Source organism: Coregonus clupeaformis, chromosome 10, assembly GCF_020615455.1.
Source record: "Coregonus clupeaformis isolate EN_2021a chromosome 10, ASM2061545v1, whole genome shotgun sequence".
NCBI classification, from domain to species: Eukaryota; Metazoa; Chordata; class Actinopteri; order Salmoniformes; family Salmonidae; genus Coregonus; species Coregonus clupeaformis.
In genome coordinates this window covers 38,088,808-38,153,210 of record NC_059201.1, presented here as the reverse complement: position 1 = coordinate 38,153,210, position 64,403 = coordinate 38,088,808, and the positions used below count along the sequence as shown (strand labels likewise).

At 44.2% G+C, this 64,403-nt stretch overlaps 2 protein-coding genes across 3 annotated transcripts; both read left to right on the top strand.

Annotated features, from left to right (window-relative positions):
• The first annotated feature begins 18,967 nt into the window (after positions 1-18,967).
• On the top strand, positions 18,968-20,856 carry LOC121575997 (globoside alpha-1,3-N-acetylgalactosaminyltransferase 1-like). Its single transcript, XM_041889297.2, has 3 exons — positions 18,968-19,067; positions 19,249-19,311; positions 19,759-20,856. Exon 3 carries the CDS (start codon positions 19,851-19,853, stop codon positions 20,673-20,675), a length of 825 nt encoding a protein of 274 aa, XP_041745231.1. The 5' UTR covers positions 18,968-19,067; positions 19,249-19,311; positions 19,759-19,850; the 3' UTR covers positions 20,676-20,856.
• Positions 20,857-34,248: 13,392 nt separating this feature from the next.
• On the top strand, positions 34,249-56,274 carry LOC121575509 (RNA polymerase II elongation factor ELL2). 2 transcript variants are annotated; one of them, XM_041888637.2, is made up of 12 exons: positions 34,249-34,561; positions 38,829-38,876; positions 39,895-40,016; positions 40,234-40,397; positions 43,305-43,564; positions 45,137-45,261; positions 45,413-45,485; positions 45,726-46,527; positions 49,531-49,597; positions 49,802-49,973; positions 50,642-50,686; positions 53,329-56,274. In XM_041888637.2, the coding sequence occupies exons 1-12, from the start codon at positions 34,388-34,390 to the stop codon at positions 53,443-53,445; spliced, it is 2,169 nt and encodes a 722-aa protein (XP_041744571.1). In that variant the 5' UTR covers positions 34,249-34,387; the 3' UTR covers positions 53,446-56,274. The 2 variants fall into 2 exon arrangements, with proteins under 2 accessions (XP_041744571.1, XP_041744569.1); XM_041888635.2 differs by having other exon boundaries at positions 34,250-34,561; positions 45,723-46,527.
• The last annotated feature ends 8,129 nt before the right edge of the window (positions 56,275-64,403 follow it).

Here is a 64,403-nt window from a genome sequence, read left to right as displayed (position 1 = left end):
TTATGTTAGCACAGCTGAAAACTGTTGTGCTGATTAAAGAAGCAGTAAAACTGGCCTTCTTGAGAGTAGTTGAGTATCTGGAGCATCAGCAATTGTGGGTTTGATTACAGGCTCAAAATGGCCAGAAATAAATAACTTTCTTCTGAAACTCGTCATTCTGTGCGAGAAATTGCCAAGAAACTGAAGATCTCGTACATCGCTGTGTACTACTTCCTTCAAATAACAGCGCAAACTGGCTCAACTGGCAGCTTCATTAAATAGTACCCGCAAAACACCAGTCTCAACTTTAACTTCAACTTCAACTGTCCTTCTAGGCAGAGTTGCAAAGAAAAAGCCATATCTCAGACTGCCCATCTTAATCTTTTATTTTTATTGGCCAGTCTGAGATATGGCTTTTTCTTTGCAACTCTGCCTTGAAGGTCAGCATCCTGGAGTCGCCTCTTCCCTGTTGACGTTGAGACTGGTGTTTTGCGGGTACTATTTAATGAAGCTGCCAGTTGAGGACCTGTGATGCGCCTGTTTCTCAAACTAGACACTCTAATGTATTTGTCCTCTTGCTCAGTTGTCTCCCACTCCTCTTTCTTTTCTGGTTAGAGCCAGTTTGCGCTGTTCTGTGAAGGGAGTAGTACTTAGCGTTGTACGAGATATTCCGTTTCTCAGAACAAGAATTGACTGACGAGCTTCAGAAGAAAGTTATTAGTTTCTATCCATTTTGAGCCTGTAATCGAACCAACAATTACTGATGCTCCAGATACTCAACTAGTTGTATTGCTTCTTTAATCAGCACAACAGTTTTCATCTGTGCTAACATAATTGCAAAAGGGTTTTCTAATGATCAATTAGCCTTTTAAAATAATAAACTTGGATTAGCAAACACAACGTGCCATTGGAACACAGGACTGATGGTTGCTGATAATGGGCCTCTGTACGCCTATGTAGATATTCCATTAAAAATCAGCCGTTTCCAGCTACAATAGCCATTTACAACATTAACAATGTCTACACTGTATTTCTGATCAATTTGATGTTATTTTAATGGACCAAAAATTGCTTTTCTTTCGAAAACAAGGACATTTCTAAGTGACCCCAAACTTTTGAACGGTAGTGTATATACTACACATGTTGTGTAATTTGATACTTTTATATTCAAAGTACAACGCTGCATTAAATGAAATATTTTTCTAGAAATTCCTGAGTTTAGCAAATATGATATATATCTATATACAGTACCAGTCGAAAGTTTAAACACAATGACTCATTCAAGGGTTTTTCTTTATTTTTACTATTTTCTACATTGTAGAATAATAGTGAAGATATCAAAACCATGAAATAACACATATGGAATCATGTAGTAACCAAAAAAGTGTTAAAGAAATCAAAATATATTTTATATTTGAGATTCTTCGAATTAGCCACCATTTGCCTTTATGACAGCTTCACCTGGAATGCTTTTCCAACTGTCTTGAAGGAGTTCCCACATATGCTGAGCACTTGTTGGCTGCTTTTCCTTCACTCTGCCATCCGACTCATCCAAAACCATCTCAATTGTCGGGGGATTGTGGAGGCCAGGTCATCTGATGCAGCACTCCATCACTCTCCTTCTTGGTAAAATAACCCTTACACAGCCTGGAGGTGTGTTGGGTCATTGTCCTGTTGAAAAACAAATGATAGTCCCACTAAGCCCAAACCAGATGGGATGGTGTATCGCTGCATAATGCTGTGGTAGCCATGCTGGTTAAGTGTGCCTTTAATCCTAAATAAATCACAGACAGTGTCACCAGCAAAGCACCCCCACACCATAACACCTCCTCCTCCATGCTTTACGGTGGGAACTACACATGCGGAGATACAGTGCCTTGCAAAAGTATTCATCCCCTTTGGCATTTATCCTATTTTGTTGCATTACAACCTGTAATTTAAATGGATTTTTATTTGGATTTAATGTAATGGACATACACAAAATAGTCCAAATTGGTGAAGTGAAATGAAAAAAAATAACTTGTTTCCAAAAATTCTAAAAAATAAATAATGGAAAAGTGGTGCGTGCATATGTATTCACCCCATTTGCTATGAAGCCCCTAAATAAGATCTGGTGCAACCAATTACCTTCAGAAGTCACATAATTAGTTAAATAAAGTCCACCTGTGTACAATCTAAGTGTCTTATGATCTGTCGCATGATCTCAGTATATATACACCTGTTCTGAAAGGCCCCAGAGTCTGCAACACCACTAAGCAAGGGGCACCACCAAGCAAGCGGCACCATGAAGACCAAGGAGCTCTCCAAACAGGTCAGGGACAAAGTTGTGGAGAAGTACAGATCAGGGTTGGGTTATAAAAAATATCTGAAACTTTGAACATCCCACGGAGCACCATTAAATCCATTATAAAAGATGTAAAGAATATGGCACCACAACAAACCTGCCAAGAGAGGGCCGCCCACCAAAACTCACGGACCAGGCAAGAAGGGCATTAATCCGAGAGGCAACAAAGAGACCAATGATAACCCTGAAGGAGCTGCAAAGCTCCACAATGGAGATTGGAGTATCTGTCCATAAGACCACTTTAAGCCGTACACTCCACAGAGCTGGGCTTTATGGAAGAATGGCCGGAAAAAAGCCATTACTTAAAGAAAAAAATAAGCAAACACGTTTGGTGTTCACCAAAAGCCATGTGGGAGACTCCCCAAACATATGGAAGAAGGTACTCTGGTCAGATGAGACTAAAATTGAGCTTTTTGGCCATCAAGAAAAACGCTATGTCTGGCGCAAACCCAACACCTCTCATCACCCCGAAAAAACACCATCACCATGAAGCATGGTGGTGGCAGCATCATGCTGTGGGGATGTTTTTCATCGGCAGGGACTGGTAAACTGGTCAGAATTGAAGGAATGATGGATGGCGCTAAATACAGGGAAATTCTTGAGGGAAACTTGTTTCAGTCTTCCAGAGATTTGAGACAATGACCCTAAGCATACTGCTAAAGCAACACTCAAGCGGTTGAAGGGGAAACATTTAAATGTCTTGGAGTGGCCTAGTCAAAGCCCAGACGTCAATCCAATTGAGAATCTGTGGAATGACTTAAAGATTGCTGTTTACCAGCAGAACCCATCCAACTTGAAGGAGCTGGAGCAGTTTTGCCTTGAAGAATGGACAAAAATCCCAGTGGCTAGATGTGCCAAACTTATAGAGACATACCCCAAGAGACTTGCAGCTGGAATTTCTGCAAAACGTGGCTCTACAAAGTATTGACTTTGGGTGGGTGAATAGTTATGCACGCTCAAGTTTTCTGTTTTACACAAAAAAATATTCTGCATCTTCAAAGTGGTAGGCATGTTGTGTAAATCAAATGATACAAAGCCCCAAAAAATCCATTTTAATTCCAGGTTGTAAGGCAACAAAATAGGAAAAATACCAAGGGGGGTGAATGCTTTCGCAAGCCACTGTAATCCGTTCACCCACACCACGTCTCACAAAGACACGGCGGTTCGAACCAAAAATCTTCAATTTGGACTCTAGACCAAAGGACACATTTCCACCGGTCTAATGTCCATTGCTCATGTTTCTTGGCCCAAGTAGGTCTCTTCTTCTTATTGGTGTCAATTAGTAGTGGTTTCTTTGCAGCAATTCGACCATGAAGGCCTGATTCAGACAGTCCCCTCTGAACAGTTGATGTTGAGATGTGTCTGTGACTTGAACTCCATGAAGCATCTATTTGGGCTGCAATTTCTGAGGCTGGTAACTCTAATGAACTCATCCTCTGCAGCAGAGGTAACTCTGGGTCTTCCATTCCTGTGGCGGTCCTCATGAGAGCCAGTTTCATCATAGCGCTTGATGGTTTTTGCGACTGCACATGAAGAAACTTTCAAAGTTCCTGAAATGTTCCGTATTGATGACTTCAAGTAATTATGGACTGTCATTTCTCTTTGCTTATTTGAGCTGTTCTTGCCATAATATGGACTTGGTCTTTTACCAAATAGGGCTATCTTCTGTATACCCCCACTACCTTGTCACAACACAACTGATTGGCTCAAACACATTAAGAAGGAAAGAAATTCCACAAATTAACTTTTAAGAAGGCACACCTGTTAATTGAATTGCATTCCAGGTGACTACCTCATGAAGCTGGTTGAGAGAATGCCAAGGATGTGCAAAGCTGTCATCAAAGCAAAGGGTGGCTACTTTGAAGAATCTCAAATATAAAATATATTTTGATTTGTTTAACACTTTTTTGGTTACTACATGATTTCCATATGTGTTATTTCATAGTTTTGATGTCTTCACTATTATTCTACAATGTAAAAAATTGTAAAAATAAAGAAAAACACTTGAATGAGTAGGTGTTTTGACTGGTAGTGTATATATACAGTGGAGAGAACAAGTATTTGATACACTGCCGATTTTGCAGGTTTTCCTACTTACAAAGCATGTAGAGGTCTGTCATTTTTTTATCATAGGTACACTTCAACTGTGAGAGTCGGAATCTAAAAAAAAATCCAGAAAATCACATTGTATGATTTTTAAGTAATTAATTTGCATTTTATTGCATGACATAAGTATTTGATTCATCAGAAAATCAGAACTTAATATTTGGTACAGAAACTTTTGTTATTTAATTACAGAGATCATACGCTTCCTGTAGGTCTTGACCAGGTTTGCACACACTGCAGCAGGGATTTTGGCCCACTCCTCCATACAGACCTTCTCCAGATCCTTCAGGTTTCGGGGCTGTCGCTGGGCAATATGGACTTTCAGCTCCCTCCAAAGATGTTCTATTGGGTTCAGGTCTGGAGACTGGCTAGACCACTCCAGGACCTTGAGATGCTTCTTACGGAGCCACTCCTTAGTTGCCCTGGCTGTGTGTTTCGGGTCGTTGTCATGCTGGAAGACCCAGCCACGACCCATCTTCAATGCTCTTACTGAGGGAAGGAGGTTGTTGGCCAAGATCTCGCGATACATGGCCCCATCCATCCTCCCCTCAATACGGTGCAGTCGTCCTGTCCCCTTTGCAGAAAAGCATCCCCAAAGAATTATGTTTCCACCTCCATGCTTCACGGTTGGGATGGTGTTCTTGGGGTTGTACTCATCCTTCTTCTTCCTCCAAACACGGCGAGTGGAGTTTAGACCAAAAAGCTCTATTTTTGTCTCATCAGACCACATGACCTTCTCCCATTCCTCCTCTGGATCATCCAGATGGTAATTGGCAAACTTCAGACGGGCCTGGACATGCGCTGGCTTGAGCAGGGGGACCTTGCGTGCGCTGCAGGATTTTAATCCATGACGGCGTAGTGTGGTACTAATGGTTTTCTTTGAGACTGTGGTCCCAGCTCTCTTCAGGTCATTGACCAGGTCCTGCCGTGTAGTTCTGGGCTGATCCCTCACCTTCCTCATGATCATTGATGCCCCATGAGGTGAGATCTTGCATGGAGCCCCAGACCGAGGGTGATTGACCGTCATCTTGAACTTCTTCCATTTTCTAATAATTGCGCCAACAGTTGTTGCCTTCTCACCAAGCTGCTTGCCTATTGTCCTGTAGCCCATCCCAGCCTTGTGCAGGTCTACAATTTTATCCCTGATGTCCTGACACAGCTCTCTGGTCTTGGCCATTGTGGAGAGGTTGGAGTCTGTTTGATTGAGTGTGTGGACAGGTGTCTTTTATACAGGTAACGAGTTCAAACAGGTGCAGTTAATACAGGTAATGAGTGGAGAACAGGAGGGCTTCTTAAAGAAAAACTAACAGGTCTGTGAGAGCCGGAATTCTTACTGGTTGGTAGGTGATCAAATACTTATGTCATGCAATAAAATGCAAAAAAAAACGAAATGGAATTATGAATAGAAATGAACATTGCCAAACTGTGGTGCTGCCGAAGAAAAATAGCTTTTCTGTGTTTGGGTGATTGAAAAACAGGCTTGGATGTTGTTGCTTCATTTACATAGTTACATAGTTATTCATTTCTACATTTCTACTCTTTGGTGTTAGTGGACCTTTCATCATTCAATCCAAGTATACTTTAGTAAACTGTATACTCGTAATACTTTAATGTATGGGCTTTACACTAAAACACTATAACACATTTATAAGCTATATATTATACATTCATTTGCTCTACATAAATGTTCACGTTTATGCTCACAACTGCAGGTCGGTAGATGTCACTGCATATCTTATGTCAACTTGTGGTTGTTAATCTTAGCTGACATTTGCATGTATAAATGCTTATGTAGTGCTTATGACAGTTTTATGAACTGCTATGAATGTGACGTTTCCCTATGTATGTAGAGCCCCATACACTACAGTATTAAGTAGCCCCTATTTTCTGTGGTATTGGCTCTAGCCCTGCTTTCTACCAAACTAGGTGAAAGATTGAGATGACAGATGAAGAACGGTTTACATGCATCCTATAATTATACATCTTTCAATGTAGCCAGTGTTCGATGCTTCTGTCCAAAAGTGTTTACAAAAGCTGAAATATGTCACTATTTCTGTATGGATGTAAAAAAAAAAAAAAAAAAAGATTTATCGTAATAAACTGCAAAGTGACTTTGTGAGTGTGTCTGAGTTGTTGGGATTGTGACTGTGATCTGCCATTTGAGATCATACAGACATTTGAGTTCATAGACATTTCAGTTCATATAGAAATTTCAGTTCATAGACATTTCAGTTCTAATAGGGTAGACATTTCAGGTCATATGACCTTTCCAAACAAGTTATAACATTTTGAGTTCCATCACTGATTAATTGCTGTGAATATGAATATTGGAATAGAACAAATATGTGCAATGGCTGGGGGTTCCTGAGGACTTGGTTGGCCTATGTCATACCTTGTCATTTGAAATTCCTAATCATGTCACATGCCGATTTCTTGTTACATACCACCATCTTGTGGCTAAAAACACAACATTACTCAGTGGGGGATAAACTGTGAACGCTAAACCATTGGGAGAAATCTGCCAAAAATGAATAGCTACTCTTTTTCAACGCAGCCAATCAGTATATTACAGTTCCAACACAACTGGACAGGTGAAAGCAGACTCCCTGCACAACATCACTTCCACCTATCCTGTATTTTCAGATCGGTACAGTAGATGAGAGATGGGTGCACATGCAAAAAGTAATAGCCTTTTCTTTTTTACTTTACAAAACATAAAGGTATTTATATACATTTTTACAAAGTAACTTGAAGTAATGTTCAACTAATAGGCACTGAACAATAAACACATGCATTACTCATCAATCCTTCACTGTAGAGATACAGTTTGTCTGTGTACTTGAATTTATCCAAAAAGTAGAAATGTTGTGGGATAAATACAGTGTAGTTCTCCTTGTTTAATAGTGGCCCTCCTCTGAATTTGTTTACAATATCTTCATCAGGTTTTGTTCTGTTTCAACTCTGGCCTCTTCTTCATAGTACTTCATGAACTTCTCAATCTCTTGCCCCTCCTTTATCTCCTTCCTCTCGTTCCCTTTCTCCTCTCTACATCTCTTTAGCTTTCTCTCCATCTCCCCCATCCTATCGAACCACCTCTTAAGCTCAATCTCCAACTCACTATTCTTCTCCTCATCTCTCTCTTCTTTCAACTGTCTATCCAGCTCTGATATCTCCCATAAGCTTATGGATTACTCCATCTTTCTTCTTCAGACATTCCCGCAGCTCCTTCTCAAGCCTCTCTTTCATCTCTTTCTCCTCCCTCGTTTCCTCTCTCTCTATCTCTCTCTCTCTCTCTTCTCTCTCTCTCTCTCTCTCTCTCTCTCTCTCTCTCTCTCTCTCTCTCTCTCTCTCCCTCTCTCTCTCTCTCTCTCTCTCTCTCTCTCTCTCTCTCTCTCTCTCTCTCTCTCTCTCTCTCTCTCTCTCTCTCTCTCTCTCTCTCTCTCTCTCTCTCTCTCTCTCTCTCTCTCTCTCTCTCTCTCTGACCTGGGCCTCTGACTGCTGTAGAAGCTCTCTCTGTTTCCTGTCACCATCTCATCTACCTGCTCCAGCAGATCTGGGACAATAAGAAATGCGCCTGGGGCGACCAGTGATGCTGTTTCACCTTTCGCAGATCTCAGCTTTAATTAAACTTGCTGCGCTGTGTTAAAAGAAATGACAGCGAGTGACCGTGTGACTAGCACTCGTTGTCTCTCTCTCCTCCCTGCTGCAGAGACCACCACAAGACATCAACCGTGTTTATCACGCTGTCCGTGTTGCTGAAGCTGCAACATAATTACAGCCATTTCTGACTGAAAGGTCCTGTTACGGAAATCCCTCATTTGTTTAGGAAAAACGTTCCCTATTCCCTCAACCCTTGCTCTCTTTACATGACACATGTATGCATCGCATGCATGTGACCAATAGGGCCTGAACTATAGCATATCATAATCATATTAATAAATTGCTTAAAACAAACTCTGAACACTGTGTTACGTGACAGCAAAATGGATGCAGATGACCTGACAAATAAACTCAAAATGGGGGAATGTTTGGTTGCTCAGGAGCTAAAGGTGTGTGGAATAAATTTGACTAGTTGTGGAAAATACTGGAGATCAAGAAAAAATAAGGTAAGGAGCAAGCACTGCATGCATATTATGTGTGCCAAACAGGTGCTGATAGATTACAATATCATTTTTCTGACCATTTGGAACAATGTAAACAACACTAAATAAATGATAAGGTAACAGAGAGTCTGTTGTAACATTGTTGTTTTTTGTTGGGGGGGGGCAGGTGACCTTTATTACAGCAAAGACTAAAAACAGTTGTATGCATTCATGAATGTGGTCCTCTGTAGCTCAATTGGTAGAGCATGGCGCTTGTAATGCCAGGGTAGTGGGTTCGATCCCCGGGACCACCCATACGTGAAAATGTATGCACACATGACTGTAAGTCGCTTTGGATAAAAGTGTCTGCTAAATGGCATATTGTATGAATGTAATTGTCAGCATGGAAGGTTTTCTATTGTTTACGCTATTTATTCAAGGGTGGCTTTTTTATTTTATTTTAAAACTAATATGCTTGATTGAATTTCAAATCATGAATGACTTGTATGCTGTGTGATGACATGAACGAATGAATGATTGATTCATACAGTAGCCTACTGTATATAAGTATTGAAATATAGGCCTAAGCAAGTTATTGTATTAAGACTAGACAGGATGTGCTCTTAGGCCTACAGCTCGATGGTGGTTATACAAGGCTGCAATACTAAGCCTACTAATGATAATTACATTACTTATTATAATGATGATCATAATAATAATAGTAATAATAACAATAAGAAGGAGATTAATAAAAAGGAGGATTATTATTATAAGAAACATAATTTCTCTGACAGTTTGGAACAGTGTAAACAATACTAATTAAATTATGAGTAATTCCAGAGAGGCTGTTCTAACTAAAAAAAAGTGTAAAGCCTTTATTACAGTATAGCAAAGATTAAAAACAGCAGAATTTGTGAAATTGTTTATCTGACATGTGGTTGCATGAGGCTTGGTGCTCAACACTTAAACAGGCAACAGAAGCAGGATCTGTCTTATTTCTGTCGATATATATGGAGGATATATAAAGCCAGGCACATTTAACAGTTAGGCTGTTGATTATGTCCTCTGTACCTCAAATGGTAGAGCATGGCGCTTGTAACGCCAGGGTAGTGGGTTCGATCCCCAGGACCACCCATACGTAAAAATGTATGCACACATGACTGTAAGTCGCTTTGGATAAAAGCGTCTGCTAAATGGCATATTATTATAGACCTAATTAAGTTGGGGTTTCTTCTCTCCTCACTTTTCTTAGACAATTAAGGCAAGGGCTGTTTTTTCGTCTCCTAACTTCACTGCTGCCTCCGCCACATTGTTATCAACACCAATATGCAGGGTAACTTTGCAATGATGCACATAGCAACCATGGTCTAGGAAAATACGTCAATTCAACAGCGCACTGATGTTTCAGAACCACAGGCAGTGACTGCTATCCAACGCAGGAGACAGCGCATTTGTTATAAAATAATACTATTTTTATTAGTGTTGCACCATTGTTGTTATGTAATATAACCATATACAATTTCAATAGCACATTGTCACGATCGCTAGACGGAGTAGACCAAGGCGCAGCGTTGAAAGCAAACATACTTTATTAATCGAATGATAACCCGAACAGTGAAACAAAACAACAAACGATACGTGACATCCAACGGACAAACCTAACTAGGAACAAGATCCCACAACACCTGTGGGAACACAGCCTGTCTAAATATGGCTCCCAATCAGAGACAACCAGCAACAGCTGACACTCGTTGCCTCTGATTGGGAACCACTCTGGCCAACATAGAAATAGATCAACTAGACACTCAAACACAGTACACAAACACAATGAATCTACACACCCTGGCTCAACATATAGAGTCCCCAGAGCCAGGGTGTGACAGTACCCCCCCCAAAGGCGCGGACTGCGACCGTGCCTTAACCTGAACCAAACAGGGGAGGGCTGGGTGGGCATTCCTCCTCGGAGGCGGTTCCGGCTCCGGGCTTGACCACCACCCTCTAATAATCCCCCCGTAGCGCCCCTGGTCCGGTCTGGCCACGCTGGCTGGAGCTGGACTGGACATCGTAGGAGCAGATTGCTTCAGCTCCGGTGTGGAGCAGCTGACCGGTACCTGACCAGGCACCGGTGACCCAGGCACGGGTTGTGCCGGACTGACGACGCACACCCCTGGCCTGGTGCGTGGAGCAGGAACGGGCCGGACCGGGCTGACGATGCGCACCCCTGGCTTGGTGCGTGGAGCAGCAACGGGCCGGACCGGGCTGACGATGCGCACCCCTGGCTTGATGCGTGGAGCAGGGACGGGCCGGACCGGGCTGACGATGCGCACCCCTGGCTTGGTGCGTGGAGCAGCTACGGGCCGGACCGGGCTGACGATACACCTCAGTACCTCTCGCCGTGCCTCTACAACTTCCTTCCCTCCTCTCACCAATGGCTCCCGTAACCCGGTGGCCTTCTCTCCTCGTCTCCCATTTCGCCCTGTGGCAGCCTCCTGCTGCCCAGTCGCCCATGCCGTGTGCCCCCCCTAAAAATTTTCTGGGGTTGCCTCTCGTCCGTCCGATGACGACACTGTTGACGCCGTTGCTCCTCTCTCGCCAGGGCCTTAATCTTAGCCCATGGCCCTTTGCCCCCGAGCATGTCCTCCCAGGACCACGATTTGCCCACCTGGGCCATCGCCAACCTCTCCAGCTCCTTTCCCGGCGCTTCCTCCCATGTCCAGGCCGCCTGCTCCTGGACACGCTGCTTGGTCCTGGTATGGTGGGATCTTCTGTCACGATCGCTAGACGGAGTAGACCAAGGCGCAGCGTTGAAAGCAAACATACTTTATTAATCGAATGATAACCCGAACAGTGAAACAAAACAACAAACGATACGTGACATCCAACGGACAAACCTAACTAGGAACAAGATCCCACAACACCTGTGGGAACACAGCCTGTCTAAATATGGCTCCCAATCAGAGACACTCATTGCCTCTGATTGGGAACCACTCTGGCCAACATAGAAATAGATCAACTAGACACTCAAACACAGTACACAAACACAATGAATCTACACACCCTGGCTCAACATATAGAGTCCCCAGAGCCAGGGTGTGACACACATGTCTTAGAGTGATGGACTGTGCCATCCCCACGGCCTCCACAATGGATTAGTCCACTCAGACAGGCACGTATCAGACAGGTGTCTTTTTTTGCTACTGCTTGACTAAAGGAATCTCGGTCGACCAACAGCCTATGGACCAAACAATCGACCAGTCAACTAAATGGGGTCATCCTTACTGAATTTTGAAAATGAATTTAGAAAGTGAATTTGAAAAATGAATTTGAATATTGAATTAAATTGAAATTGAATATTAAAACTGAATGCAATATTAATTCAATTCAGTTTCGAATCATGAATTACAAGTTCAGTTTAGGAATTTAATGATTCAATTTGTGCATTAAGAATTCAAAAATATTGAATTCAAATTCAATATCCTAACACAAATTCAAAATTATAAAATTCAAACACAATTTCTGTTTGAACTGAAATCACTCCATATGTCTCCCACATACGTCCCCCTCTCCCCTTACACTCTTCTGGGTTACTGCAGAGGGGCTGGCCTGGGCCCCAAACTCCTCTCTGCCCAGGATGGTGTTACTTCAGAGGGCCTGGGCCCCAAACTCCTCTCTGCCCAGGATGGTGTTTCCTGCTGTACTTTTCCAAGCCCCAGTCCTCCCCAGCAGCACCAGTCTCAGCTCAGACACACTGGGAGACACTGGGGAGTCTGGACTGCTGCTCTCTCCTCCCACTGCAACACAACACAGCACTGCTCAACACACTGACTCTCTGCAGGGTGGACCCAAAGAACATAGTGAAAGCAACATAATTAACTCACTGCATGGAGGATTTAACTCCATGCTGTTTATTCTCCTCAGTGGAAGTGTGGGGTCTGTATGTGAGGTCTCTCCTCCCACTGAAACATAACACACAGGACACTGGTCAACACACTGACTCATCAGAGACACATTTAAAGAGATACTTCAGGATTTTGGCAATGAAGCCCATTATCTACTTCCCCAGAGTCAGATTAACTCATAGATACCATTTTTATGTAGCATGCTAGCAGTTACCACATACTTCCAGTCATTCCGCTAATGCTAGTTAGCATTGGCTCAGTAAACTACCTCTAACTTTCAGTTGGAGACTAATAGGACAACATCATTAACTCACTGAAACACAACAAATAACAACCATTTAGAATGGAAACATTTACCTCAGTAACACATGAAGGCTGGCTTACTTAAAGGTAGTTCTGGGTTTCTAGTGAAATGCTCATGTTAATGTGTATCACATATACCGTCTCTCACTCACCATTCATCTGGGCTGAGGTCTCTCTTCTCAGTCTCTCTACCTCAGTCTTCATATCACATACAGTGCATTCGGAAAGTATTCAGACCCCTTCCCTTTTTCCACATTTTGATACGTTACAGCCTTAATCTGAAATTGATTTTTTATTTTTATTTTTATCCTCATCAATCTAAACACAATACCTCATAACGACAAAGCAAAAACAGGTTTTTAGAAATGTTTTCAAATGTATTAAAAATAAAAAATAGAAATACCCGCTTGGAGTTTGCCAAAAGGCACCTAAAGGCCTCTCAGACCATGAGAAACAAGATTCTCTGGTCTGATGAAACAAAGATTGAACTCTTTGGCCTGAATGCCAAACGTCACGTCTGGAGGAAACTTGGCACCATCCCCACGGTGAAGGATGGTGGTGGCAGCATCATGCTGTGGGGATGTTTTTCAGTAGCAGGGACTGGGAGACTAGTCAGGATCGAATGAAAGGTGAACGGAGCAAAGTACAGAGAGATCCTTGATGAAAACCTACTCCAGAGCGCTCAGGACCTCAGACTGGGGCGAAGGTTCACCTTCCAACAGGACAATGACCCTAAGCACACAGCCAAGACAACACAGGAGTGGCTTTGGGACAAGTCTTTGAATGTCCCGAAGCCTCTGAGAGCCCGGACTTGAACATGATCGAACATTTTCTTTTTCTTTTTTACCTTTATTTAAATAGGCAAGTCAATTAAGAACAAATTCTTATTTACAATGACGGCCTACCAAAAGGGAAAAGGCCTCCTGTGGGGACAGGGGCTGAGATTAAAAAATAAAATGGGGAGAGGGGCATTCTTCTTACCGAACCACATTACCTTTGTTTCGGAGGTGTTCAGAACAAGGCTAAGGGCAGAGAAAGCTTTGTTGTCGAGCGTTTAACACAAGATTTGGGGAGGGGCCAGCTGAGTATAAGACTGTATCAACTGTCTGAGCTATGTTGTTGATGTAAATTGAGAAGAGTGTGGGGCCTAGGATCGAGCCGTGATGTACTCCCTTGGTGACAGACAGTGGCTGAGACAGCAGATGTTGTGACTTTATACACTGAACTCTTTGAGAGAGGTAGTTAGCAAACCAGGCAAAAGACCCCTCAGAGACACCAATACTCCTTAGCCAGCCCACATGAATGGAATGGTCAACCGTATCAAAAGCTTTGGCCAAGTCAATAAAAATAGCAGGACAACATTGCTTAGAATCAAGGGCAATGGTAAAATAATTTAGGACCTTTAAGGTTGCAGTGACACATCCATAACCTGAGCGAAAACCAGATTGCAAACCAGAAAAAATACATAGACATCAAGAAAGCCAGTCAGTTGATTATTGACAAGTTTTTCCAACACTTTTGATAAACAGGGCAAAATAGAAATTGGCCTATAACAGTTAGGATCAGCTTGATCTCCCCCTTTAAATAAAGGATGCACTGTGGCTGCCTTCCAAGCAATGGGAACAGGTTCAAAAGGTGAGAGATAGGCTCAGCGATGATAGGGGCTGCAACCTTAAAGAAGAAAGGATCTAAACCATCTATTTGACCTAGATAGTTTGTGTGTATGTATTGATATGTAGGCTACGTGTGCTTAAAAAAAAAAAAGTATGTAGTTCTGTCCTTGAGCTGTTCTTGTCTATTAATGTTCTGTATTATGTCATATTTCATGTTTTGTGTGGACCCCAGGAAGAGTAGCTGCTGCTTTTGCAACAGCTAATGGGGATCCTAATAAAATACCAAATACCAAACCATCACCCAGATGTTTTTTTGGGGTCAAGTTTAAAGAGCTCCTTTAGCACCTCAGACTCAGTGACTGCCTGCAGGGAGAAACTTTGTAGCGATGCAGGGGAAAAGAGGGAGGAGCATCGGGGCTAGTCGCATTAGAAGGGGTGGGAGATGAGGAAATGTTGGACTGGCAATGAGGCATGGCTGAGTCAAATAGGAATCCTGACTTAATGAAGTGGTGATTAAAAAGCTCTGCCATGCGCTCCTTGTCAGCAACAACTACATCATCAACATTAAGGGACATGGGCAGCTGTGAGGAGGAGGGTTTATTCTCCAGGTCTTTCACCGTTTTCCAGAACTTCTTGGGGTTAGACCCACAGAGTGAGAACTACTTCTTATAGTAACTAGCTATAGCCTTCCAGATAGCCTGAGTGCAGTTATTTCTCATTTGCCTGAATGATAGCCAGTCAGCCTGAGTATGCGTGTGCCGAGCCTTTCGCCAAATTGAATTATTGAGGTGGCCAGATCATGGTCGAACCAGGGGCTGAACCTGTTTTCAATTCTCATTTTCTTTATGGGGGCGTTTTTGTTAATGATACCACTGAAAATATCAAAAAATAAGGTCCAAGCGTCTTCGACAGAGGGGATCAAGCTGATTCTATACCAATTTACAGAGGCCATGTCATGAAGGAAGGCTTGCTCATTTATCACCAGAGAGACCTGAAAAGAGCTGTGCAGCGATGCTCCTCATCCAACCTGACAAAGCTTGAGAGGATCTGCAGAGAAGAATGGGAGAAACTCCCCAAATACAGGTGTGCCAAGCTTGTAGCGTCATACCCAAGAAGACTCAAGGCTGTAATCGCTGCCAAAGGTGCTTAAACGAAGTACTGAATATTTCCATTTTCTTTTTTTTTATACATTAGAAAAAAATCCTCAAAACCTGTTTCTACTTCGTCATTATGGGGTATTGTTTGTAGATTGATGAGGAAAAAAACTATTTAATCAATTTTAGAATAAGGCCGTAACGTAACAAAATGTAGAAAAAGTAAAGGGGTCTGAATATTTTCCGAATTAACTGTATCTGTTTAGCTGAAATGACAGAGGAGAACTAACATTAGGCAGAAATATTAGGCAGATAGAAAGTATGAAGTGATGTTCAACCGTATTGGTAACTTTGAGGAGAGTCAACTTCAATAACCTAGTTGAGGAAAGTACACCGTACAGTAAAGATGGTGATGAAATGGTTTTAATAATCTTACTCAGTTTTGCATTTTCATTGCTGACATCCTGCACTTGTTTATCTCTCGCTCTTCCAATAGGTTGACCTTCTCTCCCAGTCTGTGGTTCCTGGCTTCTAGTTGAATGTATTCTTCCTGCAGTAGGACTCTAAAGTTCTCTACTTGGCTGTACTTGTCCTCCAGGTCCTTCCCCAGTGCCTCCAGTTCTCTCTTACTTTTCTCCACCTCTTTGACAGTGTTTTCCAGTAGTCTCTCCTTCTCTCTCACTTGCTTGGTCATATCATCCAGTTGTGTGTCTTTCTCCTGAAGGTGTTTGATGTTCTCATTCAGTTGCTTTGTAGTTTTTTCTAGGCTGCCCTCTGTGGCCTTAAAGATGCACTCTCTAACATTTGTATAATTTCAGCCAGTAGTTTTGAAAGGGGTGTTAACGAGCCAAAACGGGTCCCCGTTTTTTGTGTACTACGTCATCCAATTCTGTACTACATCATCCATTTCGTGTGATATGTTACGAATTTTGCAATTTGTGTGATACGTTACTAATCCAATTTGTGCAATATGTTACGGATTTGTTGGGCTTAAGATCCTGGCATCTTTAATTCCTTTATTTCTGTCCTCCAGAGTTGAGTCCTTCCCTTCAAGCTTCTCTTCAGATTCCCTCGATGCCTTCCTCATCTCCTCAAATCTGTCTGTCTTCTAGTTTCTGGCAGCCTGTATATCTCATTTAGTTATTCTTCCAACTTCATCTCTGAGGGAGAGCAATGGGAATCTTTTGATTTATTGATCGCTGACCTTGTGATGGTCATCTTCATATTGTGATGACCATCTTTATGTTGTAAAAACGATTAACCTGACACTATGGTGTAAAACAGAAAGGTGAGTCAATCAATCTTATCTCTCATGTAGGGACTGTGGGCACCGATGGGATCTGTTTAGCTTCATTGATAGCATGTTTTATTGGCCCATTTCTGGTAATGAATTCAATGTATGTTTTTTCAGCGAGACCAACATTAGGTTCTATGGCAGAAACACAGTATTGTGGGAGGAGGCAGGGCTGTGTAAACCCAGGTAGATCTCAATAAGCAAAAAATACAAAAAGGTAATTACTCACCCAAATACAATTTTCTTGATCCTCCATTATCCAAGATGGAAAACCAAGAATAATAATAATAACAAAACAGAATGTATTAGTTGTTATCGTTATGAAACCACCATCTGTCACATTATCCAATCAAATGGCATAAGTAATGGCAAATTTTTTAGAATTTCAGGAAATTAACTTTAACTGCAACCAAATCTCGCTTAGGGCCCCAAAAAGATCCCTGCAGCTCACTCCTGAAAGATTAACCCCATCAGCCCTGGGATTCAGGCAGGCAAACCTCAGGTTACTGGCCCACCTCTCTTATCTTAAGGCTACCACAACATTCATGCATTTATTTTCTTGTAAACAATTAAATGAAGGCCTCATGTTGTGTCATATGAAGGCACCCTCCCTCCTCTCTTCTTTATTCTCTTCCACTCCTTCTCATCTCCTTTCCTCTCCATATCTTATCTCCAAACTCATCCCATCTGCCCAGATTCCCATAACATCTGGTTGCTTTGGGCATGCTCCAGATGAGAAGCATCCAGAAGCCTGAAGGGGAAAGAGTGAAAAGAGAGGAGGAGAAAAGAAAGAGAGGAGGAAAGACGAGGGAGTGGGATATGAGAGAGGAAAACATGAATACAGACGACGGAGAAAGACAATATTGATATCTTAAAAAGTGCTAGACATAGAGAGAGAGAGAGAGAGAGAGAGAGAGAGAGAGAGAGAGAGAGAGAGAGAGAGAGAGAGAGAGAGAGAGAGAGAGATAGAGAAAGAGAGAGAAAGATACATAATAGGAGTATCCTGGCAGCCATCCAGGCCTCAGCCCAGAGCCAGGTCCTGCTGCAGCCTCTTGTCTGTCCAGAACATGGTGCTGTTCCCACTCTGCAAACTGCTCTCAGGTCAGTACAACTCAGCCACCAACGCACCTTCACTTCTCCTTTTCCTCTCTCTCTCTCTCGCTCTCTCTCTCTCTCTCTCTCTCTCTCTCTCTCTCTCTCTCTCTCTCTCTCTCGCGCTCTCTCTCTATTTCTCTCTATACCTCCCTTTCCTTTCTCTGTGAATCCTCACATCGCAGGCAATTAGAAAAGAGGTAATGGCTTTTCCAGTTGCGAAATGGAGGAGAATGAGAGATGTTTTTTTTGTTCACTATGTTTTAACCTCATACTGTCCTATCCAAAGCAATCAACATGTTCAGTAGGCATGAACCAGAAGAAAGCACTGCAAAACGGAGTGAAACAGGAGACCCAAAAAGAAACACTTGTTTTCATTTTCTATTGCAAAAGGTTTTTTACAGTGTCCCCTAATGAACACAACCCTGGTGTCCTGATTTTACAGTTTGTTTCTTAGATTAGATCTTGGTAACTCACTGACTACAAGACTTTCAGGACACGATGTAGGCCTACATGAAGCAGGCACATTTAGAAAGTAGCCTTGGGTGACACAGCCTACAAGTTCTGTAATGATACCGAGAGAGACTTTCACTACTAAAATAATTGCAAGTTGTCACGCTTCCAGTGTGTAAGTGCATTCTTCTCATTCCCAACGTGGACTTGTAACATTTCTTCCCTCATCAGTGCTTCATTTTCAGAGCCACTGAGACATTTGTAAGCTGTGTACATAAAGGCCCAATGCAGCTGTTATGCATTTCTGGGTAACAATTAAGTACCTTACTGTGATTGTTTTCAATTAAAATTATAAAAAAATATATTAAAAAATAGCTGTTTAGCAAAGAGAAAATATATATTTTTTAAGCAAACATTTTGCTAGGACTGTCTGAGTGTGTTCTGAGTGGGGAGGGGAAAACTGAAAACGAGCTGTTATTGGCAGAGAGTTTTGGAACTCTCTTTCTTATTGGTCTATTAACTAATTTACTGCCTGGTGATGTCACCAGGCAGGCCAAACTCCATCCCACCAAAACAACTCTATATCTGACATGGTACAGGTATCTTCTTTTTCTTAAGCTCATCACCATGTGTGCGAGGTGTATACTTTTGTTTCAAAATAGATTTGTTTAAAACTACCAGGAAACACTCTGTGTGACCCTGATTTAGCCCACTGCAGTAAATAAGATAGGAATGTATACTCTCACTCTACGAATCAAAAGGGCCACAGATCCATTACTGTGTATTCTAGGCTGATGTAACCAGTGTGGTAAGTTTGATGTGTTTGTGTTTGTTTGTTTGTGTGTGTGTGTGTGTGTGTGTGTGTGTGTGTGTGTGTGTGTGTGTGTGTGTGTGTGTGTGTGCGTGCGTGCGTGCGTGCGTGCGTGCGTGCGTGCGCGCGCGTGCGTGCGTGTGTTAACCAGTAGGCTATGTTGTGTTATCTCCAACAGGGTCAGTCGGAGTGACCAAGAAGCAGCTGGTCCTGTACTGTCTGCTCCTATCTCTGCTCGTATGTGAGTGTTACGTCAGTATTTGTTCTCTCATCACATTCTGTGCCCAGGAAGTGAAGAATGGAGAATGCATGCACTGCCTTGAACACAAAGCCAATCTCAGAGTACTTAAGACTCTTTTTGTCAGGGTACATTTCGTGCTGTAACATCACTTCATTGCAGCCATTTTCAGCAGTCTGATAAGAAAATATACTGACAAACAATTCGGTGACACGTCTTTCCAAACATTCTGTGGTAATATGGACAGATGAAAATAATTAAGACCAACTCAATACATTCTAAACTTCATTAGAAAAGCGCACTGCTCTTATTGCTTCACATTGTAATAGAACCACTCACACTAAATATTTGATTTGTTCGTATGTGTTTCTATGTAATCAATCTGTAAAAGTGAATAAGTTGCACGTTATGAACATGGTTGACAAATTGTTTACTTTTTTTTCTCCTCAGACTTCTTAAGAGGGAGGAGAGCAGTGGTCAGGGTGGACACGCCCCCTCTTCCTCTTTCTCTGGAGGCGGACACAGGAAGTGAGGTCAGAGACATGGGGGTGGGCAGCGTGGAGGAACAGCAACAGCGCCTCCCCCTGGAGACATCCTGGGGCGCTCCTCTGGTGTGGGGCGACTCCGAAGGCTCAGCGTGGCGGAGGGCCGAGTTCGCCCACCGGAGCATCCGCACAGGCCTGCTGACGCTCGCCGTGGGGCCCTACGGCCACTTCCTGCGCCGCTTCCTCTCCTCGGCCGAGCTCTACTTCCTGCCAGGTAACACCGTGGTCTACTACGTCCTTACGGACAGCCCTCGCGCCCTGGATCCCCCGCCGCCGCTGGGCCCCGGCAGAGAGCTGAAGGTGGTCCCTGTGGCGGAGATGTCCGGCTGGGAGAATCTAGCCCAACGCCGCATGGCCCTGCTGGCGGCCACCATTAAAGAGCTGGTCAGGAACGAGGTGGAGTACGTCTTCTGCATGGACGTGGACCAGGAGCTGGTGGCCCCGGTGGGAGTTGAGATCCTGGGGGAGCTGGTGGCTGCGCTGCACCCGGAGCTCTACGGCATGCCCCGCCACACCTTCCCGTACGAGCGCGAGCCCGCCTCGCTGGCCCACGTGGAGGAGGCCGAGGGCGACTACTACTACACGTCGGAGCTGTACGGGGGTCTGTGCGCTGAGGTGTACGCCATGGCCCGGGCCTGCTCCCAGCTCATCCTCCAGGATCAGGAGAAGGGGCTGAGGGCTCGGGGACTGGAGGAGAGCTACCTGAACCGCTACCTGATCAACCGCAGGCCCACATGTGTCCTCTCGCCCGAGTACAGCTGGTGGGACTCAGCCCTGGCCGCCGACGTGCCCACACAGAGGGTGGTGTCCCTGGGGAGGTAGTGTGCCGCCCTGGAGCCACAAAAGAGACAGGAGCAGGACTGCTGAGAGGAGAGAGTTATTTCTTTGCTTTGTCATAGAATTATAACGACCATAAAATTTTGGCAAATTCAAAAAGCTATTTTTGCAGACCCATTGGAGTGAATACTGTGTGTGTGTGTTTGTGTGTGTGTGTGTGTGTGTGTGTGTGTGTGTGTGCGTGTGTGTCTGTGTGCGTAGCCTATCTCTTCTACACCAGACAAAAACTGCATTAACCTGTCTCTTTAGACACAGGCCTATACCATTAATGTCAGCTTGGAGATACGACTCCAAAGGCTTTTGTAGTTTCCTGCAATAAGTGCCCACTTTCACTGCACTGGCCAATCATTAACTGGTGGAGCTGCCGTTTCAAGGTCTTTAAATACACAGCAGTGGGATGCTGCTTCCCCACGTGCCATGTTGGCCTTTGTGTTCTCGGCTGTGTGTGTGCAGAACTAGAGGACGCTAGGCAAAGTGTTCCCATTCCCAATGTAATGAGTATTCTCTTTCTTATACTGCTTCCAAAAATGTTTGTTCCCCAACCGGTCGTTTACAGCACATTCGGTGCTGGGTGAAATAGAATATGCACACGGCATATCAATATAATGACAGGTGCTTGGGAAGAAACATGAGAATACTGAAAATTACACAAAAAGAACAGTTATAACTCACCAACTTTTTAAACACACAAATGTTTCAATATCTTTCTCAGGTGAAGAGAAGCTTAAAGATATCCATCTCATGCGACACTCATTGTTAGTTTTATGGATTTAATCAAATGTAACTTTTTAGGTTCTCTAACATGTTCTGGCATTACTCTCTCTTTGTCTCTCTCTCTCTCTCTCCTCCCATTCTTGCGTGCTACTACTCTTCAATGGGAAGGCTAACACAGGCAGATGGCTTTTTCCCACTGCCAAAAGTGGCTGTCTCCAGGGCCAAATCGCCACGTGTAGTCGTTCTCAATCTTTACTGTCTCACAGTCCCAGTGAACTCTTAACAGTCTTGGTCACGCTTCCATAGTCACACTTCCTTTTGATAGAACACATCTGTAGAGGTTCAAACTATCCAAAATATCCATGTCATTTGCATAGCTGTTGGCTTAAAGGGCAACTTCGCCACTTTTCAACCTCATATTCACTATCTCCAGCACCAAACCAGTGTCTACATATGTGAAAACAACGCATTTCTACATTCTGTAGAAAAAAAATATAACATTAAAAAGTTCTACCCGATGACATCATCATAAGTTAAAACATTTTAAAAAGAGTGATTTTCAAACACTATGAGATTGGGATGTGGGTAGCAAGAAAATACCCTCTCTCTGGCTAGAAACTCGTTCCAGGTTTGAAAAATCACTGTTTTTCTTACTTTTAATCCTACCCTGTGAAGTCACAGAGAAGCATTTTTTAGGACCTTTCTTCTTATATTCTTAACCACAGATCATAGAAACGCACTGTTTTCACATGTATGTGGACACTGCTTTGGTGCTGGAGATAATGAATATGAGGTTGAAATGTGGCGCAGTTGCCCTTTAATTGTAACAAATATGCATCCTCATCTTTAGTTCAAGTCAACAGAAAAGCAAGCTGAAACTTCAAACGAACCACTACGGTTCATCTTTTATACACCGATTAACTTTAAACACTGATAAAAGGGATAAGTGATTTACGCATGCTACTTGGAGAATGCTAACAGAGGTCCTACCACTTGTTTTGAACTCAATAATTCTAAGCTGTCGCTAAGTAAACAAACGCCCATATGTAGGATCACTGACTCTTTGAGTCCATAGTATACTTTCTATGTGTATCAATAAGAGTTCAAATTAATCCTATCCCTTTAAGAACATTGATTAAGACCATATCTTGAGGGCAGTGAAAGTGTTTAAAGGTGAAACACACAGGAACTCATTATATTATATGACTAGGCAATAACCACATAGGCTAACAAATAATCACATATCTTTCTTTTGATTATTTAATTAACCTACATCATGTTATTTCAAGTTATCACTTTGCAGCGCAATAACATGTTGTTAAAAAATATGCCTAAATTGGGCATGCTTATAAATTTGGCAATTAAAGGCATCTAGGGCCTATGTTAACTTTGATTGTGTTTGATGAAAATGATAGACCTTTCAAATGTTTTATGCAACATTTTGGCAAGTGATTTGATGCCAACTGTGCCAAAGCGTTTTAGAGTTGTCAAACGGGAGTGACGAGTGTGTTGATATAACGGTAATATTATAAAGAATTCAGCTTTTAACAACCATTAGAACTGATAAGAAATGTGTTTTTAAATGCACACCAACATATTAGCAAAGAATTAAGAGTAGGCAAAGTGATCGTGTCAGGTGAAAATTATATCAAACGTTTTACCATTGCAACATTTGACAGTCACATTCACCGTGCACAGCTGGTGATGCCTCATCACAATTGGTTATTCCCCAAAATTTGCTACAATGTCAATGAGCATCATCACAATTTTTCATTTGCGGTACTTCAAAATGTTGTGATTACCAGCTGAGATAAACTTTTATGGGTTGATTTTACTCCTGGCTCAGACTTTTTCTGGGCAGTGTCTTAAACCTTTTACTGCAGTGGGCTAAATCAAGGTCACACAGAGTGTTTCTTGGTATTCTTAAACAAATCTACTTTGAAACAAAAGCATACACACATGGTTATGGGCTTAAAAAAAGAAGAGACCTGTCCCATGTCAGATATAGAGTTTAAATGTATTCAATTTTGAGTTTGCATTCCAATATGAAACTTTATATACATCGCAGAAGACTGAAATATAACAAAACAGTTTGACATAGAAACACCAAATTTTTGGCGTTTACAAATGTTTATGTTTATTAATAATATTCCACCCATGAGGCCACTAGGTCATTTAACTGCAGTAAAGGGGTACTAACATCATCCTAAAACCTACTCAAAGCTGCACTTTTTGTTGTTGTCTTAAAACAGGTTTTAACAGGATTCCTAGGACCTTTTCTGAGATGCTTTGAGGATACAGCCCCAGTTGTACCTAATCTTGAAGCCTCTAGCATGATGGCTAGCAGCACATGATGACTGATAGTGCACTCCGGCATCCGCAAATGCATACATATGCTAATACGGATTCAAAGTGTCCTACATGTAAATCATTTGACATTTGTTTAAATGTCAAATGTCAAAATGAAATGTTATTCAGAATGTTATTCAAAATGAAATGTTATTCAGACATAAAACACATGTTGAGAACAACACATTTCAATATCACATGAATCGTTGAGCACACTTTGCCCCAATAATTCTGTCAAATCGATTATTGGGCCAACTTAGAACCAACTGTCATTGCAATTATGACCTGGCCAAGAGTCAGAACACTCTGGAGGGCCACCATTTTAGAATAAGCCAGAATTAGTGTTTCACTTAAACTTTTCTGGGGTGCGGCTTATCAAGTGGATGTCTTACAACTCAAATTCAGATTTGTGATGAAACATCAATATCCTACAATTCTGGGCATAACACATTCATTAACAGGGCCTCTGAGTATTGGCGACGGAGAAAGAGCATCTTTATCTCTTTGTGTACTGATTAGAGGCTTTAGGGGCAGTCCAGTGAGCATGTGCTGTTGATTATCACCGTTGAGGGAGCCTGTCCAAATAGCACGCTGATTAATGATTGACTTCTCTTGTCGTTCAAAATAGATTCAGAGGTGGGAGGAGAGTCTGAGTGCCAGACAGACAGAGAGGGAGAGTGTGTATTGCAAAATGAATGGAAATTATGAGAAGTGAGTTCTTCTACTATGTGCATTTGGATATAGGCCAGAACCTGTGTCTCTCTGTGATGTACATTTCCCCATTGTCGAGAATCCCTGCGGTAAATCTTACCTACGGGTATTCATAATGCAATGTGATATAAGCCTAATGAATCCAAAGAAGCCATTTTGGAATAAAAACTGACAGACACTTTAGGGTAAGGCTTTACAGTGCCTTCAGAAAGTATTCATACCCCTTGACTTTTTCCACATTTTGTTGTGTAACAGCCTGATTTTTTTTTTGTTTCACTGGCCTACACACAATACTCCATAATGTCAAAGTGGAATTTTGTATTTAGACATTTTTACAAATTAATGAAAAAATGAAAAGCTGAAATGTCTTGAGTCAGTATTCAACCCCTTTGTTATGGCAAGTCTAAATAAGTTCAGGAGTAGAAATGTGCTTAACAAGTCACATAATAAGTTGTGTGGACTCACTCTGTGTGCAACAATAGTGTTTAACTTGATTTTTGAATGACTACCTCATCTCTGTACAATTATCTGTAAGGTCCCTGTCACACTCTGGCTCCGGGACTTGTATTTTGAGTCAGGGTGTGTTCGTTTTGTTGGGTTTTGGGTAGGTTATGTTGTGTTATTGGGTGTGTTTGGTTTTGTTGGTTTTGATTAGTCATGTGACTCCCAATCGGAGGTAACGAGTGTCAACTGTCGGCTCGTTATCTCTGATTGGGAGCCATATTTAAACTGTGTGTTTTCACCTTGTGTTTGTGGGTTTTTGTTCCGTTTCGGTGAGTGTACCGTGGACTTCATTGAGTCGTCTTTTGTTTTGTATAGTATAGTTACGTTTATTTGAATAAAGTCATGTTTCTTGGACACGCTGCGCCTTGGTCATACTTGGACGACATAGACGATCGTGACAGAAAAACCCACCATAAAAGGACCAAGCAGCGTGTCAAGCGGCAACAGGATCCACCTACACAGGATTTATATCCACCCATAAAGGATTCATGGACATGGGAGGAGATTCTGGATGGTAAGGGGCCTTGGGCACAACCGGGAGAATATCGCCGTCCTCGTGAAGAGCTGGAGGCAGCTAAAGCCGAGAGGCGGCGATATGAGGAGGCAGCACGGAGGCAAGGCTGGAAGCCCGAGAGTACTACCCAAGAATTTCTTGGGGAGGAAGCGCCGGGTAAGGAGAGAACGCTGGTGGATGTCCTCCTCGGCTGGGGACATATTACGCAGGAGGAGGCCGTCCGGTACCGGAGGGCGATGAAGGGGGAGAACCTGGCAGGAGAGGAGCAACGGCATCAGCAGGGCCATCGTCGGAAGGACGAGAGGCAACCCCAAAAAAAATTTTTTGGGGGGGCACATGGCTTGGCGCCTGGGCAGCAGCAGGCTGCCACAGGGAGATGTGGAGAGAAGGCTATCGGATTACGGGAGCCATTGGCGAGTAGAGGGAGGGAAGTTGTTGTGGCACGGCGTGAGAGACTGAGGTGTGTTACCAGTCCGGTCCGGCCCGTTCCTGATCCCCAGTTAAGGCCAGTGGTGTGTGTTCCCGGTACGGACCGGCCTGTTCCTACTCCACGCACCAGGTCCACGATGTGCGTCACCAGCCCAGCCCGGCCTGTTCCTGCTCCACGCACGAATCCTACGGGGTGCGTCACCAGTCCAGCCCGGCCTGTTCCTGCTCCACGCACGAAGCCTACGGGGTGCGTCGCCAGCCCAGCCCGGCCTGTTGCTGCTCCCAGAACTAGCCCTGAGATGCGTGTCCTCAGCCCGGGACCACCAGTTCCGGCCCCACGCATCAGGCCTACAGTGCGTCTCAGCCGGCCAGAGTCTGCCGTCTGCCCAACGGCGCCTGAACTGCCCGTCTGCCCAACGGCGCCTGAACTGCCCGTCTGCCCAACGGCGCCTGAACTGCCCGTCTGCCCAACGGCGCTTGAACTGCCCGTCTGCCCAACGGCGCTAAAGCCGCCCGTCTGTACTGAGCCTGCAAAGCCGCCCCGTCTGCCATGAGCCTTCAGAGCCGTCCCGCCAGACCGGAGCCGCTAGAGCCTTCCGCCAGACAGGAGCCGCTAGAGCCTTCCGCCAGACAGGATCAGCCAGAGCCTTCCGCCAGACAGGATCAGCCAGAGCCTTCCGCCAGACAGGATCAGCCAGAGCCTTCCGCCAGACAGGATCAGCCAGAGCCTTCCGCCAGACAGGATCAGCCAGAGCCTTCCGCCAGCCATGAGCAGCCAGATCCGTCAGCCAGCCACGAGCAGCCAGATCCGTCAGCCAGCCACGAGCAGCCAGATCCGTCAGCCAGCCATGAGCAGCCAGATCCGTCAGCCAGCCATGAGCAGCCAGATCCGTCAGCCAGCCATGAGCAGCCAGATCCGTCAGCCAGCCATGAGCAGCCAGATCCGTCAGCCAGCCATGAGCAGCCAGATCCGTCAGCCAGCCATGAGCAGCCAGATCCGTCAGCCAGCCATGAGCAGCCAGATCCGCCAGAGCCGTCCAGCCAGGATCCGCCAGAGCCGTCCAGCCAGGATCCGCCAGAGCCGTCCAGCCAGGATCCGCCAGAGCCGTCCAGCCGGGATCCGCCAGAGCCGTCCAGCCAGGATCCGCCAGAGCCGTCCAGCCAGGATCCGCCAGAGCCGTCCAGCCAGGATCCGCCAGAGCCGTCCAGCCAGGATCCGCCAGAGCCGTCTAGCCAGGATCCGCCAGAGCCGTCCAGCCAGGATCCGCCAGAGCCGTCCAGCAAGGATCCGCCAGAGCCGTCCAGCCAGGATCCGCCAGAGCCGTCTAGCCAGGATCTGCCAGAGCCGTCCAGCCAGGATCCGCCAGCCAGCCAGGATCCGCCAGAGCCAGCCAGCCAGGATCCGCCATTCAGTCCGGTGCTGCCCCTTAGCCTGGTGCTGCCTCTTATCCTGGTGCTGCCCCTTAGTCCGGTGCTACCCCTTAGTCCGGTGCTGCCCCTTAATCCAGGTGGGTTAAATTGGAGGGTGGTCATTTGGAGGAGGCTACGAGAGTGGGTAGTGACTATAGTGGGGTGGTGGTCAAGCCCGGAGCCGGAGCCGCCTCCGAGGAGCAACACCCACCCAGCCCTCCCCTATTGTGGGGTTGTGAGGCGCGGTCGCAGTCCGCGCCTTTAGGGGGGGGTACTGTCACACTCTGGCTCCGGGACTTGTATTTTGAGTCAGGGTGTGTTCGTTTTGTTGGGTTTTGGGTAGGTTATGTTGTGTTATTGGGTGTGTTTGGTTTTGTTGGTTTTGATTAGTCATGTGACTCCCAATCGGAGGTAACGAGTGTCAGCTGTCGGCTCGTTATCTCTGATTGGGAGCCATATTTAAACTGTGTGTTTTCACCTTGTGTTTGTGGGTTTTTGTTCCGTTTCGGTGAGTGTACCGTGGACTTCATTGAGTCGTCTTTTGTTTTGTATAGTATAGTTACGTTTATTTGAATAAAGTCATGTTTCTTGGACACGCTGCGCCTTGGTCATACTTGGACGACATAGACGATCGTGACAGTCCCTCAGTCTAGCAGTGAATTTCAAACACAGATTCAACCACAAAGACCAGGGAGGTTTTCCAATGCCTCGCAAAGAAGGGCACCGATTGGGAGATGGGTAAAAAAATAAAAAAAGCAGACATTGTATCCCTTTTTGAGCATGGTGAATTTATTAATTACACTTTGGATGGTGTATCAATAAACCCAGTGACTACAAAGATACAGGCGTCCTTCCTAACTCAGTTGCCAAAGATGAAGGAAACCGCTCAAGGATTTTAAAACAGTTACAGAGTTTAATGGCTGTGAGAGGAGAAAACTGAGGATGGATCAATAACATTCTAGTTACTCCACAATACTAACCTAAATGACAGATTGAAAAGAAGAAAGCCTATACAGAATATTTTCCAAAACATGCATCCGGTTTGCAATAAGGCAATAAAGTAAAATTGCAAAAAATGTGGCAAAGATATGAACTTAATGTCCAGAATACAATGCATTATGTTTGGGGCAAATCCAACACAACTCATCACGGAGTCCCACTCATCATATTTTCAAGCATCGTGGTGGCTGCATCATGTTATGGGTATGCTTGTCATCGGCAAGGACTAAAGAGTTTTTTTTTAGGATAAAAATAAACGGAATAGAGCTAAGCTGTTTTCCAACAGACACTGGGAGACAAACTCACCTTTGAGGAGGACAATAACCTAAAACACAAGGTGAAATATACACTGGAGTTGCTTACCAAGACGACATTGAATGTTCCTGAGTAGCCTAGTTAAAGTTTTGAATTAAATTGGCTTGAAAATCCATGGCAAGACTTGAAAATGGCTGTCTAGCAATGATCAACAACCAACTTGACAGCTTGAAGAATGTTTTAAAGAATAATGTGCAAATATTGTACAATTCAGGTGTGGAAAGCTCTTACAGACTTACCCAGAAAGACTCACAGCTGCAATCGCTGCTAAAGATGCTCTACAAAGTATTGACTCAAGGTTGTGAATTCTTATGTAAATGATCATTTATGTAAATGAGATTCAGTTAATTGGCAACAATTTCTAAAAACATGTTTTCACTTTGTCGTTATAGGGTATTGTGTGTAGATGGGTGAGAGAGAAAAATTAATGTAATCCATTTTGAATTCCGGTTGTAACACAACACAATTTGGAATAAGTCACTTTTAAATCAGCATAAACAAAGAGAGGAGTACTCAGTACACAAACTAATGTATTTATTTGTCTAACATTATGCAAATGTTAATGAAGAGGGCCCACAGCCTTGTGACTTCCTTCAGTGACACGGGTCTTAAGACCCTGTGTAGTGGATGCTTTAGGATGGTTTAGGCTGTTGTAAAAACAATGGCTGTTAAGTGAATTAGTCCAATCACATCCATTGCACACTATGTGCCCAGCAGGGTGCTTGGCTGGAATAGGAGCACAGTCTTCAGGACCTCTTCTGTCGCCCCACTCAGTTCTGACAACCTCGAACAATGAGAACTTGTGTCAACAAAGAGGAGGCATGCTACAGAGGAAATGTCATCATATGAGATGACATGCCTCTGTGAGGAAATCTCACTGTTATTATGCAGTAATTCCTGTAAGACGATGAGGACAATATGTCATCAGGGTATGTTGGTTGGTTGGTTTATCAAGGTCCGGATGACTGTTTCAGGTGTGTGTGTGTGTGTGTGTGTGTGTGTTAGAGAACAACCGATATGGATTTTTTTAGGGCCGATGCCGATACCGATTTTTGGGGGTCAATGGCTGATATTTTAGGCAGATATTTAATATAATTACATTTTTAAATGTTAATGACAAAATCTATTCAGTGCAAATGGGTCCATCGTCCATGATTTGTGATCACTGATGCTTTTGAAACTAGTATTTTTAGTCATTTTCCGTAATCTGGAAAAAATTTTGTTTTTTTTGCTGATCAGGACGCATCTCTGCTACCAGGACGAAATTAGAAATGAGAAACAACTAAATTGGCTAGTTCAGCTATCTATCAAGAAATGGTGTTGTAACTTGATCCTACTGCTACGATTGTATACAGCAAGGCTGTAACTCCCCTCCCTTTCACATCTCTCATATCGCTTGCTGCTGTTTACTGCTACTATGAGAACTACTGTAGCTCAATGGCGATGAAATTTGGGTAGGAAGAAAGATGAAACGACGGTGCATGTTCTGTCTGAATGACTCAAATCTGCTCATAGTTTGAGAAGTGAGAACGCAAATCAAATTGTATTAGTTGTGTACCCATACATACAAAACAGGAACACATGCTCTTTCCATGACATAAACTGACCAAGTGAAAGCTATGATCCCTTACTGATGTCACTTGTTAAATTCACTTCAATCAGTGTAGATGAAGGAAGGAGACAAATTACCCTGCACCTACGAGACTGCTTCCCTATGTACAGTGCATTCGGAAAGTATTCAGACCCCTTGACTTTTTCAAAATGTTGTTACGTTACAGCCTTATTCTAAAATGGATTAAATAAAAACATTTCCTCATCAATCTACACACATTAACCCATTATGACAAAGCGAAAACAGGTTTTCAGAAACACCTTATTTACATAAGTATTCAGATCCTTTGCTATGAGACTCAAAATTGAGCTCAGGTGCATCCTGTTTCAATTGATCATCCTTGAGATGTTTCTACAACTTGATTGGAGTCCACATGGTGTAAATTCAATTGATTGGACATGATTTGGAAAGGCACACACCTGTCTATATAAGGTCCCACAGTTGACAGTGCATGTCAGAGCAAAAACCAAGCCATGAGGTCGAAGGAATTGTCCGTAGAGCTCAGACACAGGATTGTGTCAAGGCATAGATCTGGGGAAGGGTACCAAAACATTTCTGCAGTATTGAAGGTCCCCAAGAACCCAGTGGCCTCCATCATTCTTAAATGGAAGAAGTTTGGAACCACCAAGACTCTTCCTAGAGCTGGCCGCCCGGCCAAACTGAGGAATCGGGGGAGAAGGGCCTTGGTCAGGTGATCAAGAACCTGATGGTCACTCTGACAAAACTCCAGAGTTCCTCTGTGGAGATGGGAGAACCTTCCAGAAGGACAACCATCTCTGCAGCACTCCACCAATCAGGCCTTTATGGTAGTGGCCAGACGGAAGCCACTCCACAGTAAAAGGCACATGACAGCCCGCTTGGAGTTTGTCAAAAGGCACCTAAAGGACTCTCAGACCATGACTAACAAGATTCTCTGGTCTGATGAAACCAAGATTGAACTCTTTGGTCTGAATGTCAAGCATCACGTCTGGAAGAAACCTGGCACCATCCCTATGGTTAAGCATGGTGGTGGCAGCATCATGCTGTGGGGATGTTTTTCAGCGGCAGGGACTGGGAGACTAGTCAGGATCAAGGAAAAGCTGAATGGAGCAAAGTACAGAGAGATCCTTGATGAAAACCTGCTCCAGGGCACTCAGGACCTCAGACTGGGGTAAAGGTTTACCTTCCAACAGGACAATGACCCTAAGCACACAGCCAAGACAGCGCAGGAGTGGCTTCGGGACAAGTCTCTGAATGTCCTTGAGTGGCCCAGACAGAGCCCGGACTTAAACCCAAAGTAACATCTCTGGAGAGACCTGAAAATAGCTGTGCAGCGACGCTTCCCAACCAACCTGACAGAGCTTGAGAGGATCTGCAGAGGAGAATGGGAGAAAATCCCCAAATACAGGTGTGCCAAGCTTGTAGCGTCATACCCAAGAAGGCTCGAGGTTATAATCGCTGCCAAAGGTGCTGAGTAAAGGGTCTGAATACTTATGTGATATTTCTGTTTTTTATTTTGTAAAAATTCCTAAAAACCTGTTTTTGCTTTGTCATTATGGGGTATTGTGTGTAGATTGATGAGGGAAAAAAACGATTCAATCAATTTTAGATTAAGGTTGTAACGTAACAAAATGTGGAAACAGTCAAGGGGTCTGAATACTTTCCGAATGCACTGTACATAGGGAAGCAGTCTCGTAGGTGCAGGGTAGAGTACCGGATGGTAGCCGGCTAGTAACTAACAGTGACTAAGTTCAGGGCAGGGTACTGGGCGGAGGCCAGCTAGTGGTGACTATTTAACAGTCAGATGTCCAGGAGATCGAAGCTGTTTTTCAGACTCTCGGTCCCAGCTTTGATGCACCTGTACTGTCTCCGCCTTCTGGATAGTAGCGGAGTGAACAGGCCGTGGCTTGGGTGGCTGAGGTCCTTGATGATCTTATTGGCCTTCCTGTGACACCGGGTGGTGTAGATGTCCTGGAGGGCAGGCAGTGTGCCCCCGGTGATGCGTTGGACAGACCGCACCACCCTCTGGAGAGCCCTGCAGTTGCGGACGGTGCAGTTGACGTACCAGGCAGTGATACAGCGCCTCTTCAAGTGAGGTTGAAGAGGCGCTGTTGCGCCTTCTTCACCACACTGTCTGTTTGGGTGGACCATTTCAGGTTGTCAGTGATGTGCACGCCGGGGAACTTGAAGCTTTTCACCCTCTACACTGCGGCCCCGTCAATGTGGATGGGGGCGTGTTCTCTCTGCTGTCTCCTGAAGTCCACGATCAGCTCCTTCATTTTGTTGACGTTGAGGGATACGGTTATTTTTCTGGCACCACTCCGCCAGGGCCCTCACCTCCTCCCTGTAGGCTGTCTTGTCGTTGTTGGTAATCAGGCCTACCTGTTGTCATCTGGAAACGTGATAATTGAGTTGGAGAAGTGCGTGGCCACGCAGTCAACGCACACACATGCGCTGATCTACAGCTTTCTTGGTCCATAAACATGCAGAAAGATTTTTAGGTATCTAAACCTATTGCCAACCTTTATTTAGGCATTTTAAAACACTTCCTTCTTTCCCTTTTACGACAGTACTCTAATCCGACTCTCAACTGTCAATTTAAGGATACGATTGCGGCTGGTCAGATCAGCACACCAGTAAATAGCTAACATTACACGGCATGTCAGATGGCTCGTTGCCAAAAATGGTGCATGTTCAAAATGATAACCATCTAACGTTAGCTAGCTACGTTGGCTATTATCTCCTATCTGATATCTTAGCACCATGTTTATCTAGCCAGCTAGCTAGCATAGTAGCTAATATAGCTAGCTAGCTAACGCTACAGATGAAAGGGTTAGTTCTTGTAATCTTTGCTAACAGGTCACATAGCTAGCTTGCTTATTGCATTCATGTCTGGGCATGTCGTGTGTGTGTTAGAGAACAGGCACGTCAACACAAAGCTAATTAATATTTGCAACAGGTGTTCAATTTTGGTCACTGTGTCAATTCATCAATTTCTCAATACTGCACCTTTCTGTTGGAGAATGAGCTAGCTTGCTGCTTCTGCAGATTTTCCCAGCTAGACATTCCTCGGCATTGTGCAGTGCTCATGGCTCAGGTGGTGAGTGGTGGCTGGCATAGCAGCAGTTTTGCTATGTAGCGGGACTATCGGCAAAGCTGATACAGAAGGGCAGATAGACTAGAAAAGGCCAATGTCGGCCCGATATATCGGCCCAGCTGATTATCGGTCATTCTCTATTGTGTGTGTGTTTGTGTGTGTGTGTGTGTGTGTGTGAAATTGACTAAGCTGACAGGATGGGTGTGGTAGACAGGCTACAGTAATCTGCTGGATTCACACAGGCTTTCCCACACCCTGCCTGAGGCTACACCACACCAAAACATGCTGCATAATCAACCTTCTGTGGGGGCTGACTGGGAGAGATAGTGCAGGTGTGTACACACAAGGAGACTTGTGCTTTAATGCCCTTTTGAGTCCACTCCCCTACTATGTTCAAGCCTGATAAAAAAATGTGCATTACAGACCAGTGGTTCTCAACCTGGGGTAGCCTACATGTACCCCTGGAGGTACTTGCCCTATCCACAGCAGAGCAAAATGTGTAACCAAAAAAGGTTGAGACAACTGCTGTTCCATGGGTACTGGTTTGGCCAGTATTCCTCTAATATTCTATACTATGAGGGGCTCATCAGGTCTAATATAGCTAGTATTTTATAAAACCCTTCAATATATATTAATTGTGTGATATTCTGAATTGTCAGTGAAAAGCAAACAAAAATAATAGATTTCAAAGTAATCCCTGTCAGTATGACTTTATAGAGTAAAAAAATGTCAGCAATAAAAACGTTGTTCATTGTACCATGTCAGCACACATACATTACTGATAGCAGTGAAGATTGTTCTGTTGCTGAGCATAATGACGTGACTGATACAATTCCAAGTGTACATAGCTCTATGACATAATAGTGGACAGAACACATCTGATTCGATCGATCACTTTTACCCTTCAAATAGTTTTACAATGACGAACTGTACTAGCATTCATACACTGCGTGAGTGAAGTCTCTGAGGGAGGAAAGAAAAAGTCAACCCAATCAGACTCAAAAATCTAGAACAAGCCTTTGTGGAAGTCCCTCCCTTGAATTTCAGCGAGGTAGAGTTGCTATATGCTCGGACGTCAGAGGGACGATGGTGGAGGGCTGGTAAAGATGGCGGCGCTCTCCGAGGATGGGAGGTATGGACTGAATTATGGCCGACGGAATGCAGACCGAGTCACCGTATTGCACGTAAAATTGACAGAGACAGCTTTCAGAGCAATAGAGAGCCACCAAACCGCTAAGGTAAGTTGAATTAATATATGTCTTATACTTTATGTTATACGACGCTATCAAAACTGGTGAACAAACTGCCACGCACAGCCAGTTTGAGCTAACGTTAGCTGTCTATAGCTAACTTTACAATATCCCCGGCCAAGTCAATTTTCTTCTACTCAAGCGAACACTTCAAATATGAGACTGATCACATTGTTTGGTGAAATAGATGAATATTTGGATGACACTTTCGCGTGACATCTTTCGCTAATGATAATTTACCGTATGTTCAGGAGGCTTGACACTGCAGTAAGTATTGGGGCGTTTGGAGATGTTAGGAAAAGAGTTTAACATTACACGTTTAGCTAGCTAACGTAGTTAGCTGGGGGCTATAAGTGACAAACGTCCTAGCTATAAAGAAGTTAGCAGATGTAAACGGCATGTCTGACAATAGTCTAAAGTTAGACAGCCAATCTAGCTGAGAAGGCAATTCTTCTCGAATGACGTTATCGTTACCTGGCAAGCTGGCTAGCTACTAACAAAGGTAGCTAGCCAGATACATTAAAGTGACAGATTACTAAAATTACAAAATAAATTGGCTAATGTTGAAAGTAGTCAGATACAGTTGTCAACAGTTTGTGTTTACTTAGACACTGTCACCGGCTGCTACCATTATAGGGAGGTATAACCAGTTTTCAATATTTCAAAAAAAATATATAACTTACATATTCACACCACCATGGTCGATCTATTTTCTTACATGTGTATTTGACCACTTATATTAAATAATCTCCCCCAAAAATCACCTTTATTCAAAAATGATAAAATGCACTCCATTGGCATTGTCACTTCCTTTTATCCACATCAAAATGTTGGTTTTATACCCCCCAAAAAATTTGATTGGCAGTAGGTTACACCATATTATAACATATTGTTTTGGCTATAGACCTATCCAGTTGCTCTAGCGTTCCACACTAAAAGTTCGTCAATTTGTCATGGCACGTTATGTTCATGACTAAACTCTTGATTTAAATGTGAATGTTACATTCTCTAGCTATCTCCCCAGGCGAGTAACTTTACGACCAATTTTGCCAATATTTGTAAGCATACAGTCAAGTACCCTAGGATATGTTGTAGGTTGACTGCGATTTGTTATGAAGACGTTATAGCTAGGCCTATTTAAATTGATCGGAGTATTTGCTGTTTTCCTCAAATTACTATTCACTCGATGAGTACTACTGGGGTTCTCTCCTTTTACTTCTAATCTGGTGTTCTCTCTTAAAGCTACAGTACTGTAAAGCCGTGTGTACTCTACACGATTTTCAAAATCCTAACATCGCTGAGCCGCTGAACAGGGTCATGGCTAGATGGGATCCAGTTTCTGTCAAATTAGCGTCAAGTTATTTTTTTGTGCATTTTAGCTTACCCTAACCCTTTTTCTAACCTTAACCTAATTATCCTAACCTGTTACGTTAATTATCCTAACATGTTGCGTAAATAATTATAACCTGCTATGAAAAGTCAAATCTGACGTTAATTTGACAAAAGCTAGATTCGTTCTAGCCATGACACTCTAACAGTCAATCTGACGGTTTTTCCTTTTTTCGTTTTACCAACCTAGTGGTTGGTGCGCACACTAAACGATGTGGCATAGTACAGGGGTCACACACTATAAGATTCTTAACTTGGTCGTTAGGATTGTCTATACCACGCTGTCTCGCGAAAACAAGTATGTGATACAGTGATGATTAGATTAGCTAGAACGAGCTGTGGCTCAAAGCAGTCTCAAACGTTTTCAGTCAGGCACTCACGTTTGCCATACAGAGCTGAAATATCTAGCCAATAGCCTACATTTTGAATTGAATCATATTGCTTGTGAACTTCAGAGCTGTAACGATTAGGCTTTGTCTAAAAAAAACAGACTCCTGCCACATTCAGGGTGATGCGATACCTTAGAATTAGGAATACGGTAATAGTAATTGAATAGGATTTCTATGTGCGATACATCATCTCACTGGCTTCTTCTCTGGCGAGCTTTCATTGGCAATTGCTGATCACCCTTCTGAAAACGTGTTATTGCACATCTCACACTACAAGAGAATTGCAGATTTTGTGCTGATAAAAATTGTTGTAGCAGAGGCCTATCATATCTGCCTCTGGTCATTGTGGACCCATACAGATGCTGTTACGGAACCAACCTGTAGGCACCAAATAAAGCTAACGTGTTAATCCGATGGCCTACAACCTGTATTATATGGATGCACTTCAACAGAGATGCACTAAACGGGGCCCTGTGATCAACCGAGGCCAGGAGCCCTGGGAAGTTCAATGGACTGTCAACAACAGTTACATAATTCCAGCAACAAGCTAGTCAGACTCGGTGTAGCATATGTTCAGGGCCTAGTTAATTATTATTTTTTAAATCCAGATCAAAATTATTTCATTTGAAATTGAGAAACTGGCGCAGTTACAAGCCTGCTAGAGATAGCGGCAGGCGGATGAGAAATATCCACCGTCGTAGTACAGATGAAGCCTGAGCTGGAATGGGGAGCTAACTAAAGCTGGCTAGCTTTAGAAAGCCCTGAGTAGATCTAGCTTGTTTCGTAGTTAGTATACCCCTCTAGAGTAGGCTAATTCAAGTCTGGGGTGGAAAGGGTGTCAGTAGGTGCTATGGGAAGGAACACCGCCTTGGTGAATAGGCGCTTAGAACAAGCTGACAAGCCAATCAAAGTTAGACAATTAAGGGGATAGCATCACTATCTGACTGGTACAGAACAGGACACAAAAATACATGATAGCCCTAGCAGACATCACACAAGTGTTTGTATTGCCTATGTTTTATATCTATATGGTTTCTGACTAGACCTACTTGCTGCAAGGTATATTGCCGTAGGGGGATAATGAAACATCTATACTAAAATCTACTCCAAGTCCTAGTAGTTAGCCCAGGCCTAAATTCTGATGACCCAACAACCTTATTGGAAGTGTAACAGTAGGCCTGTATGCTGCAAAGACCAGCCTACCATCTCTTGCTGACTGAGCAGCCAAAACTGCCTGCTTTTTGTTTCTTTCTCTCTCTCTGATTTGTGTGGGGGCTGAACTATATCTACTGGAGTGGGAAAGCTGCCTAGCCCTGGCTCTGTGTGGTGGCATGAAATGTGATCAGGAGTGTATGTGTGGACTGGATGGTCTGTGAGTGTGTTGGGGGATGGGTGAAATGCTGTGGCTGGTTTTACAAACTTCTGTAGAGTAAACTGCCGAATTCAGCATTCAGCCCAAATGCAAGAGAACACTTTACTTCACAGGACTTTACTCATCATGGGCTGATGGACTATAGCTAGTTAGTTTGGTGTGTGAAGTGAACTGCAATTTTTTTGTGTGAACTATCACTTATCTAATGTTTGAGGATAGATATCAAAATAAAAGAGTGAATTGCGTTTGTTTGGAAATGGCTGAATGATGGGAGTATGGTAATGCATAATCTTGGAAACCCAGAACTAAAATATTGTGTGATTGAGACTAGGCCTTAGCCAACTCTAAATATATTTATGCTGAAGGTCCACAAATGTAGGATAACTCTTGAATTTTGCGTGGCTTAGGCTGTGTTAATGTGATTTTTTTTAATTTGATGTTGGGAGCTCAGAAAATGGTTTATGGCCTGTAAGCCCAGGAAAAAAACTTTGGGACATTTTAATGGTATGTCCCCGTGCAAGTTTACTTACCCTAATCATTTTCAGTGTACACTGTTAAGGGAAAGTTGCTGAAGGGAAGTTCCTGAAGTTTCAAAACAGCCAGGGAAGAACCTATTCTGCAGTGCCAATGTTTCCCCATGTAGCTACCATTATATACAACCTGCTGATGTAATCTGACTACGTGTGATTTGCTCTATCATAATCCGACATAAATTGCACTTGCTAATTCTGAGGTAAAGCTGATATGCCTGACCACTTTGTTTGAGATGCCTATGATTTAGGCCTACATGGCTTTCAACATGAGGGAGTTGCTAATTCCTACTCTTACTGCTATTTTCCTCATCAGAAATGAATGAAACTATAAACATGCTAGCTAGCACACTTTTGCTAGCTAGTTAAGAAGATAGGTGATTTGCCAGGAGCATATGAGCCGTGACTGGTTGACAGAATAGCCTACTTTTGTCACTAAGCTTTGGGTGTTTTTCTCCACCACAGCTCAGTGAAACTCCAGTTGTAACAGAGTGACATTCGAGTGATTATGATGGAACATTTCTCGCAGTCGACACTTACGTTGAAAATGTCCAATCCCTTCCTCTCTTTTTCAGAATGTACCGTCCTCGCGGCCAACAATACAATTCAAGGGACTCCAAGGGGTAAGTATGTTCACACCTAAAATCTTCATTTTGACTTGAGCGCTACAGTACTATGGGTCAACCCTGTGGCTGGTAGACTGAGTTTTTTTTAAAGCAACCATGAAAGGTTGAATAAGTTAACATTTGAGTGCTGGTGGTATAGCCAAGACATAAGAGAATTCTGACCACTGTTGTTGAAGACCCAATGATTGTCTTGGTTTCAGTGAAATGCGCATTTGTTTAGCTACGAGGTGTATTTGGAGGCTTGTTGCCTAACTCTTGCCACCCCTCTGAAAGCATCCGGTTAACCCCTGACAACCCGGGCTGTGCACTATGAAGAGTTGAACTCTCCAATGTCTCAAGATCTATAAATACTGCTCTGACAGTCTGCAGCTGGGCCCAGAGCACAGGAACCAGACTAGGGTTACAACATTTCCATAAATTCCCTGGTTTTCCCAATATCTCGGTTGGAGGATTCCCAGCCAGGATTTCTGGAAAACCAGGGAATTTATTGAAAGTTCCCAGAATGTAGCAACCCTAGTCTGGTCCCTGTGCTCTGGGCCCAGCTGCAGACTGTCAACACTCACACTCCCAGCAACTTAGACCTCAAAGATCTGTCTGTCATGCAAGCTCACATTCATTCATCTGAGATCCCATAACTCAGATCAGTCTATATTGACAGAGGCAATACACACACACACACACACACACATCGCTGTAAAGAGATAATGTTACGAGACCATGAGAAATGAGGCCCAGTTGAGAAGTGTTTTTACAGATGGTTTGCTATTTGGCATGACTGACTCTGTCACATTCAAATATGAGCAAAATCTCTTCTCCCCCAACCCGAAGCTATAGCAATAGAGCAAAATGAATCCCCATTTCACACCCCCTTTAGAATGATTGAATACTTCCAAGCAATTCCTCACCCATGCGTAACGCTTGAGGGCAAAGAGAGGCATTCCTGGTTTTCTGTGGTTAAATATTTATTTTTGAAAATTCAGTTTCTTTAATTGTCCTTTTGATGTGAACCTCACAGCGTATTAAGATCCCAAGGACTGACTCTCCGGATGGATCTCAGAACTTTGATTTCTATCTGTCCAACGTGGGTAAGGACAACCCTCAGGGAAGCTTTGAGTGCATCCAACAATATGTGTCCAGGTAAGCACCCTCTGGAACTAAACAGAGCATTGCTCGTTACCGAAGACCCAACGTAAATTGTTGTAAACTGGTTGGTTAACTAGAATGCATGTCACTCTGGTGTCAGAATTTGACCATGTCATTGAGCCTTGTCAATGAGTAATTGGTTTAATTGAATTGGTTCCAAGATGGAAAAACCCTGTGCTGTATGACTGAAATCTCTCCCTATCCTCTCCAGCTCAGGGACCCCCCACCTGGTGTCCTTGGGGACGGTTCAGGACAAAGTCACGGTGTGTGCCACCAACGACTCCTACCAGGTGACCCGGGACCGCATGACGCAGGCCGAGGAGGACAGTCGCAAACGGGGGACCAAGGTCCTCAAGCCTGGGGGCCAGTTCAGAGGCAAGTTCCATGCACTAATCTACCCCCCAACAGTAGTCTTCTCACAGGCAGGTTCCCACTACTCCAAAATGGCTTGGTTTTCATATCCTCCTCTCTTTTTGAACCATTGATTCTCTGAAGAACTACCTTGGTCAAAAGCAATGGAACTTAAAGCCCACTTTTCCATTGTTTGTGCCTGGTGGTTACACAAGGTGACGGAAGGAGGCTATTTATGAATATTGACACGCAGTCTGCCAACACAGCCATATCTGGGTTAAAGTTGCACTCTCCAAATAGTGCTAATTTAACAACAACCCTGGCCTATAGCCCAACTTTCTCCCATCACACACACACACACCCACACACATCAACACCTGTAAACCAATTGTCTTGGCTTTCTAATACACTGCAACTGGATTGAGGTCGGGCAAGTGGAAAAGTAAAAGTTACTCTCGGGCTAATCTAATTTGGGTCTCCGCTCTCTCACGGTCTCCCGTCCCGTCTGGCCGGTGGAGATACGAGGGAGATGGAGATTGAGAGTGTGCAATGTAACAGCTCAGTGTTGATGTAACTGGTCATGCCAAATCTGCCTCCGCTGACTTGGGACTCAGTTCTCCCACAGCAGACAACCATATACTGAGCTTCACTGGCAAATAGTTAATTTTCTTGCCCCATAAAGCAACATCAGAGGTTTGGTGTCACCTTAATGGTCCGTTTGCTACCAGCTATAGAACTGTAAAAGATGTGTGTTCCCCATAGATGTCTTTATATCTGATATATTAGAGTATAAATCTGTCTTGTTCTCACAACAGTGTATGGTAACGATCATGGAGAGGGTGGAGTAGGGCTCTATAAAATCTGCGATGCGGACGGAATCACGGAATCCAGAAATTAAAACGGAATTCAAAAATTTATTTTTATTGAACTCCTAAATATATTGAACTGATTTCGAAAATGTATTAATTTGCCCAAAATTATAAGACATGAACAAAATATATAATTTGTATTTTCCTTCATCTTTCTCAAGAGGCAACAGTGCGGAAATGCCCCTCTCTGTGGGTGCGCATTTGTATAACACTTTGTGTAGCCATTAGCAATTATGCTAATGACAACTGTTTTCTGGTAGATGGAAATGCTCCTCAATTAAATTTTACATTTACATACAAAGTAGTCTATCTGGCAGAATGATATCATGATTATTTGCATCAATCCAGTGGTGATTTCTTTAGCAAACTGCAATCACATATTTGCTACAGAAACACCTCTAACCAAGCAAGTCTCTTGCTGGTGCACACTTGAATTAAAGGGCATCTACACCCAAAAAACTATTTATTCAATTTTTTTCCCAGACCTCAAAAGTGGTCTCCGGATGTGGTTTAATCGTTGTTGGGGACTTAGAACATCATCAATTGTTTTTTTCTATAATAAAAAAACAAATTGTGATTTTGACAGCGAAAACCTGAAAAACAGGAAAAAATCTGAAACCTGTAAAAACGAAATAGAGAAAACAACTTAATTTTGGGGAAAACTGAATTGGGCAAAAAACTAAACAGATTTTATAGGGCCCTAGTGGAGGGGGGGGATGTTCAGGGCTTGTCCACGGTTACCCGTAGAAATAAAGTTCCCGTTATCTACATATAAATTGGTATTGTTGTCTAACATAATTCATTGGGGTTGCGTTTTTTCTCAACAGGAAGCACATTCTTATCTTTGGTGGGAGGTTTATTCTTCTACCTCTAGGACCACTCTGGAACTATAGTTGACTGCAGGAATCCCTGAAATCTGCTTTACTAGTCGTGGCTCTGAACTTAAAGTCCCACTCACTAAGAAACTTAAAATCAGTTAAACCCTCTTTCGGTGTATTTCCTGCCAATGGGGATTCATTTGCATACAACGGCCCAGATGGAAACTGAGAGGGGAGCAGAGGAAAGGGGTGGAGTTTGGGCATGTAACAACTGGCTCAGTAGAAGCACCCTATTTAACATTAGCAAAATGAGACCTAACCTTCATTTATCTTGTGTGTTTATGCTATGTCAGTTAGGTATATTGGTCTGGGACCCTATACAGTGTTTGTCATAAATAAGATCCAATTTACTTGATGCCATTCAGAGTTTAGTACACTAAACGTGTCATTCTGGTAGCAAACCAACAGACCTGCTGTGTGGTCTTTATCTCCCACTGTAAGTTCACCATATAGACTCACTAGGCTGGCCAAATGCTGCAGGCAAAGCTCATTCGCAGCTGATGCACGCATCATACATGCCTCAGTCTCTCACCAGGCTGAGACAGCAAAAATGTGTGGATGGTTTGTGTGCTTAGAGATCTCTCGCAGTCTATCAGCATTTGCCCAGACGAAGGGAAGCGGGGGCAGACGAGAGTACACGTTTCTCTCTAATCTTAATCTCTTAAAGAGCTTTTAGATTTTCATGATCACTGAGAGCAGTATGGAGAAATGTCAAAGCATCCTGACTAAGCAGAAGCCTAATGAGCTGGGGGCCAGATTCTCTGTAGCCTCTTAATGATATTTACATTGGGAACTCAGTCTCTTCAAATCAGCCTTATATGATACACCTTGTACTAGTAGCGCACAGTTAGTTCAACTTCAATCCACATACAATTCCGAACACAAAATGGTTGCCTAATGACTTTGACCCTCTAGGGTTCCAAGTCTCTGCTGGCTTTTGTCCTTATCTTTCAGTCAGTATCTAATAACCCTATAACAATGTTGTCATGTTGATAAAAAATTTAATTGTGGGATTGACAGCAAGCGACATAGCTGCTAGTTAGATAGTCGTTTCTGCTGAAAACTCAATTCTGAGGTATTAGCAAGAAAACATCTAATTGGTTCATTTAATTATCAGAGAAACAAAAACTGATCAAATAAATACATTTCTCGTCTATGCCTTCCTCACCCCTCTCTAACATCAGGTAAGAAAGTCCAGATCCGCAAGCCAGCGCCGTCAGGCTCCGAACCAGTTGCGGAGCGCAAACGCTCCACCCCTATTAACCCAGCCAACACCATCCGCAAGTGCCTTGCCAACAACCCGGTGTCCCAGCGGCCGTACCGCGACCGCCTCGTCCACCTGCTGGCGCTGCGCTCCTACAAGAAGCTGGAGCTACTGGCCAGACTGCAGCGGGACGGGGTCAGCCAGAAGGACCGCAGCTCTCTGGGGAGCACCCTGCAACAAGTAAGGCTAGTGCCCTGCAACGAGTAACAGAGAGAGGGAGGAGGATAGCATTTTATTATTGGTTTCAGATGTAACCTGTGGGGAGAAGGGGCCAACACATCTACAGAGCCCTCACTGAAAATGGTAGGGGAACACATTAGTGCTGATAATTAGTTTCTAATCACTGTTTTCAGTTTCACTTTTTTTTTTTTACATGCGCTATGCAATATGTGGGTTGAATGCTGTAACACAGAATAAAATAATTAATAAAAGTCCCATAATGGTAGTGATTGCCCATTACATGATCACTTATTAACCATAATTTATTCACTTGAATAAGTTGTGTATATTACATTTGTTTTATTTGATCACTTTCATTCCAAGTCATCTCATCTCTATAGAGCTGCTGTCTATGCTGTCCAGCAAAATCATTATTTGAGAAGTTTCTTCAAAGTTATTAAGGCATACTTTTATGACTGCTGAATACCAACTATCAATCACTTGCAGTAGATCATGTATTTTCAGGTAGAGATACCTCGCAAAGCAACTGCTCTCGAGTTAATATCCATCTCGATCATGCATTCTTCTCTCTAATTTAGCAGGCGTAAAAGAAACAGACTGGACAAGTAGGTGCGCAATGGATTATGGTCATTGTAGTTATTTACCATGTTTTCTGTGCTAAACTATGTTCACTATTGGCCTATTGGAAACTACAACTCCCTACTACATCGCACAGTTCGGGTTGATCTTATCTCTAGAGAAACTGCACATTTTGCTCACAGAAAAAAACAGAACAAAATGAAATTCGATTGATTGAACCGATGTCGGTCAATTAGTTGTTTTAAAAACCGATGTCTGTTAATCGCTCAGCACTAGAACACATAGACAAGATGGTTTAGCAGAGCTAAAATATATAATACGTGGATATAAAGGGATTCCTTAATATGCACTTAAGGTCATAGATATTTCTTTCAAGTATGAGTAACTGGTAGCACTGTGCATGAGAAGACAAATGTCCCTGTTTGCCCCTAGGACTCTTCACCCTTCTTAGGCGTTAGACCACAGAATGCAAATCACTGAGAGGACCTGTTCCCTGTAATACAAAGACCTTCATTCACCACTACTGAACATAGCACACAGCAAGAATCAAGCAGCTATACATTAAAGCCATTAGTCTTATACACATACACACACACATACCAAGCACGCACACATTTATAGATGACATACTCAAACTGGTTTATTTTCCTAAAGCCAACGGGTTGTCTGACTACAATGCTAACTACCCCATGCTTGGGGTACATAAAAAAACAACACACAGACTTGCTTGGGGATTTGCATAATGTTGTGATTGAGAATAGAGATGCTGGGTTTGACAATTAAATGCTAGTTAAATGCACTGACTTTATACCCAGGTTGACGCAAGTAGGGCAGGCACTAACAGAAAGTCTTTAACTCTTAGGATTTGGTTGACTCAAGTAAAAAGAGACAAAAGTAGTACAAGCAGTTGTATTTGTTGCTTTAAATGCTCCCAAATTATTGGACGACTACAAAATTAGACGCTGCTGATCTTGTTCGTGTGTTTGTCCGCAGGTGGCCAACCTGAACCCCAAAGATAACTCTTACTCTCTGAAGGACTTTGTATACCGCGATGTGCAGAGGGACTGGCCGGGCTACTCCGAGGATGACCGCGTTCAGGTCAACGGGATCTTGGTCCGGTAGGTCACAATCCATTTCTGTGTGAACATTTTTTGACATTGCACCCTCCTGAACAGGCCCCTCCATTTATTGCAAACGGGACCTCATGTAGTGATGGTGTAGCATCTGCTTACGGTCAGTTGTCCTTCTCATCTGCCCTCTTTCTCTCAGGAAACTGGGACTTCCCACTGAGACACTTTCCTCCAGCAGTCCTCCCAAAGATGGCCTCCCGGCTTCCCCACAGGTAACCCCTCAACAGTACACCTTGCTGGACACAAACACTTTCAGTATTACTTGCACAAACCAGCATGTAAGCCAACAGACAAGCCAAACTGGATGACCAGGCCTCTCCTGTAAAGAGAGATTTTATCTCAAACCTATTCAATGAATTGTTTACTAAGATCAAAAGGAATCATCTGTCCTTTTTATAACTCAATCAACATAGAAATCCTTGTTTGATGGTTTGGTTATGGTCTTTTAGCAGAAGTGCCAGCCAGAGTTGCCGGTTCACTTCACCGACCCACTGATGCCCAAGAAGCCCCGCATCTCCCATGTCACCAGCCAAGGGCCCCCCGCCACCCCAACTCCCATTCCCACCTCGTCCTCTAGAGAGCGCCGCGGCCCCCCGAAGGAGGACGACAGCCACCACAGCGCCGCTGCCACCACCACCACAAAGCGCTCGTCTCTCCCAGCCAGCAGCACCACCACGGCTGGCCCGCCCATCAACCACCACCACCTCCCCCCTCCCTCCCAGCTCCCGGTTTCTCACCGCCCTCCCCCGTCGCATCAGCCTGGCCCGGGCTCCAACTCCAACTCGCCCAGCACACCTGAGGGCCGTGGCACCCAGGACCTGCCCCTGGACCAGAGCTCCACCTGCCTGGACCCCTCCTCCTCCTCACCGATAGCCACCTCCAGCCCCCCGGGCAGGACCGCTAACCGTTATGGCCCCCGCATGCCGCCACCGGCCAGCTCCAGTCCCCAAAGCCACCCAGCCCTCACCACCATCTCCACCTCATCATCCTCATCCTCTACCATTGTCCCCCCTCCCTCGCCAAGCAGTAGCAAGAAGTCCAAGAAAAAGTCCAAGAAGCACAAAGAGAAGGACCGCGAGAAAGAGAAAGAGGGGCGCAAAGATGGGCGACGCAGTACAGGCGATGGCCGTGGTGTCAGCCCCCGAGGGGTGCCGGTTGAGGACGCTCAGAGGCCCAGAAAGAGACACCGCACCAAGGGGGAGGAGAGACAAACGCCAGTCATCCCCGCCAAGAGCCCAGTCTGCCCGGACGAAGGTAGTCTCCCTTAATGTCTTGGTTTGGCTTCATGCTTGAAAGCATTGTTTAAAAGGGAAATGTGTGCTTGCTTATTAGCGTGCGTGGCCTGATTGCCAAAGGTCTTGTTTTCAAGTAATGTAGTGGTCGCTTTCAAACGTCAGGAAAAAAAACAAAAAACACTGCCAATCCATGGTTTTGTAATGCCAGCAATGCATTACTGCATTGGATAACCAGGCATTGACTGATGCATTGAAAGTGTATACATGCTAGGAAAGGGCAAAGTGTGTGCATGCTTTGAACATGATGGGATGCTTGCATTGCATTGTGTGAGTTGGAGCATGTATCTCGGTTGTATGTACAGTACCAGTCAAAAGTTTGGACACACCTACTCATTGAAGGGTTTTTCTTTATTTTTACTATTTTCTACATTGTAGAATAATAGTGAAGACATCAAAACAATGAAATAACACAGATTGAATTACGGAATAACCAGAAAAGTGTTAAACAAATCAAAATATATTTTAGTTTCTTCAAAGTAGCCACCCTTTGCCTTGATGACAGTTTTGCACACTCTTGGCATTCTCTCAACCAGCTTGACCTGGAATGTTTTTCCAACAGTCTTGAAGGATTTCCCACATATGCTGAGCATTTGTTGGCTGCTTTTCCTTCACTCTGCGGTCCGACTCTTTCCAAACCATCTCAATTGGGTTGAGGTCGGGTGATTGTGGAGGCCAGGTCATCTGCTGCATCACTCTCCTTCTTGGTCAAATAGCCCTTACACAGCCTGGAGGTGTGTTTTGTGTCGTTGTCCTGTTGATAAACAAATGATAGTCCCACTAAGCGCAAACGAGATGGGATGGCGTATCGCTGCAGAATGCTGTGGTAGCCATGCTGGTTAAGTGTGCTTTGAATTTTAAATAAATCACTGACAGTGTCACCAGCAAAGCACCATCACACCTCTTCCTCCATGCTTCACAGTGGCAACCACACATGCGGAGATCATCCGTTAACCTACTCTGCGTCTCACAAAGACACGGTGGTTGGAACCAAAAATCTCAAATTTGGACTCATCAGACCAAAGGACAGATTTCCACCGGTCTAATGTCAATTTCTCGTGTTTCTTGGCCCAAGCAAGTCTCTTCTTCTTATTGGTGTCCTTTAGTAGTGGTTTCTTTGCAGCAATTCCACCATGAATGCCTGATTCACGCAGTCTCCTCTGAACAGTTGATGTTGAGATGTTACTTGAACTCTGTGAAGCATTTATTTGGGCTGCAATCTGAGGTGCAGTTAATTGCACATTTCTGAGGCTGGAAACTCTAATGAACTTATCCTCTGCAGCAGAGGTAACTCTGGGTCTTCCTTTCCTGTGGTGGTCCTCATGAGAGCCAGTTTCATCATGGTGCTTGATGGTTTTTGCGACAGCACTTGAAGAAACTTTCAAAGTTCTTGAAATATTCCGGATTGACTGACCTTCATGTCTTAAAGTAATGATGAATTGTTGTTTCTCTTTGCTTATTTGAGCTGTTCTTGCCATAATATGGACTTGGCTTTTACCAAATAGGGCTGTCTTCTACCTTGTTACACCACAACTGATTAGCTCAAACGCATTAAGAAGGAAAGAAATTCCACAAATTAACTTTTAACAAGGCACACCTGTTCATTGAAATCCATTCCAGGTGACTACGTCATGAAGCTGGTTGAGAGTGCCAAAAGTGTACAAAGCTGTCATCAAGGCAAAGGGTGGTCACTTTGAAGAATCTTTTTTGATTTAATGCTTTTTTTGGTTACTTAATGATTCCATATATGTTATTTCATAGTTGTGATGTCTACACTATTATTCTACAATGTAGAAAATAGTAAAAATAAAGAAAAACCCTGGAATGAGTAGGTGTGTCTAAACTTTTGACTGGTACTGTACATACAGTGAGGTCAAAGGATTTGGACAGTGACACATGTTTTGTTGGTTTGTCTCTGTACTCCAGCATTTTGGATTTGAAATGATGCAATGACTGAGGTTAAAGTGCAGACTAATCTTTAATTTGAGGGTATTTTCATCCATATCGGGTGAACCGATTTATAAATTACAGCACTTTTTGTACATAAATTCCCCCATTTTAGGGAACCAAAAGTATTTGGACAAATTAACTTACACTGAGTGTACAAAACATTAATAACTCTTTCCATGACATAGATTGACCAGGTGAATGCTATGATCCCTTATTGATCTCACTTGTTAAATCCACTTCAATCAGTATAGATGAAGGGGGGGAGGTAGGTTAAAGAAGGATTTTTAAGCCTTGAGACAATTGAGACATGGATAGTGTATGTGTGCCATTCAATATTAGGAAGGTGTTCTTAATGTTTTGTACACTCGGTGTATATGTGAATTAACGTAGTCAAGTTTAATATTTGGTCCCATATTCCTAGCACGCAATGACTACATCAAGCTTGTGACTCTTCAAACTTGTTGGATGTATTTGCAGTTTGTTTTGGTTGTTTCAGATTATGTCGTATCCAATATGAAATGAACGGTAAATCATGTACTGTGTCATTTTGTAGTCACTTTTATTGTAAATTAAGAATATAATGTTTTTGAACACCTTCTATATTAATGTGGATGCTACCATGATTACAGATAACCCTGAATGAATCGTGAATAATGAGTGAGAAAGTTGGAGGCACAAGTATCATACCCCCCAAGACATGTTAACCTCACAATTACCAATAACGGGAGGTTAGCATTTATTGGGGGGGTTTGATATTTAGTATGTAGTATTTATTATATTTAGAATATGATATTAAGGTTGGCAAATAATGGACTGCCCTGAGCAGCAGACTCAGAAATCAGTCCATGGGTTCCGTTTGACTCTTTGTTCTGCCTTTAAACAACTGTTTCAAGACCAGTACTTTTGAATAGCTCATACTTTTTAAGTTTAAGGGTACTACTAGTGAAGAGAGCTGTTCAGATGTCAGTTGGTTATATAGAATAATCGTCTGACGTGTGTCTTTGCTGCTCCCCAGACACTAAAGAGAGGCCAGTCCACTCATCAGACCTATCCTCCACCACTGTGATGCCAGATTACATAGGGTGAGTGCTACCCCCTTTTTACTTATTTACTTAATACTCTTTGTTCCTATGTGGGACATAAGGCTTCCACAAAAGAGCACCACTGCTACCAACCATCAGCCTTTTTGGGGGATGGTATCGCCTTTTACCCCTCTCAAATACACTTGAAGGACCCTGTGTGTTAATGTGTCCTCATCACTGTCCTGTGCTGCTGTCCCCGTACAGGAAGTACACGGCAGTGGTGTCTATGGACCAGAGGCAGACTTACAAGGACGAATTCAACGCAGAGTACGAGGAGTACCGCGTCCTGCATGCCCGCGTGGAGAACATCACCCGCCGCTTCAACCATCTAGACACCCAGTCCAGGAGGCTGCCGCCCGGCACCAAAGAGTACCAGGTCAGATTATAACAAGCTACACCACAGAATACAAGGATAAAATATTACAAACTACACCACCAGGTCAAATTATAATAAACTACACCAAAGAGTACCAGGCCAGATTTTACCAAACTTCACCACAGAGTAATGCTGCATTCACGTGCTCGTCGGAAGTGCAACACTTCCCAATAAGGAAGTCGTAAGTCCGACATGATTTTGTTCAAGTGCTTTTGAAGTCGGAACAATTGTTCTACCAATTCGATTTTAGCTAGCTAGATAAGATGGCTAACCTTGCTAATAATAAAGTTAGCTAGCTTGCATTGACACTATGGTCAAACTAGCTACATTATCCACATTGATAAGTTTGTAATTGTCAAACTGATATGTCATCTTTTTGTTTAAAAGGTGAAAGGTCAGTGGTGAAACATCGCAACTCGGGTAACAACATTTTCTCAGAGTTTTCCACTAGTAATTACTACTTGGAGGGTCGTTCAAGTGAAACGTCCCAGTCTGAATTTCGTATTGCCGATAACTCTGACAGCACGTGAACGCACCATTAGTATTAGGTCAAAGTATAACAAACTACACCACAGAGTACCATGTCATATTAAACATTTTTTTATGGTAAAATGTCACTGGAACACATTTTTCTCATGTAAATGAAAGCATTGTTTAAACTTTTGCAGGAAGTACATGAAGAAGTGTTGCAGGAGTACAATAAAATGAGAGAAGTAAGTAAAACAAATAATGCAGTATACACTAAACAAAAATATAAATGCAACATGCAACAATTTCTAAGATTTTACTGATTTTACAGTTCATATAAGGAAATCAGTCAATTGAAATAAATTCATTAGTCCCTGGTCTATGGATTTCACATGACTGGGAATACAGATATTAATCTGTTGGTCACAGATACCTTTAAAAAAAAGTAGGGGCGTGGATCAGAACCAGTCAGTATCTGGTGTGACCACCATTTGCCTCATGCAGAGAGACACATCTCCTTCGCATAGAGTTGATCAGGCTGTTGATTGTGGCCTGTGGAATGTTGTCCCGATCCTCTTCAATGGCTGTGCGAAGTTGCTGCATACTGGCGGGAACTGGAACACGCTGTCGTACACGATGATCCGGAGCATCCCAAACATGGCCAGTGGGTGACATGTCTGAGTATACAGACCATCAAAGAACTGGGACATTTTCAGCTTTGGGGCCGTGCATTATCATGCTGAAACATGAGGTGATGGCGGTGGATGAATGGCACGACAATGGGCCTCAGAATCTCGTCACGGTATCTCTGTGCATTCAAATTGCCATTGCTAAAATGCAATTGTGTTCATTGTCCGTAGCTTATGCCTGCCCATACCATAACAACACCGCCACCATGGGGCACTCTGTTCACAACGTTGACATCAGCAAACCGCTCACCCACACGACGCCATACACGCTGTCTGCCATCTGCCCGGTACAGTTGAAACCAGGATTCATCCGTGAAGAGTACACTTTTCCAGCGTGCCAGTGGTCATCGAAGGTGAGCATTTGCCAACTGAAGTCAGTTACTATGCTGAACTGCATTCGGGTCAAGACCCTGGTGAGGACGACGAGTACGCAGCTGAGCTTCCCAGAGAAGGTTTCTGACAGTTTGTACAGATCCTGGGCTTGCATGGTTACATGTGGTCTGCGGTTGTGAGGCCGGTTGGATGTAATGCCAAATTCTCTAAAACGACTCTGGAGGCGGCTTATGGTAGAGAAATGGACATTAAATTATCTGGCAACAGCTCTGGTGGACATTCCTGCAGTCAGCATGCCAATTGCACGCTCCCTCAACTTGAGACATCTGTGGTGTTGTGACAAAACTGCACATTTTAGTGGCCTTTTATTGTCCCCAGCACAAGGTGCACCTGTGTAATGATCATGCTTTTTAATCAGCTTCTTGATATGCCACACCTGTCAGGTGGATGGATTATCTTGGCAAAGAGAAATCCTCACTAACAGGGATGTAAACAAATTTGTGCACGAAATTTGAGAGAAATAAGCTTTTTGTGCATATGGAACATTTCTGTGATCTTTTAATTCAGCTCATGAAACATGGGACCAACACTTTACATGACACTAATCGCTAGCTATGTACAGTTGAAGTCGGAAGTTTACATACACTTAGGTTGGAGTCATTCAAACTCGTTTTTCAACCACTCCACAAATTTCTCGGGTAGGACATCTACTTTGTGCATGACACAAGTAATTTTTCCAACAATTGTTTACAGACAGATTATTTCACTTATAATTCACTATCACAATTCCAGTGGGTCAGAAGTTTACATACACTAAGTTGACTGTGCCTTTCAACAGCTTGGAAAATTCCAGAAAATGTCATGGCTTTAGAAGCTTCTGATAGGCTAATTGACATCATTTGAGTCAATTGGAGGTGTACCTGTGGATGTATTTCAAGGCCTACCTTCAAACTCAGTGCCTCTTTGCTTGACATCATGGGAAAATCAAAAGAAATCAGCCAAGACCTCAGAAAAAAAATTGTAGACCTCCACAAGTCTGGTTCATCCTTGGGAGCAATTTCAAACGCCTGAAGGTACCACGTTCATCTGTACAAACAATAGTATGCAAGTATAAACACCATGGGACCACGCAGCCGTCATACCACTCAGGAAGGCGACGCGTTCTGTCTCTTAGAGATGAACGTGTGAAGATGCTGGAGGAAACAGGTACAAAAGTATCTATATCCACAGTAAAACGAGTCCTATATCGACATAACCTGAAAGGCCGCTCAGCAAGGAAGAAGCCACTGCTCCAAAACCGCCATTAAAAAAGCCAGACTACGGTTTGCAACTGCACATGGGGACAAAGATCGTACTTTTTTGAGAAATGTCCTCTGGTCTGATGAAACAAAAATAGAACTGTTTGGCCATAATGACCATCGTTATGTTTGGAGGAAAAAGGGGGTGGCTTGCAAACCAAAGAACACCATCCCAACCGTGAAGCACGGGGGTGGCAGCATAATGCTGTGGGGGTGCTTTGCTGCAGGAGGGACTGGTGCACTTCAGAAAATAGATGGTCGTCATGAGGAAGGAAAATTATGTGGATATATTGAAGCAACATCTCAAGACATCAGTCAGGAAGTTAAAGCTTGGTCGCAAATGGGTCTTCCAAATGGACAATGACCCCAAGCATAAATGGACAATGACCCCAAGCATACTTCCAAAGTTGTGCCAAAATGGCTTAAGGACAACAGCTGTCCAGTCTTAGTCAGCGCAGGGCGGCCGCCAACAAAAGCAAGCATTCTGTACACCAAAAACGTTATAAATGGCTTTCTAAGGTAACATATTATGGAGTCTAATCTCTTTGTGTGTGTGTCACCCTGCAGCACAGCCCAAACTACCAGGTGGAGAAGCAGCGCTGCGAGTACCTGCACAACAAGCTGGCCCACATCAAGCGCCTCATCGCTGACTTTGACCAGCGCAGGGCCCAGTCCTGGCGCTAGAGCACCAGCTTCAAGACCACTGTGTTGAGGTGGTTTAAGGGGTGGGTGGGCAGCGCAAGGGGGATCCAACTGGCTTTTATTTATTCAGACCCCTTTGCCACCGCTTCCTTCCTTTACCCTTTCTTTCTACCTTTGATTCCACAGGCTGCGTACTGTAGCCTCCTGCAATCTTCAAGTTCTTATTCACTGCCCCCCACTCCCCTACCTTTTCTCGTATTGGTTTCTCCTGAAGCTCCTCTCCATTTCTACAACACTGGTCTAGAGGAAAGGAGCTATGTGTGAGGGGGTAGGGTGAAATACTTAACTCTTCTTGCCTTTTGAAGGACTTATCCCTAAAAATGAACAACAAAAATTAAACTTATTTTTGAAAGCAGAGAAAATATTATACTTACACTTGTATTTAAGTATATAAAAAGAGGGAGATCTATTTATTTTGGACTGTTATGATGGAGAAGCGGTCCACAGATTTATTGTTTAAAAAGTTTATCTTTTCCAAAAGCAATGCAAAAAAACGTGGGCCTTATGTGTTTGACTTTCTGAAGCAATTTTGCACGTGAGAGGAGATCCCATGCTGCGTCCCAGTTGTCCAAAGTGGGTCATCTCCATTGTGAAGTAGAGGGCTCAAGGAAAGGAATCCACTTGAGACAATTGAGACGCAACACCTGTGTGTGTGTGTGTGTGCGTGCATGGGTTATAATGGCCGTGGGGGTGGGGGGTAAATTAGGAGTATCGTCCCCTGACAGCAGGGGCATGCTACCCTGAGCACCACCAGTGTTTCTGCCCTCAGTGCAAAAGGGTGCCTTAAGGTGTTTAGTTTACACTGCAATGTCGAGTCGCTGAGACTTCTAGGGTCCCCACGGCAACACGGGGAACTACATCCACCTGGCTACAGGTCACACAGACCAGTGTTTGTGTGTGTGTGTGTGTCTGGGGGGGTGGGGGGGGGGTTAAGTGGTACCTTTTGAGAGGTGAGGGGGTTTCAATAGGGACTACAAAGGTCAGGGTGGTTTGTGTGTGTGAGTATGACCTGTGTGTGGGTGGGTGCCAATGTAAAACGGGGGTAGGGAGGATTAAGAGGTTGGGGCAGGCAAAAACACAAATAAAAAATAAAATAAAAACGGAAACAAAACAATTAAGGAAAAAAAAAAAGCTGCTTTAGTCTTTGTTTGAAGAGCCAGAGCCCTCAGGATCAACCTGGCTAAAGTTACATGTTCTTAATTGGGAGGTTGTTCTAGAGTAGCAAATCTCTAGAAGGACTACAGCGTTGCCTCGCCAGCTTATTTAAAGGAAAACGGGCTGTGTTCTGTTTGATGAGAAAAAACTAATGTACCCACCAGAGGACAAATCTGTATTACGATGACAAATGTATTATTTGCTTCTTGATTCCAGTTTTGTCAGTGCAGCAGAACTGTGGAAGAACTACGAATAGCATTTCTGTTTTTGAATTAAACTCATGCTGATTTAGTTTGATGGATGGATGGGTTATGATATTGAAAATCAACTTTTGAGTCTTTATTTCATGATATCGTTAATAAACAAGCTCCTTTGAGCTCAAGGGAAACATTATGTTTACAAACCTGCGTTAGAATGTTTGCCCAAAAATGTACTGTTCTGGTATTCCTGTGGGGCATCTACCTACTGGTTGTCACACTGAATCCAGAGACAGGATATGAAATGTGTTCCCTGGAAAATTTATGTTTTGTGGGGTGGGGATATTCTAGTACTTATTCTTCATTTGAAATGTTTGTTTCTGTTTCCCGGGGGGGGGTGTAAAAAAAAATATATATATATATATATATTATTGTAAGAAACTGAAGATGCAAACTTGCTGCAGTATGGTTAATGTAAGTCTGTGATAGAGCTCAAATCAACTGTCGTGAAATGATTGGGGCTTCCTTTGAATGGGCCAGTCTCTGCAGCAGACCCACTCTTTCCAGAGGTAGTGTCACTTTAAAACAGGAGCTTGGCTCTCTCCAGTCACAAAAGCTGACTATATTTCAGTGTTACTGCATTTCAATTTAATAGTCAGAAACTCTGTAAGGACCATGAGCTCAACATGCTTAAGGGGGATTTGTAGACATGAAAAACACTTATTTGCAGATCCTGAAAATTCGTGACACTCATGAGTCCCAAGAGAAGTACTAAAGTACAGGGTCCATTCCCAGGAAAATGGTAATTGGTCGGAGCCTCACTAAAATAACTTGAGTGATGGGCTCAGTTTGTTTAATTTTGATCCTTTTCCCATAACTGTATTGCAGTCATTTCCCAGATTTTGTGAGTCACCCAAGGTTGACCCAATAGCCAAAATGTACGCTAGGCTGCACACAACTAGTCTAGTCCGTCTCACTGCCCCCTCCTTCCTCCATTTTAAAGACAACTCTGTAACATAGCTGCGTTGTTGGTAAGCCCCTCTCCCTGCCAGCTCCTCTGAAGCAGTAAGCCACTCTGCTAATTGCTAATCGTTCTCATACTGCGGCTCAGGGAGAGGCTGTCCTCGCCGCAACCCCGCAGGCTAATGCCCAGCTAAAGCAGCGTCAGCCAGGAGATGGGTCAGAGGACATTTATTTGAAGGAGGGTCTTAACATGGCAGGCCGCTAAGTGACTCATCAGAACTGCTGGAAGGAAGGCGGGCTGAGAGCGCAAAAGCGGAGGAGGAGTTTTTGTTATGTTGGGGGAGGAGGGGTCAGAAGTTTTCATGAGACGTTATAAAGGGCATACAAGTGTTAAACATCATTTCAAAACTGTATGGATTGTGAAGGGGTGGTAAACCTGCCCACCTGAAAATGCATTAAATCAGGACAATAAAAGTGAACTTGGTTCTACATTGAATGTTGTGGACTGTTCTTTTTATTTTTGCATGCCAGCCATTTCTTTCCCATGCAAAATGACAATGCTGTCCTCCAAGAGGTCCATGTTATAAGTTGTGTATTGATATGGATACATATTAGTGTCATGTACCCCCAGAACAATGTAAAGTGCCTTGAGTTTAAAAGTGCCATATAAATGCAACCCATTGTTGATAGATCATTACAACTATCAAGACTTCACATTTATGTTTCATTATGATTGGTGTGAAATTCATGCTGTTGAACCATTGTTCCTTCCATAACAAGTACAGTCTCTTAGTGGATTGGAACTTAGACTGTTGCAAACTGGAAAGATGCCCCCTGGCTCCATCTGTGCAAAGGTATCCAGATCCGGCATTAGTGCACACATGGAAAGGTAATTGAACAGCAGCAAACAACTTGGATTGTATAGGGAAGTTCTGTGCAATTTTGTGGTCTCGGAAAAACTAGCAGAGCTGGTCTAAGTTCAAATGGACATATGCAAATGTCCTTCCAAGTGTCAGTGATTACATTTAATATTTCAACACATGCATGTGCCTGGGATTTCATCAAATCTAGGGCAGAGAAAATACATTTTCCATTTTATAATTAAATGTTAACTATTGTAACAGGTGGTTTGGTGAACCAAGTCATGAGTAACCTTGCCTGAAAACATGCTGGCTCCATGAGCAAACGCCTACAGGCTTTAGCTCTACGTGCTAATAGACTTATGGCATGCAGGCGACCCAGCTTCAAACCCAGCCAGTCACATTGGTGCAGTAACTTGGATTCAGTCGATTCAGAAAGAAGGTGGTCGAAGAAGGGTGAAGTGTAGCAAAGGTAGTTTGGTTCGCCACACTCGTGTGACGAGTTACCTTGCCTGAGATCTGAAGACTTCTGTTCACTCCCCTAACTGGCCAACCCAGTCCTGCTCGAACACATGATTCAACTAATCACGGTCCTGATGATCGCTCGATGTCTACTCATGTTGCTTCCTTGCAATGGAAATGAATGATTTCTGTTAGTTTGGTTGTTCAAAGTAGTATTTGTTTGAATCCAAGGTTATGGCATTCAGTCCTCCATGACCCCATATTTGTCAGGATGTCGTCGATGCAACATAATCTGAGATGTCTGCTAATGTGATTAGGGAATACTGCATTTAAAGGCCATCTGGGGAAGAAGTGTTGTCCTCCTGTTATCTGATAGGAACAGGCATTAGTGTGGCTCCATAATCGATGGCAGCTACTCCTCTGCAGAGGAATTTTCCTACTTGGGTTTTGTTTTCTTTTGGACGAACTGGTTTGTGTAAAATATAAACGTTTCATAAGATTCCATAGACCTGCTAAGGTTCTATATCGTGGAGCTCCTTTCCATAGGAGAGCTCTGCTCCTATTGGTTTACCCCGCTGCCTAGGCAGTGAATAGCCTGAGAAAAAATGATGCACACCTGTAGCCAATAGGAGTACAGGTGTCCCCTCAATCATCCGCCCTTTATCTTCAGCGACTTGGACTGAAGAAGCCGTGAAGAAGAAGAGAAGACTCAGGACGAACCCGCCGTCGATTTCCAAGCTCTCGACGTCGTCCTTCATTATGAGCACACCTGGTGATTTTCCACCACCAAAAGCTCTTTTCAGAGCTCAGTGTCGCTGCTCCTCCATGACAGCTGTGGACTCCCACGGACCTATGTTTCATGTGCTTAGGATCACAGCACGCTAGGAGCGGCCTCATAGATCCCCCACAATGCGCCAGCTGCGCCCTCCTTTCTTTAAAGGAGAGGAAGCAGCGATGGGCATTTTTGGGGGAGGATATCCCTCTAGAGGACGTGCTGTCAGCTTCTGAGGCATCATCTGAGGGCGCCGCCTCAGGAGATGACGAGGTTATTGGGGAGGAAATTGATATTCCATTGGAACAATCCATTACACTGACCCAGACGTTTAAGACCCCCTTCCCTCAGGAAAGTGTGAGGTCCTTTACATCCTTGGGTGAAATTTCAGTAGCCCCGTCCTATGCCACATCCTCTCTGCGCTCAGATTTTCCAGGGCTCATTGAGAGGGCTGCTAAGCGGCTTGAGATCAAGCTGCCCCCCATTCCCTCCCAACCCGGAAGTGGACATGATGGAGGGCGGCCCCTACTCTCGGCCAAGGAGGGCGGCAGAGCCGTTGGCTCCTGCCATGCCCTCGCTCAGTAAAAATGTGGAGGGCTCATGGGAGTCACGTTTGGCAGCGGGTTCACCGGCCAAAGCGTACCTCCCGTTTACCAGAGTGGACAGAAGACAGCAGGGTTTTTCCCAGGGAATCCCCAGACTCGAGAGCGCCATGGCTGCGTACCTCGTTCTGGGTTTGAGTCCCTGGCCCTCATCTAAGAAGGTCACTCTGCCCACGCCGAAGGACCGATTCACGGCTCAGCTTGTTGAGAAGTCCTTCGTGCTAGGAGCCCAGGCTGTAGCAGCAGCAAATAATATTGCCCTCCTCGCAGCCTCTCTGTCCCGTCTCACCACGGGTAAGACAGAGCTCACGGGGGAGGAGGTGGAAGAGACGTCGAGAATTTCCGGCACCATTCTCCACCTAACACAGGCGTCAGCTGTATGTGCGGGGAGATCCATGGCCATTTCGGTGGTTGTGGAATGAAACCTCTGGCTGTCTCTGACGGCCATGAAGGAAACCGACAGAGCCACGCTATTGAATGCCCCCATCTCTGACGATGGCCTTTTCGGGGTCGCCATCAAAGAGGCGATGAAGCAATTCATAAAGTTAGATGAGGAAAAGAAGCACCTGTCTAGACACCTGCCGTTAGCAGGACGTTCTAGTAAACTGCCCAGAGTACCGTCGAGTTCCACCGCCGCCAATAGACCTGGGTCTACTGCTCGGCGTCGTGCCCGGCGTCAGACGGCAGCCTCCAGCAGCAAGGGATCGGGCCTCGGCCCTCCTGCAGCTCCAGAGGGGCCAATCGTTCCACCGACGAGAGAGGTCGTCAGGGCGTCTACCTGCCATCACCCAAGGTGCGGCCAGAAGAGACACCGCTTGTGACGTGGCGAGGCGGAGAGAATGGAAGACGGCATAGCGCCTTGTTTGACTGTGCCCACTGTTCCCCCCAACCCTACTGTTGAGGGTATGGAGGAGACTACGTGTTGTGTGTTGACTTTGTCACAAGAGAGCCCCTCTTCCATGACATACCCGAGACCGTTCAGGTTCCTTTACTCTCCCTCTCTCCTTCTCATCACTGAGTGTAGCACAGCCCACCACTGGTGCGTAGCTGAGCACACACGAGACGGGTGCGAATAAGGTAACAAAGGGGACATCTTTGATGAGCTGCCTTGCTATACCTCATTAAGATCTCACACCACAGACTCCTAGGAGTGATGTGGTACAGGTTTCACATAGTAGCCAGCTATTGGACTGATGACGCAATCGCTATTGGGAGACGGCGCTCTGACTCAGGCAAGCGCCTCAGTCAGTGCAGTTCAGAGCCGTGCTGCGTTCACGGAGGGCTGAGACAAAGAGGTTACGAGTATAACCAATGTGTCGGCGACCCCGTTTCATCTCCCTTTCATGGGAGGCCCGCCTTGGGCTGTGCCACCACTTCACTGTCGGGAGACAGAATGCACCACAGCTTCGCGCTCTTCCGCTTTCTCAGCATTATTGGGAGTGGCAGCGAAGCTCTATCCTCACCTCGTGGCTAGACCGGACGCTGGAGAAGGGTTATGCCATTCAATTTCATCGGACCCCTCCCCCATTCAGGGGGGTGGTGGAGACTGTGATGAAAACGCCGGAAAAAGTTGCCGCTCTCGTTACAGAGATTACGGAACTTTTGGCGAAGGAGGCGGTCACAGTAGTTCCCCGGGAGCAAAGGAACAAGGGGCTATATTCGCCCTACTTCCTGGTGCCAAAAAAAGGGGGAAATGAGGCCAATATTGGATCTACGCGTTCTCAACGAGAGCGTAGCCAAACGGCCCTTTCGAATGTTTACGGCAAAACGTCTGCTGGAATCTGTCCAGAAGAGAGACTTTTGTACAAGCATAGACCTGAAGGAGGCTTACTTTCATGTGCCGGTACATCCCCGTCACAGGACGTTTCTGTGTTTCGCCTTTCAAGGGGTGGCGTACGAATACACGAGGATGCCATTCGGGTACGCCCTGGCACCTCGCACGTTTTCCAAATGTGTGGAGGCGGCAATAGTACCGTTACGTCGTCAGGGGATAAGGGTTTTAGCCTACTGTGATGTCACGAGAGGCTACACAGCTTTCAGCGGGATTGCTCAAGTAGTGCAAGGAGACAAGGTTCAAACAAAACAAGGATTTTATTATACGTCTTGGGAAATTAACGAAAGTATAACACAATTCTGTTCTCTTGTGGCTCTTTAAGGGTTAACAGTTCAGGGATGTCTCTTCCACATCCAAAATCATAACTCTCACTCGCTCAAATAACTTTTCCCCAGTCTTACTGTATTCCACGTTGCAGCTAGTGGCCAACCCAGCAAAACGTCCTTCCAAATGTCCCACGCGTATTTCCACCGGTGCATATATCCAAAGGTGAGTATTTCCCCAAAGGTAAGTATCTCCAAATCCTTATATTCCTCATGGAAGTGGACGTGCAGCACTCTTGTCCTCCAGAGAGCCCAGGTTGGAGACCGTGTCTCTTCCCTCCCCAAACCTTCAGCTCATCAGCTCCTCATTTGTTTCAGCTGCGTGGGAAGATTGGCCATAGAGGGGTGGAGTTCCCGACCATACCAGCAGATGGAGCCATAGCTGTCTGGGTTTGCAGCCACCTCAGGGGGATGTAACGTCCCTCCAGGACACAGCCTCTCGTGACATCACACTACCTAGACGACTTACTGGTTCTCGCCCTGTCAGCAGAGCTGGCGATCACACACACAACACAGACAGTGATTCATCTCACACGTCTGGGGTTCGCTGTGAATTGGAAAAAGAGCGCACCCTGGCCCAGTCATCAGATTGTCTACCTAGGGATACAGCTAGACACTGTGACGATGAAGGCTTGAATTTCGGATCCTCGACGGCCTGCCCTGTTGCTAGCCCTACGAAAGTTTTATCCGAATCACACTGTAACGGCGCATTCAGTCATGTCACTCTTGGGTCTCATGTCGTCGGCCCATTCCGTGGTTCCGCTGGGACTCCTGCACATGCGCAGGATACAGCGATGGTTCGCCCAACTACGACTAGACCCGGTGCGTCATCATCGTCGGTTGCTGGTGGTTCCCCTCTCGTTCAGAGCGGATCTGAACTATTGGAGAGACCCAATAGGCAAAGTGTCCTCCTACATTCCAGTGTTTACAGATGCTTCTCTGACTGGATGGGGAGGGACATGTCAGACTCGGGCGATAGGAGTTGTGTGGCCTCTCTCGAGACGTCACATCAACCTCTTAGAGTTGGAGACAGTTCTACTGGTTCTGACCCACTTTGCGCCTACCCAACGAGGTCGCAATGTGTTGGTCTGGTCAGACAACCGAACCACAGTAGCCTTCATCAATCGCCAGGGAGGAGTCAGGTCTCCTGCACTCCATGGGTTGGCAGAGGAATTATGGCTGTGGGCTCACGAGCACCTTCGCTCGTTGAGAGCAGCACACATTCCAGGCTACTTGAACGTAGGGGCAGACATCATGTCTCGAGGGGGTCCTAGGGACGACGAGTGGCGTCTGCACCCAGACATTGTTCTCCAAATTTGGAAACGGTTCGGGAGAGCCGAGGTGGATCTTTCGCGTCACGCGTGAACGCGCATTGCCCTATCTGGTTCTCTCTTCGAGCTCAGAACGAACCGCCACTGGGAACGGACGCATTTGCACACCGACCATGGCCGAAAGGTCTCCTGTACACATTTCCACCGCTGTTCTGCATTCCCCCGCTGTTAGCCCAGGTGAGGTCAGGCGGGCTGTCAATCATATTAATAGCTCCCGATCGCCCAGGGGCTCCTTGGTTCGCAGAGATGATTCAGATGCTGGTTTTGCCACCTTGGCCCATTCCACATCAACAGGACGCGCTGTCTCAGGCGGGAGGTACGATAGGACAGTTGCCCATAATCGGCCAACCACTGATGGTCTGGCTCCTGAGAGGGACAGGTTAGAGCGCCGTGGGTTGTCTGATTCAGTAATTAGAACCATACAGGGTGCCAGTTCCACTTCCAGGACTTATGCCAGTAAATGGAATGTGTTTTCAGAGTGGTGTGTCACAGAGAATGTGGACCCCGTGTGCTGTCAGGTTGAGAGCATACTCTCGTTCCTACAGTTCCTATTTGATAAGCAGCGATCGCCCGCCACCATTAAGGTGTTCGCGGCGGTGATTTGGCTTGTCATGAGTGGTTTGGCAGAGACACTGTCTTCAGCCACCCTCTGGTGAAACGTTTCCTATTGGGAACGTGGCGGCTTAGGCCAAGGCACTGGCATAAGTCCACTTTGTGTCACTCCATTAGTGATCGTTTTTTTCTTGACAGGATATTGAGGCACCATCTATCTGTTGGTTATCTGCCCACTAGACATTGGCAATGCCTTTGGACTAGGTGTGCAGATTGTCCTGAGGACACAGTATATTGTGACACAGTGTGTCACAGTACTGTGGGACTTGGTCGCAGCCATTGCTGGGCCCAACGTTTTTCACTAGGTGGGAAGTGTTATGCTCGGCAGGGAGTACATTTTGGAGCGTTGCGCTCCGCCTTAAACCAATAGGAGCAAAAATAAAAAATAGGGGGTAGAACAGCTTTAATATTGCAGATTGTAGCTTCCATCAATGTAATTGTCTGCATAATTTCCAATCCCCCATATTTTTTTTATATATATATATATATACACTACCGTTCAAAAGTTTGGGGTCACTTAGAAATGTCCTTGTTTTAGAAAGAAAAGCAATTTTTTTGTCCATTAAAATAACATCAAATTGATCAGAAATAGAGTGTAGACATTGTTAATGTTGTAAATGGCTATTTTAGCTGGAAACGGCTGATTTTTAATGGAATATCTACATAGACGTACAGAGGCCCATTATCAGCAACCATCAGTCCTGTGTTCCAATGGCACGTTGTGTTTGCTAATCCAAGTTTATCATTTGAAAGGCTAATTGATCATTAGAAAACCCCTTTGCAATTATGTTAAAACAGCTGAAAAGGGTGTCATAAAAACAAATGCACCCCCTCCCCAACATTAAAAATATTTTCACATGACCCTCCCCTTGTACTGTAAGAAATCATTGCAGACCCTCCCCCCTCATAGAATTAACTCATAATAATGTTTATGACCTCATAACAACTGTGTTTATAAACGTGGTTATCGACTTTGCCACTTCAGCATGCTTTTGTGGCACAGTCGATGCCACTCAGGGCTATGGGCCAGAAGGTTGAGGGTTCGCTGACCACCACGGACGAGCTCACGCTCCCTGCCTGTTTCATTAGGCCTACGCTACGATCAGAGTTGGCTGGAAACAAGGATCAACTAGGGGGAAATCAGATTTTTTACATTTGGATGCCATATTTATAATTATATAAAATATACATTAAAATGTTTGCCATTTAGCAGACACTCTTATCCAGAGCGACTTACGGGAGCAATTAGGTCGAAGTGCCTTGCTCAAGGGCACATCAGCATATTTTTCACCTAGTCGACCCGGGATTCGAATCACGGCCTTTCAGTTACTGGCCCAATGCTTTTAACTGCTAGGCTACCTGCCACCTCATATATGCTACACATTTTCCACCAACAGGTTTCTGTGCCAATACACCACACAACCAATAAACAAAGCATACCAACTTTGGGTGCTTCAATATCATGGTTTGAGTTTTCAACACCACAATATATAGGCTATGTAAATCTCGAACAAACAGAAAATACATCCCTCCCTACCTTGTAGGCCTACCCAGTGTCCAATGCTTGGCTTGACAATCTCCGAATGTCAATATACATTTTTTTGTTTTGTAACAGATGTCTCTTTCCATTCATCAAATGGCCGCGGCACAGTATGGATTGATTGATTTAATTTTATTTGGAAGGGAAAAAAATACATATACACACAGTACAAATATTTTTTAAAGTGACCAGGATTACACAATAAAGTCGGGGACTTATTTCCATTGTGGTCCATATTCTTTAACATAAATACTGTATGTTTACAATTACATAGATACAGACACATTAC

Coding starts and splice junctions, on each gene's coding strand:
- LOC121575997 (XM_041889297.2), top strand. CDS start 19,851: ATGGGGGTGGGCAGCGTGGAGGAACAGCAACAGCGCCTCCCCCTGGAG.
- LOC121575509 (XM_041888635.2), top strand. CDS start 34,388: ATGCTCGGACGTCAGAGGGACGATGGTGGAGGGCTGGTAAAGATGGCG. Junction 45,262..45,412: donor GTCAACGGGATCTTGGTCCG/GTAGGTCACAAT, acceptor TCTTTCTCTCAG/GAAACTGGGACTTCCCACTG. Junction 45,486..45,722: donor GCCTCCCGGCTTCCCCACAG/GTAACCCCTCAA, acceptor ATGGTCTTTTAG/CAGAAGTGCCAGCCAGAGTT.